General features: G+C 39.5%; 6 protein-coding genes across 9 annotated transcripts in view; 4 read left to right on the top strand and 2 right to left on the bottom strand.

The window, feature by feature from the left end:
* Positions 1-4,869: 4,869 nt before the first annotated feature.
* On the top strand, positions 4,870-7,725 carry LOC129775693 (alpha-(1,6)-fucosyltransferase). 2 transcript variants are annotated; one of them, XR_008743001.1, is made up of 4 exons: positions 4,870-6,572; positions 6,639-6,792; positions 6,853-7,455; positions 7,514-7,725. XR_008743001.1 is itself a non-coding variant. In XM_055780710.1 (3 exons), the coding sequence occupies exons 1-3, from the start codon at positions 5,494-5,496 to the stop codon at positions 7,339-7,341; spliced, it is 1,722 nt and encodes a 573-aa protein (XP_055636685.1). In that variant the 5' UTR covers positions 4,870-5,493; the 3' UTR covers positions 7,342-7,725. The 2 variants fall into 2 exon arrangements, 1 of the variants encoding a protein (XP_055636685.1); XM_055780710.1 differs by having other exon boundaries at positions 6,853-7,725.
* Positions 7,726-13,455: 5,730 nt separating this feature from the next.
* Positions 13,456-14,345, top strand: LOC129778723 (biogenesis of lysosome-related organelles complex 1 subunit 1). The gene is made up of 4 exons (XM_055785798.1): positions 13,456-13,589; positions 13,645-13,717; positions 13,875-14,007; positions 14,076-14,345. Exons 1-4 carry the CDS (start codon positions 13,490-13,492, stop codon positions 14,175-14,177), a joined length of 408 nt encoding a protein of 135 aa, XP_055641773.1. The 5' UTR covers positions 13,456-13,489; the 3' UTR covers positions 14,178-14,345.
* A 6,872-nt stretch (positions 14,346-21,217) lies between these two features.
* On the top strand, positions 21,218-65,713 carry LOC129775830 (WAS/WASL-interacting protein family member 1). Of its 3 annotated transcripts, none has more exons than XM_055780966.1 (9): positions 21,219-21,967; positions 51,932-52,294; positions 52,704-52,996; positions 53,096-53,151; positions 60,477-60,812; positions 60,936-61,054; positions 61,123-61,493; positions 61,567-62,068; positions 65,101-65,713. In XM_055780966.1, the coding sequence occupies exons 2-8, from the start codon at positions 51,943-51,945 to the stop codon at positions 61,936-61,938; spliced, it is 1,899 nt and encodes a 632-aa protein (XP_055636941.1). In that variant the 5' UTR covers positions 21,219-21,967; positions 51,932-51,942; the 3' UTR covers positions 61,939-62,068; positions 65,101-65,713. The 3 variants fall into 3 exon arrangements, with proteins under 3 accessions (XP_055636943.1, XP_055636941.1, XP_055636942.1); XM_055780967.1 differs by lacking the exon at positions 21,219-21,967 and adding an exon at positions 39,390-39,569; XM_055780968.1 differs by lacking the exon at positions 60,477-60,812 and having other exon boundaries at positions 21,218-21,967.
* LOC129774570 (uncharacterized protein K02A2.6-like) lies at positions 25,535-28,782 on the bottom strand. Its single transcript, XM_055778331.1, has 2 exons — positions 28,081-28,782; positions 25,535-28,027 (listed from the first exon to the last, which is right to left on the bottom strand). The coding sequence occupies exons 1-2, from the start codon at positions 28,780-28,782 to the stop codon at positions 25,535-25,537; spliced, it is 3,195 nt and encodes a 1,064-aa protein (XP_055634306.1).
* On the bottom strand, positions 65,599-67,510 carry LOC129775831 (telomerase Cajal body protein 1 homolog). Its single transcript, XM_055780969.1, has 2 exons — positions 66,014-67,510; positions 65,599-65,943 (listed from the first exon to the last, which is right to left on the bottom strand). The coding sequence occupies exons 1-2, from the start codon at positions 67,472-67,474 to the stop codon at positions 65,773-65,775; spliced, it is 1,632 nt and encodes a 543-aa protein (XP_055636944.1). The 5' UTR covers positions 67,475-67,510; the 3' UTR covers positions 65,599-65,772.
* Positions 67,511-70,548: 3,038 nt separating this feature from the next.
* The window catches only part of LOC129778670 (fumarate hydratase, mitochondrial-like), a 5,974-nt gene continuing 5,196 nt past the window's right edge, over positions 70,549-71,326 (top strand). Inside the window, exon 1 of the mRNA XM_055785724.1 lies at positions 70,549-70,835. Coding sequence (XP_055641699.1) covers positions 70,722-70,835 — 114 coding nt within the window. The 5' untranslated portion in view covers positions 70,549-70,721. The remainder of the gene's footprint in view (positions 70,836-71,326) is intronic.

The raw sequence follows: 71,326 nt of genomic DNA, 5'->3' as shown, positions 1-71,326 counted from the left end.
CGTTGACGGAAACAAAAGTAAAGAGAAATATTTGTAACTTTGGCTACACTTTTGGCAGTGGCGTCGAGTGGAGATTTTCCACCCGGGGCAGAGTGTCTGATTGCAGCCCCTCCCTCTTCGTAATCTGAATATGGTGTACACCGAATGGTGAGGTATTTGTTAATGTAAGGGTGTTTCTGCACCCCTAAAATCGAGTACCCGGAGGCGGTCCGCACCCCCCGCACTCCCCAGTCGACGCCACTGACTCTTGGACTGAGTGCGACTATGAAAGAGATACCATTTCCGATTTTTATTCTACTATCGCTGCAGCCATCGAGCAAGCTCTTCTTATTTATAATAAACAAGCAAATTGAATCAAATTAATAAACAAGCGAATTGAATTAAAATAATTTCGTAGTCATTCGTAGTCCTTGTATTGATTTGAACCTCTTGTTTGATTGTACCAAACTGCGACGGGAATAATCCCTGAAAGTCCCTGCTTCTCAAGAAGAAGAAAGGTACACCAGGGCAAGTTGTAACAGGTTTTTCGAAGTTCAACTTGAAAATTATCTTAATCTATTTGCAACACATGCAATGTTCGACAGATGACTTTCGAAAAAAATAGAGATTCAGATTGGATGTTTCGAAAAATATCAATTTTTGAAATATTTAGTTTTCATATACATTCTTTCAACTTGTTCCGTAGAGCGGAGTGAGTTGAAACGCGAGCTATCATGAGTTTAATTTGATGTTTTGCTTCTCGAACTATCTACAACTGACCTATGAAACACTAAATTGAAGGATTTACATATAAAAAACAGGAAAAAGGGGTTTTTGTTAACGTGAGATGTCGGGGAGGTAGTCTGATACACGCATAATGGACACTACATGCTATGAATAATTACGTAGAATCAGTGGCGTCGAGTGAAACTTTCGTTTTGGAAATAATATAAATAGAAATTTAACCCTTTGCGGTCGGAATTCATTTCCCATGAAAAAAATCGTCTTATCTTTCCACGCTAATGATATTTTGTTTATACCGGGTACCGTTAACAGAAACTTCGTATACATTCGTAAAAAGTTTATGTTACAAAAAGTAACAGTATTTTGGAATCGATACCAGGTGTATTGTCCAGATTCCAGACCAGAAAAATTGCATTGAGACCATTTCGAATTCAGCATGAATCTTCTCACTGTTGTTTGAGCATTTTCAAACACTTTCGATGCCTGGTCAAAGTAAATCTGTTCTTGATGGCCTGTGTTGCTCTTTCGAGGTCCTTCTACTTCCAACATTGCCTGTCCATCCATTTTTTTGTAATTCCGCATTATCTGGAATCAATTAGACCAAAGAAAAGCTTCAAACCTGTATGACCAATTCACCCCACAAAAACGTGTCCATGTCACTCCACATAACATGCAAAAATTAAAATGCAATTAATTTCATTCATTGTTATCAAACTTACAGTTTCGCTGCATCAAATTGTTCCTCCACATTAGGCGAACAGAACTTCACTGCACAATACACGAAAAGTTTGTTTAATCAGCGGTAAAAACCTTAAAACCACGATCGAAAAATTCATATTTTCTGACAATTAAAGTGATTGCTGTGTTCATGCTACCGTTTCCCTCCACCTGTTGAATTTTACTAAAGCTTTTTACATTAGGTACATACGGTTCAACAATAGAAGGAGATGACATTATAGAAAATCCAAGTTGAGCCGTATATAAGGGTGGCCCAAATCACCCCGTATTACCTTACTGCAAACAGCTGAGACACATCGGATTCTTGGAAAGTTACGGCAAGCATACTCTGTCGAAACCAACATGCAGAGCTTGGTTTCACCGATTCAAAAGTGGTAATTTTGACCTCGAAGATGAGAAATTGGAGAAGTTACTCGATGAAGGTCCATGCCAGACACAAGAAGAACTTGCAGAAATGTTGGGAGTAACACAACAAGCAATTTCTCATCGTTCGAAGCAACTTGAATTGATTCAAAAACAGAAAATTGGGTCCCATATGAGTTGAAACCTAGAGACATTGAAAGGCGTTATTTCACCTACGAACAACTCCTTCAGCGACAGAAAAGAGAAGGTTTCCTGCACCGAATCATGACTGGTGACGAAAAGTGGATACGGTATGACAACCTAAGCGTAAAATGCTTGGGTTAAGCCCGGCCAGCCATTAACATCAACCGCAAAACCGAATATTCATGGTTCCAAGCTTATGCTGTGTATCTGGTGGGATCAGCTCGGAGCCATTTATTATGAGCTACTCAAACCAAATGAAACTACCACAGGAGAGTATTACCGACAACAATTGATGCGTTAGAGCCGAGCCCTGAAGAACAAGAGGTCACAATACGCCTATAGACACGACAAGGTGATTCTACAACATGACAACGCTCGGCCCCATGTTGCAATTGATGTCAAAAACTACCTGGAGAACATCAAATGTTAAATCTTACTCCACCCGCCGTATTCACCAGACATCGTTCCCTCCGATTACCATTTGTTCCGGTGACACATGGCCTGGCTGAACAGTGATTTTTCTCCTATAATGATACTAAAAATGAGTCGATGACTGGATTGCCTCAGAAGACCAGTCCTTCTTTCAGCGTGGAATCCGTATGATGGGAGAAGGTTGAAGGTTGGGATGGATGGGAGAAGGTTGTAGCTAGCGATGGACAGTACTTTGAATAATCTGTGACTTCACTTCTTTTTATAATATAAAGTTGAACTTTTAAAAAAAACGCAGGAAACTTATTTGTAATCCCAATAAAAAAATTCCGGCTTAAAATATTCTCTGGGATGTCTACTTTACTGTAATTTTTGTCCCAGGTTTGTCTGATGCTCCGTTCCAAAGTTACAAGCCAATTAGTGGACCTATGTCTTTGCGTAAGGAGCAAAGAAGTGAAGAAAGCGATCAATGCGAACATCAATTGCTTAAGCCGGTGCTACACGATGCTACGAACACCCCCGAATGTTGGACACTCGATGTTTCGCCGCATCGTAGAGTCGATGGACGAGATACGAACATCCAATGTCGAGCGTCTAATATTCGCGTTGGAAGGTAATCCGTTCGTTATGGGTTTTTTGGCACGAGTCAAAGGATTCTTGTTATTCGCTCTATTCGACACTCGATGGCATCCTATACACTGCTACATAATTCGTTCGAATATATTATTGACAGAATTCGAACATTCACTTCACCCTGTAGCAGCACAATCGTCACAACAATTGTTGATTCATTCCGCGGCGTGCGGCTAATGACGTGAATTATTTGCTTTTAAGAGACTTTAAACTTTGCAGTTCATTCGCCTCTAAAAATGACGTGAGATAGCAAATTTTATCTCCAGCCACGCTCTGAAGCCACCTTACTTTTCAGCTCATTGAGTCAAATGTTTGAGTAAAATATTCGAGTCAAACGTTGGGCCAATCTTGTGCGCCGGGTTTACGGGAATGGATATCCTTCTGGCGATTCGTCCAATATACGAGGAGCTAAATCGTGATTACTTACATGACACATACACAATCACCGGCAACTTTGACATCGGCAAAATAAGTTCAAGAGAATAGTTAACGGGACGGTGACGCGGTATGTGTAGCGCACTTAATGCTTGTATTTGGTCGATGTCTTCAAAAATGAATGGTTTTTGGTTTGATTTGAATGGTGGAAAGAATTTTTTGGAAATTGCAGCAAATATAGCAGCCTGTAACTTCAATGATGGCCTACATGGAAATAATACAAAAATTAAGCTTGAAACTGGCCCGGTGAGCAACTATTTCTGCGAAAAATCGGATAAGTAACGAATCGAACGAGCAGAGTTGCTGATGTTAGAAGCAGCTAGAGAAGCCCGCAAGTTTAATTTGGCAACAAAAAAAAAACGACAGAAGATCACCTTTTAAGCGCTGAAGAACAGTTTTATAGTCCAGGAATTGCAGACTGAAGATACGATGTAAAATAAACGAAATAAATGTATACAAAATTTAAAACGCGTTTTTCTCAAAATTATGTTTTGCATACTGGTGGGAGTTCTACCTCTGGAACGGTCTATCCGATTTTGATGATTTTTTTTCACAGATTAACTATTAAATTTCCTGTCATTGTACGTAGGATTTCTTTGATATTTTAAAAAATAAAATTTTGGTGAATGTTTTTGTCTCGAATTTCGAGGCAAAAACGCAAATTTTTTACAAAAATTGTCGCTGTTTCGACAAAAATCAATATTTTGAAAAAGTCTTACGTACGATGGTAAGAAATAAATCCAAAATCACGTAAAAAAATTGATTGAAATCGATCCACTAGGAAAACTTGTAGAACTCCTACCAGTTTGAAAGGTTTTGGCAAAGCAGTTGCAGCTATTCAGGGAACAGTCCAATTGACCCCATTTTTTTGTTTGTTAAGTTTTGTTGTTGGTATCAGATAATTCATGGTACAGTAATTTACATTCAATGCGACATGCCGAAGCACCATTCAGTGTCGCATTGGAGTCGATTTTGACCTGTAATTGGACATTGGCGATGAGAGTGGTGCAGTGTAAACGTCTGGTAGCGATTTTCAATGTGGGGCCATCATTTCAGCCGCAAACTTGATGTCAACAAGAATGTGCAATTAGAGTTAAAAATGTCAAATTAAACGTGTCGCATTACAGGTCTGTCGTATTAAAAGTAAATTACTGTAATTTATTTTCTCGTTGAAAAAATCTTGAAAATCAAATACTTTTTATGGTGTTCATAGCGTACTACTCCCTTAAGGAAGACTTTATTCATTTTTGATCAAATTAATTGCAATGCAAAATCTCGTTCATCAGTGTAACTCGAGTAGTTTGGCAACCTTGGCCCCACTATCGTTCATCTCGTTCAGGCTGCTGATTCTGCCTTCAATTATCTGTGGTACTTCATTCAATGCTGTCTGTCACATTGAATGGAAGAGAAAAAAGTACTGAGCTGGTTGTTAGTTGTTTCACATATTTAAATAACAATAGTTTGATGAGAACACGTATGCTGAATTGAAAATATTGTCTGCACTCATCAGTATTACGTCGCGAGCGGAGCTTGAGAGTGGGTTTAAAAAATATATATACCAAAAAACTAGCAGCTGAACAAGTGTTTTCATCCCCCAAAACGAAACGATGTAGTGAAGAAGCAGCAGCAGTGACAAAACAAATTGTTCAATGGTGATGTTCCGAGGTGGTGTTATGTTTTGGATAATGAATTTGGCAGGCGCATCGCTTCGGTCGGAAGACCGATTATACTTCTGCTCCAAAGGTTATTATCAACGATATTAGGTCTGACATCACAGTGGTTCTATCCGCTGTCATAAACGAGCGCTTCGCTGGAAACGTGAAAAGAACACGTCATTACCGTAAATAAGGCAAACGATGAAGCTCGGTCGTGTTAAGATTTAACACCGATTAGTTCCTACCAAATCACAATTCGGAAAAGAGTGTCAAAAATTTGAATTTTTTATTTTCACTAGTGTTAAGATAAGGTCTCGCGATAACAACGAGCAACATGATTCTTCGACAATTGATGGGACTTAACACCTGGGTTCGGGTGTTGATTGCATTTATATCCGTGTGGGTGATTCTTGTCCTGGTTTTTTATTCTAAGCTGAATACGGGAGGAGCAAGTGATAGCGAGGATGCGATAAGGAGATTAAACCAAGCATTAAATTACTTAGAAAAATCGAAGCAAGTAGACGCGGAATTACGCACCCTTATAGATGAATACCTCAGCGACACTTCCTACAATAGGAAGCAGAAGTTTGTCGATGAGCTTGGTAACAAGCTGCAAATCCAGGGAGCCGGTGCAGGGCACTTCAAAGGCGTCCCCTCGCTAGAATACGAACAGTTGCATCGCAGAGTTTATAGCAACACTCAGGAACTATGGAATTTCTTGCATTCCGAGATGGTTAAAACGGCGAAAATAACCAGGCATAATAATCCGGAAATCGTGCCATCGTTGGAAAACTTTCTGTCCTTGGCGGCGGAACACAAACGTTCATTACTCAACGACATCAATCAAATGCGAGCCAGCGATGGGTATGAGTTCTGGCGTTACAAAGAATCCAAGGATCTAAGCGATTTGGTTCAGAGGAGACTAACTTATTTGCAAAATCCCGAAGACTGCAGCTCTGCGCGTAAACTCGTCTGTAGATTGAACAAGGGTTGCGGATATGGCTGCCAACTGCATCATGTGGTCTATTGTTTCATCATGGCATACGCCACAGAAAGAACACTGATTTTGAAGTCTAAAGGATGGCGCTATCACAAAGCTGGTTGGGAAGAAGTGTTCCAACCCATTTCCGATTCTTGTTTGGATGCGAACGGAGCGACACATGCAAGCTGGCCAGGAACGAGTGATACCCAAGTTCTGACGGTGCCGATCATTGACTCTCTGAATCCGAGGCCACCGTATCTGCCGTTGGCTATTCCAGCCGATTTGGCACCACGTCTGACGAAGCTCCATGGCGATCCAATCGTCTGGTGGATTGGTCAATTCTTGAAATACCTACTTAAGCCGACTGGCGAAACCCGACAAATGCTAGAAAATGGCATAGAAAAGCTTGGCTTTCGGAAGCCAATTGTGGGGTATGTCAAACGCTTAACATGCAGATTATAATGAATGCAAAAATGGTTAATTTATTCATGTTTCAGACTCCATGTGAGACGAACTGACAAGGTTGGTACCGAAGCGGCATTCCATGGAATTGAAGAGTACATGATGGCAGTAGAAGATTATTACGATCAGGTGGAAATGGTGGAAGCTATCGATAAGCGAAGAGTATTCATAGCAAGTGATGATCCAAAGGTATGTTCGTATATATGATGGAAACAGTTAACCCATTTGTACGTTATTGTCTGTCAATAGGTGATCGATGAGGCCAAATCGAAGTACCCACATTATGAGGTGATCGGCGATCCAGACGTGGCCAAAGTGGCAGCTGTTTCTACGCGTTATACTGATTCCTCGTTGAACGGAATCATTTTGGATATTCATTTACTCTCGCTGAGCGACTATTTGGTTTGTACCTTCAGCTCTCAGGTATGTCGCGTAGCCTATGAAATCATGCAAACGTTGTATCCGGATGCGTCTAATCGATTCAAATCGCTGGACGATATTTACTATTACGGAGGCCAGAATGCCCACAATCGAGAGGTGGTTTTACCACATAATCCCAAAAATCACGACGAGATTCACATGCGCAAAGGTGACGTCGTCGGAGTGGCCGGTAATCACTGGAATGGGTTCTCCAAGGGTAAAAACGTTCGCACCAACCAGGTGGGATTATTCCCATCGTTCAAAGTTAACGATAAAATAGAAGTTGTGGATCTGCCGACTTATCCCAACGTAAAATAATTCAGACTCAGACGCATCGTTTCGTTTTCCTCATATTTACCGGATTCGTATGATTTTGATACTGGATTATTTACAAAGCACGCTAGAACTGGATGTGATAGATCGAGTGTATGAGTGAGTACGGGCGCAAAGTGAAACTGTGAACATACATTTATATTTTGTTGCATCCCAGGGTAGACTTTACGAACTTTTACATCAAACACAAAACAACAATCAAGCAGCAAACAAACAGAACAAGGATAGTTTTAATTATTGTAGCATATGCTAGGGAAACCATAAGTCATCACTGTGTCGGCGACATTTAAAACGACCTACCAACAAACTAAGCATTAATTTATACAAACAAATGAGCAGTAAAGCAATTACCAGATGTGTTAATATGAATCATTTTTGGTCGCTTTGTATAACAGATAATATCACAGTCCGTAACACCATTCTAATTACATTCATACTCTATCCATACTGGTAGCATTTCACGCAAATTTTTGTGAAATGTTTAGCTCATGTTTTTCACCACGTACTACGCAAGGTAAATAACGAAATGTATGAACGGTCCGATTATAATGGATTTTTTTATCTGTTTACTAGCTGACCCGGCAAATTTGCTTGATTCCTTCTCAAATTATGCAGAATTTTGTGTTTCATTGTATGGCAGCCCCTTTCCCCTTAGAGAGGGGATAAGTGTGTCAAACTACCATAGAAACATTTATTGTTCCCTGAAACCTCTATATGCCAAATTTAGTTCAATTTGCTTGATTAGTTTTCGAGTTATGCGAAACCTTAGAGAAGGGGGGAGTATTTATTCACCATGTAAACGTTTCGTGTCCCCTAAATCTTCACATGTCAAATTTGCCTCCATTTGCTTGATTAGTTCTTCAGTTATGCAGAAATTTATGCTTCAATTGTATGGCATTCCCTCCTTGAAGAAGAGGGAGGAGTGTCTGTTCACTATAGAAATTATTGTCGAATTAATCAGAAATTACGAATTATGCAGAAATTTACGTTTCATTTGTATGGCAGCCCTCCACTTAGAGAAGAGGGAGGAGTGTCCAACCACCATAGAAACATTTACTGCACCCACATGCCAAATTTGGTTTCATTTGCTTGATTAATTCTCGAGTTTTGCATAAAAAACCAACATAAAAGCCTTCCCCGGCACCAAAAACCCTTACATACAAATTTTCACGTCGATCGGTTAAGTAATTTCCGAGTCCATAAGTATCAGAAAGATAGACAGAAATCTATTCATACAGCCATTCCATGCCAAACCGATATAGTGGTTCTCAGTTTTTCGTTAAAAGTGGTAATTTTGTTCTCTATCGCATAACTTTATGGCGGGTTTACATTAGGGAGATCTATAGCTATAGATGGATTTATTCACGTGGAAATAGGTGTAAACGGGTGAGAATAAATATGATACACTTATTCGAGGTATATATAACTTGAATAAATTCAGCATATGTAAACGCTTGTGAATTTCTCACTGGTAAGAAATCACTGAATTTGGATGCAGTTCTACTTCAGGTGAATAAATTTACCGAAAATATGAATATATTCTTTATAGAAGTTCACGCTAGTGTAAACGGTTGATGCGATTTTTATAAATCTCATCATATTTCTTCACATGAATATATCACTAGTCTAAACCTGAGAGTCTAAACCCACTCTTACACCCGTATTTTTTTATTTTTTCATCAGGGTGTTCATTTCCATTTTAGGGTGGTCCGAAAAATCTTTTCCTTTTCCCAAAAATAACTTTTTTCAATTTTTTTTTCAAAACTTGAACCACTAAACCGATTTAGATGACGACATATCAAATTCAAGCTAATTAGCTAGCCTTTCATTAAAAAATATTAAACTTGAAAAAAATTATTGATTGTAGTCATTTTTTATTGTTTGCATGGCTTTGGACTAGAGGGCGCTATATTTTGTTGTAATGTTGATTTGCACGATAATATTCCCAATGCAAAGTATTAGCTCAATCGGACTACATTTACTAGTGTCGCAGATGTTAAAATTAAAATTTTTGAGTTCTTTAAGTGATGTTTCGGTCCTCAAAAAAATCAAATTTTAATGTCCCTTGGGTGATTTTTCGATTTTCAAAAAACTCAAACTTTGACCGCTTTGCGCCACTCTCCCTTAAGTCAGATTGAACTGATATTCTGCATAGGATATTTTCTCGAGGCGGTGAACATTTTTATGAGGTTTTTGAGATTCAAGATGACCATTTTCATTTGCACCCTAATATATAGGGTTGGGGAAAAAGAAATGTCGTATTTCGGATCGAAATTTGACGCTTTATTTAACATACTTAAAATTATCCAATTTAAGTCAAATATGCGCCGTTTCGTTCGCAAACTTGTTGCCATTTAGAACTCAGACAGCCAGTTTTCGCAAGCCTCTTTTGAGGCCAACTTAGTATCACCAAGAGCGTTTTGCATGGACCGGAAGAGATGATAATCACTTGGAGCCAGGTCCGGACTATACGGTGGGTGCAATAAGACATCCCATCCGAGCTCCCGTAGCTTCTGGCGGGTCATCAAAGATGAGTGAAGCCGAGCGTTGTCCTGGTGAAAAACAACACCATTCCTATTGATCATTTCTGGCCGCTTCTGGTCAATCGCCTGCTTCAAACGGTCAAGCTGCTCACAGTAGATATCCGAGTTAAGGGTCTGGCCATAGTTGAGCAGCTCATAGTGGATGATTCCCTTCCAATTCCACCAAACACACAGCAATACCTTCCTGGTCGTCAATCCGGGCTTGGCGATAGTTTGGGCCGGCTCATCGCGCTTCGACCTCGACTTTTTTTGCTTTAGGTTGTCGTACGTGATTCACTTTTCATCACCAGTCACCATCTTCTTCAAAAATGGGTCGAGTTCGTTCCGTTTCAGCAGTGCATCACAGGCGTTGATTCGGTCTAAAAGATTTTTTCGTCAATTCGTGTGGCACCCATACATCCAGCTTTTTTTGGAATCCAATCTTCTGCAAATGGTTCCAAACGGTTTTATGGTCTATACCCAGTTCTGGCCAATCGAGCGAGTGCTGACATGCCGGTCTACTTGGGTGATTTCAACGATTTTATCGGTTTCCACGACGATTGGCCTACCAGTACGGGGTGTATCTTCGACAGCCACTACACCAGAACGAAATCGATCAAACCAACGCTGTGCTGTGCGAATCGTTACAGTATCGGGTCCATAAACTACACGAATTTTTTCGGCCGTCTTCGTTGCAGTTTTACCTCGCAGGTAGTAAAAACGTAAAATATGACGAATTTCTTGCTTGGTGGACTCCATCTTTGACGCGCTTTAACTTGAGACTGAAAAGGACATTCACAACACTGTCAAAACACTTGTAGCACAGATTGTCGTCTTTAAATAGCCGTATATTATGACCCGATGCGATAAGTACAACACAAGATATGTTTAAGTGTTGCCATATATTGACAATATACTACATTTCTTTTTGACGTAGGACTACGTCTTACATTAAGGGTGTCAAATCAGAAAACAGGTCACGTTTTTATGAAATAAAGTTAACGTTAATAACTATTTTTTCCTGCGAACGGATTTCAACAATTTGCATACCAATCGAATCGGAAATTTCCTAAGATTTGTTTTATATGCTATACATTACAATCCCATAGTTTAAATTGATGAAAATTGGAAGCATTTCCATTTCCCCATACATTTGTTCTGTCCATTTGTGTGCTTTCCCGAACAGAACTGTCAATAACGGGTAACAGTCATTCTCGCGATGTTTCATTTTTATCTCTGCAACTGTTTGCATCTATTAGACGCGTGTTGGATGCTTGTTGAATGGTGATGCACGGAAGATGCCTTTCGTTATATACTCAGTGCAATGCGTGCATTGATATAAAGAAACAAATTGCGACATATGACAAATTAGTTCTCGCATAGGCAAGAAAGAATCGTTGCTTCTCGAAATGGTAAAAAACCACGCAAGCCATTAAACCTTTTCAGGGTCCCCGGAACTTTTCACTAACGAGTTATTTATGAAATTTCGCAAATAATATCCGAAATAATAAACCAACAAATTAAAAAAAAAGATTGCTCAGTCCTACGTCCTAAGCGGTCGTGTCTCGGATACAACCCTTTGAATTTTTTCCCAATCCAATATATAAATAGATTTTATTAAGCTCATTTAACAAGTCAGTTGTTACAGAACCGAATTTATTTTCGAATTTCTTATTTATCCATTGTTGTGTAATTAATAGTATCAATTGCCGATGCAGCAGATCGTATGTGAAGTAAGAGGCTGTGATCACCATCATATGATGTTATTCAACACACAAAGATAATCGATTGAAGGCCCTGAGTTATGAGCTCATGATCGTTCGTTTACTAGCGGACACGCAACCAATTAGGCTACGAAGATCCTCTGATTATAATGGTTATTATTTTCGAAATCTCGTTTGGTCGAATATTTGAGAGTTCGCGTTTTCCGAATCCCATCACTCACCACAGTGAATTCTGATTCTTCTTGCCCATTCCCACCAACAATTTTTCCATCCATGACAATCGCAAGGGAACCACGCTATAGAGGCGACCATCCTGGCCGCGAATATCATAATAATATTCCTGCCCTTTCCCTGTGAGGACGTGGTCGGCGTCGTTATTGACTAGTTAAAGCTCGAATCACCGAATCTTGCCCAATGAGAATGTTTTGTTACTCCTAAGCGTCATTCAGTACGTTCTTTGTGCAATTTCGCTGGCTCAGGTCAATCACGGAGAACATCTACGAAGCATACAGTTCGAGCTAAAACTCAATTTATAGTTCATATTTCTCATTTTTGACGTAGGGCTACGTCTTTCATTAACACTTTGATGGCCAAGAGTGCCGTAATGCACTCAAAAACTATCCCGCTGGGGCCATGAGTACAGCACTGCACACGCAAAATCTTCCAAAGTTTCAAACATGTGTGCTAAAGGACACATTTTACGTTAAAACTAATGTGTTTTTCGTTTTCTACTGGCCTCAGTACATAGTGGGACACTTCGATCTCATTGTTTGGCATCACTGCTTGTATTATTCTACCAAATACAATTTATCACTGCCCGAAATGCTTCGAAAAGTTTTTATGTCTGGATTTTTTCAATAGAAGACATTTTACGAGTTTGAAATAATGTTATAAAAATGTATTTTCGAAAAAATAAATTGTTTTATAATGATTTTTATCTATCGATATTTGACTCGTTTATCTTGAGTTGGAGCCGCGTGTGCAGTACTACAAACGGGTAGTATTTACCTTTATATGGCAGATGGGGATGAAATTTTATGCTAAGTGACTTCCTGGCACCATCTAGTACAAGAATCAACCATTGGACCCTCCAGATTTTTACGAACCTTTTATCAAAACAAAGTGTTAAGGGTGCCAAATCAGAAAACAGGTCACGTTGTTATTTACAGGCTAGGGGATTGTTATTTAGACGATATGGTCTAAATTACAATCCCCTAGCCTGTAAATGGTTTAAATTGATGAAAATTAGAAGCATTCCCATTTTCCCATACATTTGTTCTGTCCTTTTATGTGCTTATCTACCAGTGCTATTATTAACGGGCAACTTATGCAGTCGCGATAATATAAATACCGTAGGGGGATAACGAAAAGAGAAAATTTGCGACCTGAACTGCACACTTACACAGTAAGTACGCTGTCTTTAGCGTATAAACATTGTATCTCCTCTGAGGAAAATTTTCAGTCTCTTTATATACCCAAAGCAGCGAACATTACTTCTTCTGCTCGTTTTGCGTCATCAAAAGCTCTTCGTTTCACATCGAGCCGAGGAAGCGAGCGAATATCTCACTGACTGTGCGTCTGGCATTGCAATCAATCGATTCGAGCCATGGCAATACATGGCATATCACTTTTGATTTTATTGTCAGTTCACTAAATTCAATTCTTCAAAACCAGTTTTTAATTTTTGTTGGCCTACGTGTCTTGTTTTTATTTCTGAACTATTTGCTTATCAGCCTATGCTACAAGTACTTATGAAAAATATAAGCAGTAAAGGTTTAACATAGAAAAACATAGAAATAAATGCACATCCCTAGCAGTGGTCACTCATTTCGTGGCTCTCACGATTTCTGGACGTCAAAACACAACAAAACAGTACAAAGTTTGTTTATGTATATCGAAGCAGCTAACTCAAGGAAATCAAGGAAAATGTTATCAGCTATGATAAAAGATCATCAAGCCAAACAGGCTGCCAAAAAGGAAGAGCAAGGTATTTACTAGTGTTAACAGACACTTCGTTAATTATAAATAATTTCGAATTTCAGAACGTCGACGGAAAGAAGCGATTCTATCGGCGAACGAATTAACTCAGAACTTGGTGGACCATCTGAATGTTGGGTAGAATGTTTCACTATTGTTATATCTTTTTTGAATAACTACAGCTGCAACGATCATTCCAATAATCGGTTGGCAGTTGTATTATTTAGATACACTCAGGAATATTTAGAAATAGAAACATTTATTTAGCCATAATAATGTCTTTTTGAAACCTTAGTGTCGCTCAAGCGTACCTCAACCAGAAACGTTTGGATGCGGAAGCCAAACAACTACATGTGGGAGCTACCAATTTTGCCAAGCAAACACAACAGTGGCTCACTTTAATTGAACATTTTAACAGCTCCCTAAAGGTATTCCTTCCTGTGTTTGATAATGAATTTCAATCATTCAGCTGGATCTAAATATGAATCAATTTCAGGAAATTGGTGACGTAGAAAACTGGGCAAAGACGATTGAGAACGATATGAACGTTATCACGACGGCACTGGAAATCGCGTATAAAACAAGTAGAGAAAAGTAATATCACAATTGAAACATATTTATATGCTGTTTCACTGAATATATAGTGTTCATTAAAATTATCATTCAAAATATAAATATTGGATAAAAAATGAAAGTAAAATAAATAGCTAAGAGACAAGCGAAAATAATTATGTTATTATGGGCCCTATTCTATATGATGATAATAAAAACATTTCTAAAAATCGAGTCAGTACTCTTTCTTCGGTACTAAAATCCTAAAAGCATAACAAAGAGGAATAAGTTTCATATATCTTCTTGTTTTATTGATATTTCTTCGGCACATGGTTTGATTACTCAGACGTTTCGTTATTTTGAAATTATTGGGGCCTATGTTTATTTACCTAGCAACGATTTATAAAGAAAAGTTTTAAGTCTATATACATAGATTCGCGACATTTGATTCTCTAATTGGATATTTACACCATTGTACAAGTTTCTACAACACGATGAATTTTCAGAATAGTTTTCAGCCATTTTACTAGATTATGTATTGTGCACACTTTTCTAACGGTTATTTGTTAGATTTTCAATGATTTTTCTGTTTTAACTTATTAAATTATCACATTGTGTTGTGTTTATCGATATGTTCAATTACACGGCACAATCCCCTTTAATGCGGCACTGAGTAATGTCTTGGTATGTCCAATTAAAGCCAAATCACTGTATTTCATAATTTTTCTTTCTGGGACATACTGGACATACTGGAGGTGCAAACGAAAAATGGTTCGCATCGTGAAAAATGTCCAATTTTATTATTATTATTGTTTTATTTCATCCATCTGGCTTACAGTCTACATGAATAAGAAATTATAAATGAATATAACAACAGAACAGAACAACAGGAATCAAACAAATGAAACACATAATTAAATTCACGACACATCGATACAACCGGTTCATTTCTTCCGTATTTGGTTCGTCTGAATTCTAGTCGCAGAAATTCCGTTGATAGTAGGACCACAGTAGGAATGTGGGAGGAATCCGTTTGTCCCAGCATTACTTTAGCGACGAATAAAAATTTTGCCGAGCTACGTCTATGATGCAAAGTTCATTTCCCAAGCAGACGGCAACGGTTCTTATACGGTGGTAGATCAGCGGAGTTAGTCCATGGTAGAAATCTCAACGCAATTTTGATGAATCGAGATTGAACAGCTTCAATCATTTTTATCCACATGTGCGCATATGGACTCCAAACCACTCGAGGACAGATCGTACAAGGGCGTAGTAAAGCGATCGGAGACAGTCTTAAATAAACTATCCATACGTTTTGGGGAGAATATTGTCTTTCGGGTCTATATTGGGAAGAACTAAACATTACAACAATTTAAAATTGGCTAATTTTGAGTGTATATTGTGCAGTCACTTATTAATGGATCTGTGTACACCAAAAGGCGTTGCCCTAATACGGACTAGAAAATCTTTTTTTTTATCTGTATTATAGTAACTTTCAACTCATTTCGGCTGGTTCGTCACTTTTACTACCATTTTTGGAAGAATATCGGGAGTGAGAATTGACTCGTGACCTTCAGCGTGAGAGGCATGGATGTTACCACTACGCTAGATCGCCTCCACTAAACTAGAAAATCGGTCTAGTTCATATTAATAAAAAGCATAACGATCTACACAAATGAGGCAGTCGACCAGGTTAGATATAGCAATCAGACAAACTGTATGAAGCAGAACTGAAAACTTTTTGTCACTTCAAATCATCACAAGGAACTAATGTAAAAAATAGAGGCGAATGAACTTCAAAGTTTAAAGCCTCTTAAAAACAAAGAAAGAAAGAAGAAATGTAAAAAAAATTCAAACCGGCTAAATAGCTGAATGAACCCGTTTAACCCCTGGCTCTGGCAACCCTGTCCCAACCAACAAAAATTGAGCGTAGGCAGCATAAAGCAGGGCTCGCGCTGTTCAACACTTGTAGAGGCGAATGAACTGAAAAGTTTAAAACCTCTATAATTCATCACGTTCGTTCATTCGTTCAACACTTGATTACGTTGGACAGCTTCCTTTGGCAAGCGATGTTTGAATACTGGAAGCTTTGTTGGCGATTTGCAATTGAAATCACCGTTGCAGGATCGCGCGGAGCACTTCATTTCATGTTATGATTTCTATGCTCATGATTTTCTATGCTGGCTACACAAAGATGGCCGCAAAAAAATCTTTACAATTATCTACCATTTCATCAAAATCTAAGATAACCATTTTGAGAACATCGACTTTTACTTTTCGAAATCGATTTTTTTCAGTGTAGGATTTAAAAAAATATTTTTTCAGCATTTTTTTTTCTAAATATTAAATTAATTTCCTCAAACTCTTCCATAGATAACTTTTTTGCAGGACTTACCATTTTCGGGTAAAAAAATTATAAAAAATGACCAAAAATATTTGGCCCTTTCCATATGTTAGTCTAGATAAATTTTTGGAGAACTAAGTATGCCAAGTTGCTTAATTAGGTATGGTCTTCACGCCCAGAAAGTTTCAATAAGTTCTGAGAGGTTCTGATAAGTTCTTGGCCAATCCCATAGACGAGTTGGCGCGAAATCCGTCTATTGTATATTTTTGGCGTTATTGGTATTTATTTGAAGAAAAAGAAATAATTGAATGAAACCTCAGAAAATATTTTTTCTTTAACTTCATTCCGTTGTAATAGACATTGAATTGAACCACCTTATTGATTCTTGGTTTGTTTGACTGTATGATTGATGAGTCTAACGATATGGGAACTATTAAAACTTTAGCTTTTGTCATTCGTATTTTTTGTGAAAGAAGCTTCAGCTGTGCCAAGCTAGTCTTTTATAAACGAGTCACTTACTAAAACTCTTTTAATTCTTTTTCTTAAATGGCCCTAACGTTCCTAGAAGCACTACACCGTTTCAACTTAGTATTTCTTACGTCATTTTTATTAGCATTTGTTTAAGAATTTATTATGACGTTTGGAAAAAAATGAAACTTAAAAACTAACAGCGAATATTCTGAAATGTTACATAATTTTACAAACACTATAATAAGAGAATACTGTTTAGTGTATAGTTATTACAGCTGTCAAAAAGATTGATCGAAATTGTGTGTATTTTTCAAAATCTAGAACTCGTTTTAGATATACATAGCCCAAAACTATAAAAGTTGTATGATTCTGTAATGTTTTAGATTTCAATATGTGCCTAGAGGGATATTTCAATCAATTATAATTTTCTATTCCAAGAAATTATTCGTTACATCTCCTATCATCCTGCAACTAGCATTACTAGGAAACTAATATTGTTGTAACGAAATAACATTCAAGAATGCTGCTTCGATGTTTGAGGATGATTTGTTTTATTATTTCAAAATAGATAATAGGAAATAATTGTTGGGCATTATGACTACGGTTCAAAAATCGTGTAAAGCGACCGGTTACAGAACTCACAGTTTAACATTCTTCGGCGGTTTCTTCAACCTAAGGGAATGAATAATCCTTTACTACTAATAGAAATAGAAATAGTTCAATCGCACACAGTTTACTTGAATATAGATTTAGGAGAAGCTCAAAACTCAGCAGTTCATCAGCTCAACAGCTCAGCAACTCATCAGCCGAACAACTCAGCAGCTCTTTAGCTCAGTAGCTCAGCAGCTCATCAGCTTATCAGCTCCGATGTGAGCTGAAGAGCTGCGTTTTTTTTTATTGCGAGCCGATCCGCGCGGGATAGCCGTCTAGTGTGTTCTTTTTTTTTTTTTTTTTTATTTTTTTTCCCTCCTCTCACCCCCATCTCTAAGAAACTCATACTCGAGCTTCCTAGAGTTGGTCTCCTTTTTTTTTTGTTTCACAGGACGCTACAACACTTAGAGGTAAGAGTACAATACATAACCTTGGGCTAAACCCAACCTTCCTAAAGTTGTCCATGTGGTGTGTGGACAGCACCTGAAAAGAATTTTCATTAGGGGCTGTCCACATATCACGTGGACAGAAAAAGAACGATTTTAGACTCCCACCTCCCCCTCCGTGAAGAAGCGTGGACATTTTCATACCCCCCTATACCCCTTTGTCCACGTGGACATTTATCTCTCTCTAATCAAAATAACTGAATTACGCCTAAATTCCATTTAAGTTTATTTTATTTCAAGTTTTACTTGCTGTACCCTGCTGTACCAGCTTTGCTGTGGCTCATTATTGTTTTACGGTAGAGAAATGAGTAGCATAACAAAGCACATGTTTCATCTAATTTTAAAATACTTGTGAGTAAACATTTTTTTTCCATTGGTGATCTAACGTACAAATCTACACCTAGGCGGCGCTGCGGTGAAAGTGATGATGGTTTTAAATTTTGCAATGCTAGTTTATGGAAGGTTTTTAGTTCTTTCCATTAATCACAATGTTATAGTCATAAAAGTTTATTTGATTGTGATTGTTTTAAAAGAGATTTAATTCTGCCCAATTTTATATATAACATGTTATTTTCTTACCTCTCTCAGTAGTGAAAATTGTATAAATGTTGACAATGGTTGAATCAATAGAGGGAATTCGGGAGCACAATCAAAAAAAAAGTTGAAAAATGCATGGTTCCTGCAAGTGAGAACTACCACGGGCGGTCCGGGCGTAGAATATACGTGATTTGTTTTTGAGTTTTAGGTTACCTTATCATCATTTTTTAGTTCAAAAACAAAATCCAGATGTCTCACCGAACGTTTACGTTTTGCGTTAGATCGCCAATTATCAGCGAAGATATGCAGGCTATCTAGTTTGTCAACACGGAAACTCGTAATGTACAGTTGACCAGGTGAGGAACAATCCGCATCTGAATATAAACTACACAACTTCATAGATTGATCTTGAGCTTTACTAATTGTGATTGCAAACGCCAATCGATTAAAAAAAATGATTTAAGATTATTTTCAAATACAATTTTTGTTCAGGAGTTTTTCAACAATTGTAATAAAATGTGTTGATGTCACATAGAATACATAGATACAATAATGTTAATTTAAGTTCACAGCTTTGTTTCAAAAGTGTACTTATTCCATCTGGAAATCCACTAACATCTTCGCCAGTAATAATCGAATAAACCTGATTGATTCGCTTTCATCCGATTCAAATGAAATTCCAGTAGAATTTTTTTCCACAGAGATATTCTCGATCTAATGAAAAATCATCGTTTCATTTTGGATTATGAATATTTAATGACATAACGATCGCACAGCAAATCGATGGACTGTTTTGAAATGTTCTATGCAATACCCAGTTATTGCTTTGACAAATGCATCGTTTCATGACAGTTACAGCGTTCCAAAACCCACTCAAAATTTTCGATGTTGCATTCTGGTCCTTTATTTTTTTAATTGAGTGCAGATCTTTGCCCACTCCGGAATATGATCGATCACAGCAAATGTCGATTCATCTTCACTCTGAATTTCCGATTCAGCTTTAGTCTGTAGCGCAATACGAAACCTTTTCCGCCATTGTTCGGAAAATTTTCAGGAGGTATTGAGAAGCGTATCAAAATATTTTATTATTTTTCAAAACCCTATCGACCATTCTGCAATTCATTAACCTTTTGCGGTCGTATGTCTGCTCTCTGCCACCACAGCGAGGAACCATACTAAATACTTTATCCAACCGCATGCAATAATTTACACTCGGGGCTCTGGCAACCCTATCCCAACCAATGCGAATTGAGCGTAGGCAGCATGAAGCAGGGGGCTCACGTATTGTTTACTGTTTGGAGTCATATATGTTAATATTTGATTACGTTGGTTAGTTTCCTTTGGCAAACGATGTTTGGATACCCATCCGGAAGCTTTCTTGGCAATTTGCAATTAGAATCACTGCGACAGGATCGCGCGGAGCACTTCATTTTTAATTTCAGGTTAAGATTTCTATGCTCATGAGTTCCTATGCTGGCTACAGAAAGGCGGCCATCTTAGCAATTCCTTGTTTACACTACATTTGTACGAATTTTAATGTCTAGTGAATTTGATCATGAATCAATACGCAGTTTCTTTGGATAATAGATAACGGTACTCGGTATAAACTAAAGATTATTAACGTAGAAAGATAAGAGAATCATAGGAAATTATGACGACTAGTGGTGCATGGATCATCTTTCGTAAATGTAAATATTAAATCGTAGGATTTGAAAAATTCCAAAACTTTGAAAAATTGTTATTTTTCGAGAAAAGTTATTACACGTAATTTTGCATGAAAAACTATACAGACATTTTCGTTCTAAAACTAACTGTTCTCGAGTTAGAAAAAAATCTATAGAAATTTATTTTTGATGAATAAACCATATGCGTAATATCATGAAAACTCAACCGTTATGGAATTGTTTAATTTTTATAGTTTTTGGTAATGAACGTCTATGTATAGCCCGTAACTATAAAAGTCATAGGATCATAGGAAATAGCTCGGTTGTTCACAGTTCACAGTGAGTTATTTTCAGAATATGGATTTCAGTGAAGAAGTCCAATGATTTAGTAAATATATATGATGCACTCTCAGTAAATATCTGACTCTCAACTCAATCAGTTTATTGATAATTACGAAATACTTAGGCTGGGCACAGTTTTGAAATTCTTAAATACGGAACAGTTTTTATTTAATTAAGAGTGTATGGGTGATTATATTTGAAAAAATATTTATTCTTCGTGTCCACGTGGACATAGTCTATACCTCATCCCCCCTCTCCGTGGACAAACGTGGAAATTTTGATACCCCCCCCCCCCCCCCTCTCCTAAAGTTGTCCACTTGGTATGTGGACAGCCCCTTAGTGAATTCAACAGCGTCTCCATGTATTTCATCGATTTTTGTAATAATCGAAAAATAGCTCTAGAAATGACAAATGGACAACATTTGTTCTATCGAGTTCGTCATAAAATTCGTGATTATTTGAATGATTATTAAAATATATAAATATTCCCGCATACTGCTAGCCATCTTGGTTTATTCCACTCTGCCTACACGAATTATGTAAAGGGAAGAGCAGCCTTTCGGAAGAAAAACATAGCACCAAATGTCAGCAGAAGCGGGGAGCTCTTTGAAGGCACAAACGTCAAGTGTTTAGCAGGAGAGTTAAAAACTGCACACACGACGGCGACGACGACATACAGTGAAGAGAATCGAGGAGTGGAACCCTGAACCCTGTTTTTCTTTCTCGTTCTCAGATTCGTGTGCACTCGATAGGACTTCGAACGTCGTCGCGTATTTATCCTGTGAAGTTAACTGTTGGTTTTGTGTTTTCTCGGATTTTCGAACGGATACGATCGCGGAAGGTTCCTCCGAACTCCCAGAACATGGCGGTGGGAGAGTGCTAAAAACGCAGCAGGTCATACACTTCATTTTTCTTCAAATTTCGTGCGCTGGCTGCAAGAGGAGGTAAAAAATCATGATAGTGTGTGGTAGAAAGGAAGGAAGCGAAAAATAATCGGAGGAAAAAAAAGTTTCTTGGGGTTGCTGATTTGTATATGTGTGCACATACGTTTTTGATTAATCAAAACCAATAATATTTGTGAAATTCCTGGTCGCTACGAGATACAAAAAGAAGAAACGAGTGACCTGTTCCAGTGTTTTACGGCCTCTGTGTCGGGCTGAGATTAGATAAAATCTCTGCTCTGGAGGATCCCTTATCGAAGGAAAGATTGCTACGAAATTCTCGACGGAACTGTCAATTTTCAGTACGGAGCTGGAGCCAAAGGTGGATAAAATTTTGCATCATCAGCAGCAGCAGCCCCTCCAGCAAACAGCAGTCGTTGGAGTCGCGGGCGGTGGAAGTAACAGCAGTAGGAGGGAAGGCCGCAAAACGAAACCAGGTGGTGAGTAATCATCTAGTTGTATTACGGAGATTTATTCAAACAGAGGCTAGCCAGTAGAGGCATTTACGGAATTCCACCGTGTTTAGTTAGTGACATCGAGATTTGAGTCATTCATGCGTTTCAATTAATTTCTTTTTTTTTATGTGAAATAAATCATGTCATTTAAAATTCATTCCCACGATCATCAGCAGAATTCATCAAATCGGCACGAAGTTGATATGACAATTCAATCTGTCACGAATAGTGACACTGGACATTTTAAACTTTGCTTTACAGTGCTGAACTGTTTGATGTGTCACGTCGTTGATCCAAACGTTGAGATCCGGAAAACAATACTACTTTCAATGGTTTTAAACCTCCATTTCAAAAATGAAATCACCCATTTCATACTTCATTTTACGATAAGCTATCTATTCGTTGCAGAAAACCAAGATTTACTGACAGTAGTGTTGGTACTGTCGCTCACAATCCACATTCTTGATTGTCCTTGTTATCACATTATACGAGAAGTAAAAAAAACAGAAAAAATAATTATACCCTCCCCACCAAGGCAAAAAAAAGGTAAACAAATCTGCGAGTGTACCCCCCGAAAGCTAGCCAAACCAAGCACCACGGCAGGAGGCAGCCTTGCTCTATCTCATCGTCCAATATGTGTATGAGTGAATGAATCTCATCACTTCCAGACCGGCGACATTGCCTAATAAATGGCCTCTTCTGCGCCTCCCCCACAGTTTGCTGTCGCCTCGTAGCTTGGCGATGGATAGACAACGCGGGAGACAATATTATATTTATGGCATGCCTAATGTGATGCTCCAAACAAGGACGGCACCAGCAGTAATGGACCCCTTCCTTGTGTGCCCCAAACGTTGCGATGACGATGAAAGCTGCCGTCGAGCCACAGTGTCATATTGTACGTGACAATGAGATCCCATGGAACATAAACTGCTAGTTCCCCGAGTGATGATTAAGAATGTAAGCGGTGCTTTCGAAAAACGCCGAATTATTAGAAACAATGTTTTCGAAGCAACTCGACTCTTAACTCATCTTTTCTGATGACATCATTTTTCAAACTTTTAAACCTATTCTGGTACAAAACAAATGCTTTTGGAAAATAATTCTACGGGCAGTAGTTCTTATTCCTTCAATTCAAAAACATAAGGTATCCGTTCCATAGCTCATTTCAATGATAAGCTATCTATCCGTTGCAGAGAATCGTGATTGGCTTACGATAGTGTTGGTGCTCTCGTTCACGATTCGCACTCTTCACTGTCTTCGTTATCATATTAATTGAAGAGGCAAAAACAAACAGAAAATAACGCCACTTTACATCGCATATCTCTTCAAATTTCAAAATATTTAATGATAACTATCGCGATAGCTCGCCTTTATCATTCAACACAACGAGTGAATCGATACGACTTCAAACTAGAAGCTGTACTGGACAAGCATAATTATGAATTCCAATGTCATACGAAGGGATTCACAGCATAGAGTGTGTATCCATAACAGATGCTCGGTTTCAATGATCTATTCTTTGTTTGTCTCCATCTTTGTGCGTTCGTTATGTTGTTTGTTTACAAACAGCGCCTATCAACAAACGCAATGCGCGCATTCCATCGCTGGCAAAATAGACTTCCGGTGCCGGTGTTTCGTCTTTGTTGGGGACTTCTATAGAGAGGGAGACAAAAATCAATATCTATCGATACCATTTAGAGCGAATCGTCGCACGCTTGAAACAAAGATTTCATCGATGTTGAAATAAAGCAATGATAATAAAAATCAATGCAGTGCAACAGATGCAGTTTAATACGGTTCGCCGTTCACTGTGGGAGAGGTCATCCGTGGAATTGCTCCAAATTTAGAAGCGTCTTTTCGGACTTTCTGTGGCTTGTTATCGCGTGATTTTACTGTGCCTTTTAGATGAAATATATTAGGTGTACCGGTAAGTTTCTTCGGTTTTACAACAGATGGCGTAACTAGATTATTATTCCAATGAATCAAATTTCCAGACATTCGTTGGAAAGCTACTGTCGTTGCGCGTCTTTTTCACTATATGTCAAAAAGGTTGAAGCGTAAACAACATAGTTTTTTTACACTTCGAATATGTCGAATTTGGTAGCAACGAGAGTGTTTTTGCGGGGAGTGTTACTTCATTACTTCGAGCTGCGAAAAGTCATCGCATTTTGGTAGATGTTTATGGTGACCATGCTCCAACTGAGCGAACGTGTCAGACGTGGTTTACACGGTTCAAAAGTGGTAATTTTGACTTGGAAGACGAAGAACGTTTCGGACCGCCAAAAAAGTTTGAAAATGTAGAATTGGAGGCTATACTCGATCAAGATCCGTCACAAACGCAACAAGAACTCGTAAATACACTTGGATTAGCTCAGCAAACCATATCCGATCGTTTAAAAGCAATGGGAATGATCCAATAGATAGGACATTAGGTGCCGTATGAATTGAAGCCACGAGACATCGAACGTCGTTTTTTCTCGTGCGAACAACTGCTCCAATGGTATAAAAGTAAGGGTTTTTTTCATCGAATCGTACCTAGCGATTAAAAGTGGAACCATTGTGTTACAGACTCCAGCAAATGGAAAGACTTGTTTTTTAGTATGTCTGTATTCTTCTGAGGTTGGAACAATACTTAATAATGAAAATTATGCTGTCAACCAGCTTGATTATTCATGGGCTTCTAGGATGATCGTCTAATGTGGTTTCTAATGGAACATTTCCACCTTAAAAGAGATCGTACGGTGCAAGCCATGCTGGAAGCCTTCGGTTACGAACGGGTTGATTGGAGCACTGTGGTTCAATGACTTCAACAACGGCTTCAGGGACTTGAACCTCTTCTTGATCCAATGTTGGTTCGGTAGGAGGTGGTACTTCAGGTGGTTGTTGAGCTTTTTCCAAATCAGGATCGGCAGTTTCATTGAGGCATGGGGTACACAAATCTTGCATACCAAATTTCTCAAGCAGCATAGTCCATGGCAAACTTGTCTCAGTAGCATCACTAGTGGATTCCAGATGACGCTGTCGTAGCTGATTCGTATGAGAACGGATAAGACGACCGGATTCCAGGAGGACAGCATACATGACGGAACCTTTCTTCTCGATCACCTTGCCAGGAACCCAGGAGACTTGATTGCGATGATGAACCTCTTCTTCTTCTTGAATGGCGTTAACGTTCCCTGTGGAACTTTTGCCGTCTCAACGTATGCATTAATTAGCGTCATTTATTAATACTTAGTTGAGATTTCTTAAGCCAAATAACACGCCTTGAATGTATTCCGAGGGGCAAGCTCCCTCTCGTAACTTCTTGAGTCCTCTCTTGAGTGTGTCCACAAAGCGCTCAGCCGGTCCATTAGACTGTGGATGGTAGGGCGCAATCGTTAAGTGGGGGATTTCAGCTTCTTCACAGAATTGCTTGAATCTGGCGCTAACAAATTGCGATCCATTATCCGAGACGAGAGTTTTGGGATTGCCGTATCTTTCAAATATCTCGTCTAGCATCTCAAGTGTCTTTGTTGTACTTGTGCTTCGAGTGCGATAGATTTCTGGCCATTTTTAATATGCGTCGATTACCAGAAAGTAGTAGTATCCATTGATTGGGCCAGCATAATCAATATGGACTCGTTCCCACGGCTTCGATGGAATAGGCCACGACTCCAGGTCCGTCTTGCGTGGTGACTTAGCAGCTTCAGCACAGGATCTACAGCAGCGGACGTAGTCTTCGACGACATCATCGATGTTGGCCCAGTACACGAAACTCCTCGCTAGGGATTTCATCCGCTCCATTCCTGGATAGCCTCGATGCAGTTGGTGGAGAATGCGTTTGCGAAAACGGTCTGGCACAACGACTCTATCGCCGAACATGATGCAACCTTGAACGATCTGCAGACTGTCTCGGCGAGTGAAGAATTGTTGAACAACTGGATCATCAATTTCCTTGGAATACTTGGGCCATCCTTCATTGATATGGAACACCACCGATTGGAGAACAGGATCTCTTGACGTTTCAGCAGCGATAATTTCAGACGTCACGGGAAGACTAGAAGTAGAATCACTGAGAACGGCGTTGACATCGACTTCCATTTCATTTGCATGGCATTTCATCAGTCTTGAAAGGAGGTCCGCGTGTTCAAATTCTTCAGTGCGCACGAACTGGATGTCGAAATCGTACAGCATCAGCGTATGCGCCCAGCGTTGAAGTCGGTTGGCCGTGTATACCGGAATTCCTTTTTTGCTTCCGAACACCTTGAGAAGTGGTTGGTGATCAGTCTGCAAGGTAAATTTCCGGCCGAACAACATCTTATGAAATCGTGTCACAGCAAAAATCAGTCCTTTCTCGATCTGGCCGTAATTTTTCTCTGCAGGGGTCAGTGATCTTGAAATGTGCGAAATTGCCTTCACTGATCCATCCGGGAAGCGATGCATAATAACAGCGCCCAAGCCGTCTTTGGATGCATCACCTGCTACGATGATTTCCTTGTTCGGGTCGAAGTGCGTCAGCAACAAGTCGGAAGTGAGCAGCGTTTTGAACTTGTCGAATGACTTCTGGCAGCTTGCAGTCCATTCCCAATTGACGTTTTGTTTCAGCAAGTAGTCCATGGGTGCTCTCAGCTCCTTCATCTGCTTGACGAAACGCCCATAATAATTGATAGCTCCAAGATACGATCGAAGCTGTGATACGTTCATTGGAGCTGGCATCTGCGAAATTGCGGTCGTCTTCGCTGGATCAGTTCGTAAGCCGCCTTTGTCGATTATATGTCCTAGAAACTTGATTTGCGATAGGCCAAATCGACATTTTTCGATCCTCAGATGAAAACCGTACGTCTTGATCCGTTCCAGAACTTCATGGAGGCTGCGATCGTGTTCTTCCTTTGTCCTACCGGCAATCATGATGTATTCCAGATACGGTTTCACTCCAGGAATACCAGCGACCATGCTATCGATAATCCTTTGGAACGCACCAGGAGCGGACTTGATTCCAGGCGGCAGACGGTTGTATTTGAACAGTCCACGATGAGTGTTGATCGTTAGATACTTCTGAGAACCCTCCTCAACCTCGACTTGCAGGTACGCATCAGATAGATCGAGTTGGGAGAAATACCGGCAGCCAGCCAGATCAGCAAAAACATCATCTGGATGCGGAAGCGGATGGGCATCTGATTCTAGTGCGTTGTTCAACCCTGTAGAATAGTCGCCGCAGATACGGACGGAAACGTTGTCTGACTTCCGGACCACGACTATCGAGGTTGCCCAGACGGAAAACTTCACTGGTGAGATTATTCCCTTGTCTTGAAGACGTTGAAGTTCGGCATCTACCTTTGGAAGGGCAGTATATGCAACTGGTCTCTTTGGACAGTACACTGGACGGACGTCGGGCTTCAGGTAGAGTTTAACCTTCGCTTTGGTGCACCGGCCTAGTGTACTCTGGAACACTTCAGGAAACTTCGTACGCAGCTTTTGCTCAGTGTCTTCCGGTTTATGATGGATAGCATTAACCAGCGAGCTGAATGGAATTGACCACAGATCGAATAGGTCGATTGTTTCAATTCCGAGGACATCCAAATCGGAGCTTGATGACACGTAGACAATGCCTGCTTTCGTCACGCTTTGGATGGTTAATTCAGCAAGGAACTCACCAGTCATGTCGATCTTATTTCCGGAAGCGCTGATGGCGGTGATTTCGGTTTCGCTGATGGCTGGTTTTCCGATCGCCTTCCAGGTTTGCGTAGAAATGATCGTGATATCGGAAGCGCAATCCAACTGGAGAACAAAATCGTTGCCATTGATTCCGACGGTAACGTATTTCCTCTTCCCTTGGAGATCGATGCGTTTCACCGAAATTCCTTTGGACTTCACATATTCCTTGGATTTTGGTTTTTCGAATTTCTTTGCAGACTTCGGTTTTGATTCCACGGATGAACAGTAACCTTCTTTATGCCCCTTCCGTTTACACTTGCTACAGCTGTGGTCTTGATAGGGGCATTCCTTCTCAAAGTGTAAATCACCGCAGAACCAGCACGGAGATTTCGGTTGCTTCTTCTTAGCAGGCTTGGTAGAAACGGCGATGACGACGGATTTCGTTTGAAAACGGGCTTCTCTACCATCTTGGTGTCCTGCTTCAGATTGTTAAACCGATGGCACTCCTCGACGAGATTTTCCAGTGTGAGCTTCGTGCCGTCTGCTGGCGGAGCATGCTCTTCAGCTTCTAACTTACCGATCACTCGAGTTCGGATGTCTGCATCGCGGGGAGATTGTAGACCGCAAACAAAACGTAGTGCCTTGAATTGGTCGTCGGTGGGCTTGGTCAGCTGGAATGCTTCGCAGTGCTTGTTCACAGAGGCAGCGTAACTTGAAAAATCGTCTGCTTCGTTCTTGACATATTGTAGATAACGGTAGCGATTGTTAAACAGCGAGGTTTGGCGGCCAAAAAGCTTCTTAAGTTTCTTCACCGTGTCGTCCAGGCCGAAATCGCGGGGATGCTTTGGCAGGATACTATTTACGTACCGCTCATGGAACTTGGTGCCGATCTTCCTCAAGAGTAGCCTCACCTTCGCCGGATCGTCCAGATTCTTGCCGTCAACCTTGAAGATATCCTCGTAGCGCGCGAACCATGCATCGAAAAACACTCCACCGTCAGGATCGTAGTAGAAGTCTTCAATTCCCGTGGCCAACGATTCGATGATTTTCTCACTTCCCGGTTGGTTGGCTTGACCGGTTCGGTTGAGAAGTTGAATCTGCTCTTGTTGGCTAGCTACCAGTTCAGTGAGCCGGAGAATTGCGTTCCTCAAATCCTGGTCGGACATCTTGCAAGGGCTTGATCTGGATCGTCTTGAAGTGGGTTGAAATGACCTCGTCGCCAAAAATTGTTACAGACTCCAGCAAATGGAAAGATATGTTTGTTAGTATGTCTGTATTCTTCGGAGGTTGGAACAATACTTAATAATGAAAATTATGCTGTCAACCAGCTTGATTATTCATGGGCTTCTAGGATGATAGTCTAATGTGGTTTCTAATGGAACACATTGTGACAATCCTAAACGTCGGGCAACGTATGGATACTTCGGACATGCATCAGCATCGACGGCCGCGCGGTATACTCACGGCCATAAGGATATGCAGTCTATTTGGTGGGACCAGCTAGGTGTGAGGTACTATGAGCTGCTAATACCGAATGAAACCATTACGGGGGACCTCTACCGACGATAATTGATGCGTTTGAGCCGGGCACTAAAAGAAAAACGGCCACAATACGAGCAAAGCAACGATAAAGTTATATTGCAGCACGACAATGCTCGGCCGCATGTCGCGAAACCGGTCAAAACATACTTGGAAACGCTGAAATGGGAGGGTATCCTCCAGCTCCGTCCGATTACTACCTTTTTCGATCGATGCAACATGGCCTGGTTGACCAACACCTCTCCAATTTTGATGGAGTCAAAAATTGGATCGATTCGTGGTTAGCCGACAAATCGGCCGATTATTTCCGCAAAGGGTTCCGCGAATTGCCAGAAATATGGGAAAAAGTTGTGACTAGCAATGGGCAATACTTTGAATATTAAATTGGTAACCATTTTTGCAGAATAAAGCATTAATTTTTGAAAAAAAACGAAGAAACTTACCGGTACTCCTATTATATATTTTACTGCTGAAGTTTTTGGGTGCACCCAGTAAGTTAATTGCTTTCGGATAGAAGAGATATGTTTAAGCTTCATCAAGAAGGCATCAATAAGAAGGACCTGTAATTCCTGATTGAAGTATTGTAAAACCATAGCAAACCGACCCATCGAAATGTAGGATGTAGGGTGACTTTCGGTAGGAATAAAAAATTAATAATACTACGTGGGCTGAGAAGTCCCGGGATTTTTCAACAAATGGCGCCACTAAAAAAAGTTGATGGATCTGGGCCTAGGGGCACGTACGGGATCTTCACATACGACTGTGATTGTGTGTAGTAATTACATTTGTACTGAGTTTTTTCATTGTTCAAAATCTGAGATTTTTTATCTTTTGTTACATAAAATTGAAGCCCTAAAAAACCGTTTCCTGTATGAACTTGTATCCTTTAAACAGATTAGATAACGTGGTAGAATTCGGAACCACAATCTGTTCATAAATGTACACACAAATACCATTTAACCCATTACTACTCTTTTTTCTGTTTATTCGATTATGCAGAAGAAGACAAATCATCATCATTCATCATTTTCAAACACAAGCCTAAATAGTTAAGATTTACATAAGTATAAGTCTAAGTCAAATAAATCTATGACTACAGAAATATATTATAGATAAAAATAGCATTTCCTCCTTCGTTGCCACGTTGCACAGTGGTCCCTGAGAAATTGGTGGTCAAAACCCAAAAAATGAAGTGGCATAAAAACACAAAAATCCTACACTCCCTTATTCTAGGATGTTCAAGGCATCTAGGATCACGTGTTTCGCCCCATTCTGCGCTCGCATCATTGCTCTGGCAACGCGATAAGATACCAGTTTCGCATGCTCGCCGGTGCCATTATGTCGCGTGTTTTTTCGCGTGGTGAAGTTTTCAAACGATTTTTTTGGCTCATTATGTTTCTTGAAGCATTTTTAACGGAGAATTTGAATTTGTTGTCAGTTTCGAAATTCGGTTGGTTGTAGTATGTATCAACTCCACACAAAGTAAGTACTATTTTGGAAGTTTAATTTTGCTTCGGATGGACTTATAAAACTTGCCCCGCAAAACTTTTTTGATGAAAACGTTCCTCAAAGTGTCTTTTATCACTCAGCACTTGAGTTTCCCGAAATCCCCTCTTTTAGATTTTTCTCAATATTAACACGAAATCAGCCATTCCATGCCAAACCGATATAGTGGTTCTTCGATTTTCGTGAAAAGTGGTAGTTTTGTTCTTTATCGCAAAACATTAGATTCGTATTTTTTTTATTTTTTCAGTAGGGTGACCATTTCCATTTTAGGGTTGTTCGAAAAATCAACTTTTTCCTCTTTTTTCCAAAAAATGACTTTTTTTCAAATATTCATAACTTTTGAACTACTAAACCGAATCAGATGATCGACATATCAAATTAAAGCCAATCCAAAATCTTTGTTGGAAAAATACTACACCTGCAGAAAACTTGAAATCTGTTCTCGTTATTATTGATTGTATTCGTTTTTTACTGTTTTTATAGTCTCGGGACCAAGGGCGCTATATTTTTTAGTATTTTTTCTGAAAAGTTGAGGATTTTTCACATAATATATGTCGAAACCAGAGAGGCGTTTTCTTTCGTTTTTGAGTCATGATTTTTCAAAGTTAACCGATGGTTCGAAAAATCAATTTTTTCCTCTTTTTTTTGGTTTTTTGGTAAAACCGAGTTGAAAAATGAACTCTGCGTATTCATTCGAAAACATGCATTTTGATACCAAATACGATAAAAATTGAAAATTTGGACTTTGCCCCCTTGCCCCTCATCCCCTTTTGGTTTTTTGGTGAAACAGAGTTGGAAAATGAACTCAGCGTATCCGAATACCCCAGTCTACCAAAAATTGGGTTTTTAGCTAATAAATCTGAGTTTTGGCCGGCTAAATTTTCTCAGGGATCACTGTGCGTTGTCCGGAACATTGTTTGTTGGGGGTTGCAATAACTTTATAGCCAGGTGATGTATTTTGAGTATCCTATGGCCATGAGTGAAGCAAGGCCTACACGATAAAAGTGTGAATTGATTGGGCAACATACAGTACAATAATTGATAAATGCCTATTATCAGCAAATGGAGAATTGTGAACTAACGCCCGAATTTAAGCAAAAAGAATGCTCGTTGCATCTGGAAGGAAAGCGTGTGGTTAGTGCAATCGAAAGAAAACATACTCATTTTAATCATCAAATTAACTTTTTCAACTATATTCACTGTTCATGTTTCAGGCAAAAAAATTGTTGGATTAATTTCCTCTCTAACGGTATATAACACAACATATGTCGCAATAACGATTTTGAGTAATATGCGTTTGAAAACTCTCAATGAATCATTACATTTTTCGTAGAGTGACCCCCCTATATAGAAATCAAAGAAATAGTCCTATGTCAAAAATGAACAAGATTCATTTCGAGAGATTAATTTGTCACTAGCTTATGTGTGAAGTTTCATGACATTTCGTTTATTTGTTCACAAACGACAGTTATTTAAGTTTCACTACCTGAGTATTCGTATAGAAAATTGAAAAAGAGGAATATCGTATTTTGATCAAACATTGTTTTTTGATGGGAAAAACTCCTGAACAATCAATGCAGTGATTGACGAAGTGTTATTCCACTTCTGCTCCTTCGAGAACAATAGTTTATTGGTGGTTTAGTGAATTTAAAATGGGCCGTAGAAACACCGCAGATGCATCTTGCTCCGGAAGGCCAAAAGAGGCTACGAATCCAGAAATCGTAAAACAAGTACACCGACTCGTTTTGAACGATCGTAATCGTGAAGCTACGCGAGCTAGCTGAGGCCGTAGGCATTTCAAAAGAACGAGTGGGATACATTTTGCACGACATTTTGGACATTAAAAAGTTATCCGCGTGACAGCGCTGCGTTGATGATTCAACAGTCGGTTTGTTGAAGAAGCGTATTCGAGTACTTCCTGCACGTTTTGTGACAATGGATGAAACGTGGATCCATTACCACACTCCTGAGTCCAATAGGCAGTCTGCAGAGTGGCACTGAGGCATATTTCGAAGACTTAGACGTTTCGTACTACGGAAAGGGAATCGAAATGTTGGAAACTCGCTATACCAATTGTATTGCCCTCGAAGGATACTATGTTGAGCTTTGCCCAAAAAACGATTGTTTCCATCAAAAATCCCGGGACTTTTCAGCCTATGTAGTGCACAATTATGTCCTATCTAACGTCACAGTTGCACGGAGAACGGAGATTAAAGATCTTGGAGTGGTTCTGGCCTCAAGTACAAGTTAGTGTGGAGGCGATCTGGCGTAGTGGTAACATCCATACCTCTCACGCAGAGATCACGAGTTCAATTCTCACTCCCGACATTCTTCCAAAAATGGAAGTAAAAAGTGACGAACCAGCCGAAATGTGTTGAAAGTCACTATAATAGAGAAAAAAAAAAGTACAAGTTAGTTCACTGGCCCTGTAAGACTTGTAGTATTTTGGGGGAGATCATATTCGGTAGGCATTGTTGTTCACATCGTACCTTCTGACCATATCCCGGATAGGAACATCAAGGTTGGAATCAATGTAATTTCCACTGTTTGGTTTCCTTGAAGATCCGTTGACGCTTTTCCACACTTACAGGGTGCGCCAATAAGTTTTTCAGTCTTTTGTTTTGTTCCTTCGAAATGTAATTTTTCTCGGTTTAATTTATTTTATCCATGTTTCTTTGGTTTATTTGAAGAAATTATTTGATATGACTTCTATTTTTGTGCATCACTTTCACGAGACGATTCCTTAAATTAGAGCATAGGCGTCCTGCTCAAATTACGTAACGCAAGTGGTGGGGAAGGTGGTCGAGGTTGCGTTACTTAATGAGACATAGGGGGAGGGAAGGTTGCCGTGATTGTTACGTAACAAAATTCCATTTTTATTTCTAAATAAATTCACGGCCCCGTAAAGCTTGTTTTAAAGGGTTTAACAGCAGCCAGTAAGCAAGTACCGATAGATGCATCTCGAACAGGGTTACCAGATTTTTTTTGACTTTTCCAAACCAAGAATCTGTAGATACAGACTACAAATATTTTGTGTTTCGTACAGAATTTACACATTTTTAAAAATAACATTGCAATAATGGCATGAGGTTGATAATATTTTTTCCCAATCTCACCTATTCTATTTCCTTCGAAAGTTTATCTTTCAAATGAATTGAAAATGCACTGTTCAAAGCAAAAAGAAGTGATTAAATAGTTCAGGAAATATTAAACCTCGAACCACTCACTGGAATCCGTCGTTAAATATAACCTAGAGAGATTCAACTACGACCGAAATCCTATTTTACTGTTTTTGAACTACGTTTTGCTATTGATTGTTGAATTGAACAAAACAAACTGAAACATCTCAATTCACTCAGATTAATTCGGATACCAGAACACTTTCTCTTACTTTCTTGAGTGATATATTCCAAGAATAATACATCAAATCTGATCTTCTATTACCAGAATTTGGAGATTAAGAAAAGCATCTGAAGATATCTATGTAGGTGTTGAAGATTTAGAAATAGAAGCTACTGAACTAGGCGAGAACGAAACAATAGCTTTTAGGACCATCTGCTAAACCATTAAATGATTGGACGACTAAAGTTTGAATAAAAAATAGAAATTTTAATAAAAACATACCCAATTAATTTGTTTAGAATGAAAAACTCCTGTCATGCTATATGTCAATTGAACTTATAAACCTAATACAGTTGTCAATACACCCAGGTTGTTTTTACGCGGGCGATACGTACCGCGTTAATTGGAGAATCCGCGTTAATTCGAAAATCCGCGTCAATTGGAAAATCCGCGTAAAAAAAAAACTTGTCACCTAATGATAGATATCAAATGGGGACTATCTTTACGTAGAACGGAAGTAAAAAGTTGAGTGTAGCTCGTTTCCGAAAACCCGTAGTTTCTTCCTGCAATTTTGTTGGGTACTGGTAACTATAGTTTGGTTTTTCTCACGAATAATGTCATCCGCTGTAGCTGGAAGATTTCCTTGTGATTTGTACACTTTACTGCCGATGCACGTGCAGTACCACAGTTGAACCGTCGAGAGCTAAGTAGAAGGAAAGACATTCACGAATCGCTGCCCGTTGTAGAGAGAGAGCGAAAGAGAGAGAGAGAGCGAGAGAGAGAGAGAGCGAGAGAGAGAGAGCGAGAGAGAGCAAGAGAGAGAGAGAGCAAGAGAGAGAGAGAGAGAGAGAGAGAGAGAGAGAGAGCGAGAGAGAGCGAGAGAGAGAGAGCAAGAGAGAGAGAGAGCGAGAGAGCGAGAGAGCGAGAGAGAGAGAGAGAGAGAGAGAGAGGACGATTGGCTGCCATGTCCATGAACGAAACAATAGCTTTTAGGACCATCTGCTGAACCATTGAATGATTGGACGACTAAAGTTTGAATAAAAAATAGAAATTTTAATAAAAACATACCCAATTAATTTGTTTAGAATGAAAAACTTCTGTCATGCTATATGTCAATTGAACTTATAAACCTAATACAGTTGTCAATACACCCAGGTTGTTTTTACGCGGGCGATACGTACCGCGTTAATTGTAGAATCCGCGTAAAAAACCGCGTTAATTCGAAAATCCGCGTCAATTGGAAAATCCGCGTAAAAAAAAACTTGTCACCTAATGATAGATATCAAATGGGGACTATCTTTACGTAGAACGGAAGTAAAAAGTTGAGTGTAGCTCGTTTCCGAAAACCCGTAGTTTCTTCCTGCAATTTTGTTGGGTACTGGTAACTATAGTTTGGTTTTTCTCACGAATAATGTCATCCGCTGTAGCTGGAAGATTTCCTTGTGATTTGTACACTTTACTGCCGATGCACGTGCAGTACCACAGTTGAACCGTCGAGAGCTAAGTAGAAGGAAAGACATTCACGAATCGCTGCCCGTTGTAGAGAGAGAGAGCGAAAGAGAGAGAGAGAGAGAGAGCGAGAGAGAGAGAGAGGAGAGAGAGAGAGAGAGAGAGAGAGAGGAGAGAGAGAGAGAGAGAGAGAGAGAGCAAGAGAGAGAGAGCGAGAGAGAGAGAGAGAGAGAGAGAGAGAGAGCGAGAGAGAGAGAGAGCGAGAGAGAGAGAGAGAGAGAGAGAGCGAGAGCGAGAGAGAGGACGATTGGCTGCCATGTCCATTGTATTGATGTCTTTAGGACATTGACATTGCAGTGATAGAATAATTCAGTAAGTTTAGATCCAGTCAACTGAGTGGCCATAAATCTTCCGACCAAAACTGCATGTTCTGCGTCAGCCAGTGTTGAGTCCGATTTGACGTATGACAATGCGGATTCTGCTTGTTGTTCAAAATACCAAGTTAAACTTCAGTATTTATTTTAAAGTGGACATCTATAGACACAGGAGGCGTTTGTCAAATTTCTAATGTCTCATTTCATAGACACAGGAGGCATTTTGAAACCATCAGACGTCGCCAAGCCAGACATCATTTATCAGAAGGATGTTTCGTTTGAATCTTGAATTCAACTTTCTCTGAGTCATCTTGGGTTTTTCAGATGATATATCTTGAGATATCTTGAATTTTTTTAGATATGAACCAATATGTGCGGTTTGATCAGGAATACTATCAATGAGACATGATGAAGCATCGCTTCTGTCTACCCTAATGAGCACTGAGCTAGAGCAAACCGAGACCGGCGAACTGCTGGTCGAAGGTAATCAAATGTTCAACGAGAAATGAGAAGTTGACGAGTTTTATTTTATTTCTTCTCTCGACTGTTGTGATAAGAAGGCAGTCATACCAGGCCACAATAAGAATAGTGATTGGATATTGTTAACCCTCTACAACCTAACCCCGCCTTTAGACGAGCTTTACGGATTTTTTTTTTCAAATTATTCAGACATTTTCAATGTTCACCCACATTAGCACGTCTTCAAAATACTTTCATCTATCATACAAACACATTGGTTTTATGTTGGCTGGTTTCTGCTAGGAGTATTTTATGTCGAAAGTCGGAAATTCGAGATAAAAGAGGAAAAGAAATATTTCGATTTCGGTACCCGCGTTAATTGGAAAATCAGCGTAAAAAAACCTCGTAAAAACCGCGTAAAAAACCTGGGTGTACATGAAATCGGGGTTTAATGAAACATGAAACGTCGGTATTTACTGTTATCTCGAAAAAATGTTGTTGTCAATATTGTCTTCCAAAACTTCAAGACCTTACATGATCTTGCGGTTCATTTTACAGGTCCAAAACGGGAGATTTTTTCCTACCAAAGTCTTCTCTCAATTGGGTTCAATTCCCGAACGATCAAGGATTTCTTCGGATTGGAGAACTTTTTGACATCCCTTGGGATAAATAAGCCAGCATATGTTCATTGAATGTAGATTTTATGTCTGAGGCTTGATGATAGGAAAGTAAATCCGTAAATTATCTTAAAGATTACTCGTTCGGCTCAAACCTTTGTAAGGGAATGAGCTGGGTTCATCATCAAGCAGCTCTTTTGTTTGATCGTGTTGGTCATCATACCAAAGGTAACAATTTTGTTTGTTGACATCCATTCAACCAGCAATGATAAAGGGTGTGTCACATCAAATTGCATCACGGAAAAAACGCTGTAGAAATTCGCCCAGTAGACCGATCCTTTTGAAAATTTTAGACAGTAAAATAAAAACTATTAAACAACTTTTGGCATTTTCTTTTTATTCATACTTCGAGCCCAAGCCCCTATGCTCGCACCTTCCTCTTTACCACGTCCATAAGGTTCTGTACAACGTCAGGTTGTAGTTTTTTTTTAACAGAAATCCATTTTCTCTTGAAGTCCGCCTCCGATTTGACAACTTTTGGGTTCTTCCGGAGGGCCTGCTTCATAATCGCCCAATATTTCTCTATTGGGCGAAGCTCCGGCGCGTTGGGCGGGTTCATTTCCTTCGGCACGAAGGTGACCCCGTTGGCTTCGTATCACTCCAACACGTCCTTTGAATAGTGGCACGAAGCGAGATCCGGCCAGAAGATGGTCGGGCCCTCGTGCTGCTTCAATAGTGGTAGTAAGCGCTTCTGTAGGCACTCCTTAAGGTAGTCCTGCCCGTTTACCGTGCCGGTCATCACGAAGGGGGCGCTCCGCTTTCCGCAAGAGCAGATCGCTTGCCACACCATGTACTTTTTGGCAAACTTGGATAGTTTCTGCTTGCGAATCTCCTCCGGAACGCTGAATTTGTCCGCAGCGGAGAAGAACAACAGGCCCGGCAGCTGACGAAAGTCCGCTTTGACGTAGGTTTCGTCGTCCATTACCAGGCAATGCGGCTTCGTCAGCATTTCGGTGTACAGCTTCCGGGCTCGCGTCTTCCCCACCATGTGTTGCCTTTCGTCGCGGTTAGGAGCCTTCTGAACCATGTATGTTCGCAGGCCCTCCCGCTGCTTGGTCCGCTGGACGAATGAACTTGACAAATTCAGCTTATTGGCGACATCCCGGACCGAACTTCTCGGATCACGTCTAAATTGCTTAACTACGCTCTTGTGATCTTTTTCACTGACGGAGCATCCATTTTTGCCGTTCTTCACCTTCCGGTCTATGGTTAGGTTCTCGAAGTATCGTTTTAGTACTCTGCTGACCGTGGATTGGACGATTCCCAGCATCTTACCGATGTCCCGATGTGACAACTCCGAATTCTCGAAATGAGTGCACAGGATTAATTCACGACGCTCTTTTTCGTTCGACGACATTTTTCCAAATTTACGAAAAATTTACAGTGAAGCATGGCCAACGTGATCTATACACTCTTATCTGATTATAAGCGAAAGCTGAAGATATAATTCCTAAAAATTAAATTTCTACAGCGTTTTTTCCGTGATGCAATTTGATGTGACACACCCTTTATTCGTTGCTAAACATGGTCGCTAAATGGTACCAATGTCCATAGTGCTATCATAGTGCACCCTAAACCATATGTTTTGCTTCGTATTACGAGAAAAATCCCAGAGTATCGATTTTCGTTAAAAAAAATCGAGACGACAGTAGATCTCGACGGTTCATGCAATTTTAATACATTTGGCATCAAAAAATTTAACTCTCAGCTTGGGTGATTTTTCGATTTTCAAAAAATTCAAACTTTGACCGCTTTGCAGCCCTCTCCCTCAAGTCCGATTGAGCTGATATTTTGCATAGGGTGTTATTTCGAGGTGGTGAACATTTTGTATGATGTAACTTTTTGAAATTTTAGGATCGATTTTTCCCATACATTGAGCCTTCTCGACATCAATTTTAAATCTTAGCTATGATGTCAACGATTCCGCGATCAAGATCGATCATCAATAGCTATATAACGATATCATTATACAAACAAATCCACGCGTTTCAACGCTCGCTGTTTTGTTTCCACATTTCGATCTACTCGCGCTCCTACAGCAACGTATCTGAATGATGATATCGCCAGCCAGAACTAACCGAGACGCGAGGTAATCTGATGCACCTTGCGTACACGTTAACCGCGCTTTCCCGACGCGCTCTGAGCTCATCACCGATGTAATGCTAGTCTCCCCCGTTCTCGTTAGTCGTTGGTTGGTGTGGTTGAATTGAAAGTGACACCCACGAAGAGAGCAACACACGTATTTGATGTCATAAACGTGAGTGCTGTTTTGCGTCTTTTTTTCTATAGTGTTTTTTTCCATCAGACTCATTCACTTCTCATCATCAACGTTTACAGAGTAAAATTTTATCTCACAATGAAAATTATTTGCTATATGAGTAGGGTTAAGAATGTTATAATAAGTAAAGTTAATACTAGTTTGATCGGTCAGGACTAGGAAACTAAGAGATGGAAACAAGGACTAAAGTGTGTTCACAGTTGGCGAGTGCATGAAAAATTGTGATGGAAAATTGACCACCAAATGATGGCGCCCATCTTAGCTAGTGACTCCACTTTCTCATTACCTGGAATGGAACAATTGGTTGAGACCCAAATTAGCGTACTCCTGTAAGTGTTTTCGATTAGGTTATCCAAAAGCTGTTCTATTCTCATGAGAAAACAACATGAGTGCTTTGCAGGCTTTATCGACCGGATAGCTTCGATTGGGCTGATGCTCTCTGAGTGGATGAAATACACTCAAGTTTTTTAAACGCGAGGGATACGTACCTCGTAAAAACCGCGTTAGTTGGAAAAAACTCACAAAAAACCGCGTTAGTTCGAAAATCCGCGTAAAAAAACAGATCACCAATACCATTTTTTTCGATTTTTCACTGATTTTGAGATTGTGATATTTTGAAAAAACTACTCACTTATACCAATGTTCATTTTGAGCAGTTTATTCGTATTTAGAAGGCTAGAAATATAATTACCAGCTTCGCTTATTCTCTAGTCAAATCATTGTTTTTATGTACATTAAATGAAGCAAAATGATCCACAATTGATTGTATCTAAATCGAGGTCTGCTAGCGATTCTTTCTCGATCGAAATTATTGCTAAGCCATTGCGTCGGTCTTGGTTCATTTTAGAACGCAGATAATTTTTGATCAATTTAAGCTTGCAGAAACTGCGTTCGCACGATGCCACTGGAAGCGCCAGGAAAATTCGTAGCGCCGTCTTGATGTTAGGATAAACTACTTCGAGAGAACATCTGAGAATAATTTTCAAGATGTTTAATCTGCCGTGATCTCGCAAAGTGACGCAAGCGCCAAAATTGACATTTCACTTTTTATGTTATAGATCGATGAAGAATACCAAATCCTTTCAAACGACTGTGAAGGTTTACAGAAATGTGAAAAAATGTCTCCGTAAAAGCCTGAAAACGGAATGGCGTAAGCGCCATTTCCCCTATTCCACTAGATTAAAGGAAGGGGTGTGATAACTACTAACTGCTACTTGCCTAATTATTTTTGACGTAGGACTACGTCTTTCATTTCTATACCGGGGTGTAAAACCAAACTTTCGAGAACGAAAGCGTTACGCCGGAGACCGAGATTTTGAGCGTTAATAGCACTTTAACAACTGAACGAAATGGTATGATAAACACTTCATTTGAAAGATAAAATGTCTACGCGTCATATACTTGTTACTTTTTCATCCAAAAACTTGTTTCAATAGTCTTAAAATTGCTTTCAAAACAGGCTATTGAAATCACCAATCGGTATATAAGCGAGCGCCGCTCGTAAACCCACTCAGTTATGATTGAACAGCGATTGGAGCATGTTGTCGCTATTGTTGTGAAGCTAATTTCGTTTATCATGAAAACGCTGATGAACGGTGTCACCAAGAGCCTGTTTGTGCACCTAAGGCCAAAAGGGAATCCATCAGGAGGAGAGTGATGCCACGGTTCCGCTTGAAACATCGGAGCAGCCACCACACACACACACATACACGCGCGGAATTCTCGTTGCTATCATCGTTGCTGAAAAATAATCTGCCAGTTCCCCTGGGAATTGAAAAATACATTCATGCGAAATAGTTTATTTTAATGTTTTCTATCCATATAACACTGCAACCAAATACATTTGGTTTTGTTATTTTTCAATCAATCGCAATTAACAGGAAATCTTCTGAATATTTTTTTCCCCATCAGTGGAAATTTTCATATCCAATATTGGATGCATAACATGAAAAACGGAAAATGTTTCACATCGCGAAAATCAAGTCATTTTCGAGCGATTATTTGCTTTCTACTCATATAATGCTGCGACCAAATACATTTCGTTTTTGATTTTTTCAATCAAGTGCGATCAACGTCTTTCGGCAATTTATTAGAGGTGCAATGAATCTTTAGGAATTCCCGCTCTACGTGCACTGACAAACAATGTTTACTCAACAATTTCTCAAACTAGAAATGGGTGTTGTGAGAAAGGATTAGCGAACGCGAAAACGACAAACGGGAGAAAGATACGTTTGGAGGTTGACGGAAATTGGCAGAAAACTTCTTCATTCTATCATTCAAATAATGTGATTAATACCACATCGTTTTGCCAGAAAGAGATTATTAATGCTCAAAGGAGGAATCGAGTCCTCCGAGGAAATTACCCAGCGCAAATTAGAGTCGACTATCGATTGCGGCATTCGTACACAAGTAATTTTATAATGCAGTTTCACCAAAGTGATTTCGTCGGATATATTCACTACATCATGTCATGTATTTCATATTCTTCATTAAGAAATCCATATCCATGGCACCTACCGGTAACGAATTATTATCGAAACCACGATTTTCGCTAAATGCTCCTTTCAGTTCGGCCTGTAAAAAACTTTTCTGTACTCTAATCCATCAAATTTGGAGCCCTGAAAAGGACCGTTGATTATATGCTAAGCTAATATAGCACGCTCTCCTCGGATACAATGGGCCAGCTGGATGTCCTTGGGCATGATGTGACGCGTTTTGCATGGATAGCACACAAATTGGTATCTTCGAATAAGCCTCCTGTAGCGTCATAGCCGCGGAACTTTGGAAGCGCAAGTCGGTTTTGAAGTCCTGAGCAATTCCACGAACCAAATGCTGCAAAGGTAGCTTGCGGATCAGCAATTCGGTCGACTTCCGATAGCGATGAATTTCACGCAAAGTTCCCGGTCGATAGCGATGTGGCTTCTCCACCTATCCTGCTACTGGTGCGCTTATCCGAGCTGACTTCGTGTGCCTTACCACCGAATGACTAACGAGCTCGAGTCCTCACGGTGCGAAAGTAGAGTAAGAAATGAACGAAAGCAAAGGAAGCGTCATTTTATAAATCATAAAAGTATAGAATCTAAATCCCACCCTTATTATATTCGTGAGTATACAGTAAGCTTATACAATAAAGAGGGTGGGGTTTACATTCGATTCTTTTATGTTTTATAAAATGACACTTCCCTTGCTTTCGTTCATTTCTTACTCTACTCTCGCACCGTGAGGACTCGTTTCATCGGGACTAAACAGACAGCTCGTTAGTCTTTCGGTGGCAAGGCACCACGAAAGCAGCTCGGATAAGCGCATCAGCCGCAGGAAGCGTGAAGAAGCCACATCGCTATCGACCGGGAACTTCGCATGAAATTCGTCGCTATCAGAAGTCGACCGAATTGCTGATCCGCAAGCTACCTTTGCAGCATTTGGTTCGTGGAATTGCTCAGGACTTCAAAACCGACTTGCGCTTCCAAAGTTCCGCGGCTATGACGCTACAGGAGGCTTATTCGAAGATACCAATTTGTGTGCTATCCATGCAAAACGCGTCACATCATGCCCAAGGACATCCAGCTGGCCCATTGTATCCGAGGAGAGCGTGCTATATTAGCTTAGCATATAATCAACGGCCCTTTTCAGGGCTCCAAATTTGATGGATTAGAGTACAGAAAAGTTTTTTACAGGCCGAACTGAAAGGAGCATTTAGCGAAAATCGTGGTTTCGATAATAATTCGTTACCGGTAGGTGCCATGGATATGGATTTGATAATGAAGAATATGAAATATATGACATGTTGTAGTGAATATATCCCCATATCGAAGAAATCACTTTGATGAAACTGTTTACCGTTTGTCGTTTTTAATTGTTGGGAAAGGGCATTATTTCTGCTGACTACATTCTGCCTCGGATCAACGGAACAGTATGATAATCATTTCATACAAAAGATAAAATGTCCAAGAGTTATATGATTGCTATTTATTGAGTCGAACAATTGTTTCAATAGCTTAATGATAGCTTCGAAAACAGGTTATTGAAATCATTCGTATCCGTGTGTAGCGCGTCCACTTGGAAACCCATTAATCTTATTGGAATGTGAGATGGGGAAGCTCATACTTACGTCTATGCATTATGCTGTACACTACAGACTTTTTTTCTCTGTACTGATTAAGAAGCCGACCGAACTATCGGTCGACAAGTCAGTCTGCAGTCTGCAGTCGGGGCTCTTAATTTCGTTTTTGCAGGCCGAACCGAGAAAATTTCAGTCGAGTTAACTCTTTTTTACAGTAATGCTTTTGAATCCGGACACTTTGCATTACATTCAATATCATACCACAGCCATAACATTTTTTTCATGTTGAATTTATGCGATTAATAGTTGCTAATATAGTTACTGATAGTTTCTTGATAGTTACTATTCAATCGCATTAATTCAACATGCAGAAAATATTGTGGCTGCGGTATGGTATTAAATGTAACGCAAAGTGTCCGGATTCAAATATATTACTGTATACTTACTTCGATGTTATTCGTTTCTCTCTCAGGGTAAGCAACGAATATAATAAGGGTGGGGTTTAGATTCTATACTTTTATGGTTTATAAAATGACGCTTCCTTTGCTTTCGTTCATTTCTTACTCTACTCTCGCACCGTGACGACACGTTTGTTTGGGACCAAGCAGATAGCTCGTTAGTCTTTCAGTGGTAAGGCACACGAAAGCAGCTCGGATAAGCGCACCAGCCGCAGGATAGGTGAAGAAGCCACATCGCTATCGACCGGGAACTTTGCGTGAAATTCATCGCTATCGGAAGTCGACCGAATTGCTAATCCGCAAGCTACCTTTGCAGCTTTTGGATCGTGGAATTGCTCAGGACTTCAAAACCGACTTGCGCTTCCAAAGTTCCGCTGTTATGACGCTGCAGGAGGCTTATTCGAAGATACCAATTTGTGTGCTATCCACGCAAAACGCGTCACATCATGCCCAAGGACATTCAGCTGGCCCATCGAATCCAAGGAGAGGGTGCTATATTAGCTTAGCATATAATCAACGGCCCTTTTCAGGGCTCCAAATTTGATGGATTAGAGTTTAGAAAAGTTTTTACAGGCCAAACTGAAACGAGAATTTTCGTGTGGATGCCATACAGCATCGAGAAAATTCCGGAAAGATCTAATCGTTGCTGAAAAATAATCTGCCAGTTCCCTGGGAATTGAAGAATACATCCATGCGAAAGAGTTTATTTTAATGTTTTCTAATTACATGGCGAACACAGCGACCAAATACATTTGATTTCGTAATTTTTCAATCAAGTGTAATTAGCTGGAAAGCTTCTGAAGATTATTCTTTCCCATCAGTAGGATATTTTCGTATCCAATATTGGATGCATAACATGAAAAACGGAAAATGTTTCGTATCGCGAAAATTATATTATTTTTAATCGATTATTGCTCAGTCGCCGAAATTTTCATACTCAGAGAGTTCATTATCCTCTAGTTTGCCTTCCAAATTGCCATCGTAAACCACACCTTCTCTCGATTCAATCACGCACGAAAAGCATACTGAAATGATATTGTGGTGGTGAAACCGATTCATTTTTCGTGCACAAATTACGTAACGCGATAAGGGGGGAGGGGGTAGATGTTGCGTTACTTTCTGTTTATTAGAGATAGGAAATTGCGTTACGAAAGGGGGGGGGGGGGAGAGGTGGTTCAGAATTCGGATTTTTAGCGTTACGTAATTTGTGCACGACGCCTGAGGACATCGACAAGACAACATCGTTACTGAACGAGCTGAACGGCGAGGGATCGAGGGATTCATTACCTGGCCTGACCTGACCTGAAATGCAATCAGTTTGTTTTAACTGTGAGGGAGCGCAGAAAAGCCGATGCTGATACTCTCGTGACCAAGAGAGTATCAGCATCGAAATACGGTTCCTCGGGAAGACATAGAAGCAGCCGCCACACACACACACATACACGTGCGCAACTCTTTTCGTTTGCTGGTTATCGAGAGGAAACCTGGAAAGAAATGATCGTTGCTGAAAAATAATCTGCCAGTTCCCCTTGGAATTGAAAATTACATTCAAGCGAGTTTATTTTAATGTTTTCTATCCATATAATACTGCGACCACATACATTTGGTTTTGTGATTTGTCAATCAAGTGCAGTTAGCAGGAAAGCTTCTGAAGATTATTCTTAAGAACAAGGTTTTTTGTATCCAATATTGGATGCATAAAACCTTGAGTCTTCAAAGTAACATTCTCGTTTTTGAAGTCACCCAAATATTTATTTATTCATTCATTCAGGATGGATTTAGATTCAACTTCAAACAAATGATCTCTAAATCAACGATAGTCCTACGTCACCCTTGCGGTTATACCATAGATATAACCCACTTCCTGTTTTTTAGCTTTGCGTTCATTATCCGTATTATTTTTATATTTCATCACAATGAAACCGTTTGACTTTTTTCTCCTTTTTTTATAGTTATTAGTACATTACACGGATCATTAGTATAATTCTCTACAATAAAACATTCCACAATGTTTTAAAATGTTTAATTTTCGCCTAATTTGTTCGGATTTTTTTCATGATGTACTGTATTCTATTAGTCAAATCATTTCATTTGATACCAATAATGATGAGATTGCAAAAAATACATAGTCGACCATTTTGTGCCGGTGACCTTTCTGAATTCATGTTGTTTATAATGTAGTTTGTTCTCCAAGTCAAGTCCATTCATTTGATTCACATATCCCAATTAACATTTTCTAGACTAATATAAAATCATTTTGTGCCGGCGACCTTTCTGAATTTATGTTTTTTATAATGTAGTTTGTTCTCCAAGTCAAGTCCATTCATTTGATTCACATATCCCAATTAACATTTTTTAGACTAATATAAAATCAGCCAATGGATTTTTCAAGATAATGGAATACACAGTGTTATGATGACAGCAGAGATGAAGGTGTGTTCCAAATTTCAGATCAATTAGTCAAAAAGAATGGGGTCAAATTTTTATTAATGTGGGACCACCCTGCAGACATACATACATACATTTTCCATAAATAGCTGTGATCTATTGGGGAAGCCCTTTCATTTGATACCCATACTGATGCGGTTTTGAGAAGATATGTAATCCGCCATTTTGTGGCGGCAGCCATTTTGGTTTTGCGTTTTTCATGAACAACTGTTCTACTGGTTCTTTCATTTCTACTGCTCCTTTCATTTGATACCTATTTTGATGAGGGTTTCGGAAAAAATATATATATCGCCATTTTGGATTTGAATACCTCATGAATAACTATGTTCAACTAGTCAAGCCCTTTCATTTGATACCCATATTGATGGGGTTTTGGAAAAACCCACAATAATGGGAGTTTGAGAAAATATGTAATCCGCCATTTTGTAGCGGCCGCCATCTTGGGTTTTTAAGATCATGAAATACGCAGTTTTATAAAGACTGCAGAGATAAAGCTAAGTTCCAAAATTCAGATCAATCGGTCAACAGGAAGGGCGTCAAATTTCTATTAATGTCGTATAGCGTTACAGACAAACATGTTAGGGGCTGTCCACATACCACGTGGACAGAAAAAGCACGGTTTTAGACTCCCCCCTCTCCCTCCGTGGACAAGCGTGGACATTTTCATACCCCTACCCCCCTTTGTCCACGTGGACATTTTTCCTTTTATAATCAAAATAATTAAGGAAAGAACTGATTTGCACCTAAATTCCATTTTTTTCCTGTCTGGAAGGTCGGAAAATAATTAATTTTCTTGGATTTTTTTCGAATGTTACGAATAAAGTGAAGAGCTCGGGTATTTTAGTTATTGTTTAAGGTATATGTGTAGATGTATTTTTCATTTTTTAAGTGCACGAATAATGATTATTACGCTGTTGACAGCTGGATGCGTAGATGCTGTCTGAAAATTGGTACCTTGCTGGTGGTATCGGTTCCGAAGCAACGGGGTGTCGTAGAACAAATTTCAATGAATATTTTGAAACATTAGGACAATACCTAAAGCGTTACATAGGGGTTTTTAAAAATTCGAAAAATTGCCGAAATGGCGGCCATTTTTGTTAAAAATGAGTTATTTTTTATAAAAAATCGCTGTTTAGAAGCTCATAAAAAATCGAAAAAATGAGATCAAAAAATCAAAAAACGGCTATGTAACGCTTTATATAATCCATTTTTAAAGGCTGACAAAAAATTTCCACTAAATCGGTCGAATAGATGCTAAGATATTGATACCACCAGTTGAAAAAACACGGTATCGAGAAAAACGCGTTTCAAAATTCGTACAGGTGAGGTCATACATTTAGCTGTAACTTTCCAACGAAATCAAATATCTAAAAGGGGCATAAGCTTCCCAAAAATGCAAAAACAAACAAAAATTCGATTTTTTTGATTTTCCAGACCGGGGTCCCCCCTTAGGTTGTTTTTATTTCAAATTTCACTAGTTGTACCCTGTACCAGTTGGGGCCCATTGTTTTTGTATGGTAGAGAAATGGGTAGAATAACAAAGCACATGCTTCATATGAGGTTAATTTGGAAATACTTGTGAGTATATGATATTTTGTTTTTCCATTATAAGCGAATATATAAAGGCTATCTGGTTTTGCTAACACGGAAACACGCAATTTACAGTTGACCAGATGAGGAACAATTCGCATCTGAATTGCCAATCGCCAATCGAATAAAAATAAATGGATAAATGGAAACGATTTTCTAAACACTTGCAAAAAAAAAAAACGTTGATATCACATAGACGCCAGTAATAATCCAATCAACTTGATTAATTTGCTTCCATTTGATTCACATGTAATTCCAGTAGAACATTTTACTACAGAGATGCATTGTTTTGCATTGTTTTATGGCAGAGTTACAGTGTTACTCAAAATTTTAGATGAAAAAAATCTTTGCCCACTCCGGAATATGATCGATCACTGCTAATCTCTGGATTTCCGATTCACCTTTACTCGGTAGCGCAATTCAAAATCTTTTCCGCCATAGTTCGGAGAATTTTCAGAGGGTATTAATAGCGTATTAAGATATTTTATTATTTTTCAAATCCTTATAGACCATTCTGCATTGAGTGTCTAGATGGCTTCCAAAGTGCTCGCGTGGAAGCATTACATCAGAAAACTCACGATTCATTGATTCCCAACTATGAAATCGAGCTCAAATCTCAACTATGAAAGTTGAACATTTCTTGAGACCAGTTTTTGCATGAAATTGATCCCAATTCAAAAGTACGCTACATAGAACAATCAATTCTCACTCCCGACATTCTTCCAAAAATGGAAGTAAAAGTGACGAACCAGCCAAATGAGTTGAAAGTCACTATAATACAGATAAAAAAAAATTAATTGAATTCATTTGAAAGATGAGAAAATTTTTCATAATATTCTGTTGTAGAACATTATAAATAGTGATAGATAACAATAGGAATAACATTGTGGTGTCAAGGAAGGAATTGTAGAAGGATTGGAGAGCTTTAATTTTGTTGATAGAAACAATCGAGTTTATCATCAAAAAATTATAAAACCCTTAAAAAACGAAAAATTTTAAGTATTTTTCGACTTCTAAAAGGCACTTCAATCAATCAATTCAAATGTTTCACAACTGCAATCTATGCGAAATTTTCTGAAAAAAATAGAATACTGGGTCAATTGATTCAAGTTTGACGACTAGTGGTGCATGGATCGTTTCAAGCAAATGAAATATTAATTCCTAGAAATTGACGGGATTCCAATACAGGTAGGACTCGATTATATACAGACTCGATTATATACGGACTCGATTATATACAATTATGGACCTGATTATATACAGTTTGTAAAAAAAATATTTTTTTTATATTTCAAATATGACTTATTTCAAGAAGAAATGTAATTTTTCAACGTTAAAATGCAATTTAAGTGGCTATTACATGTGGGGTAAACAGTGGGGTAAAAATCGTGATTTTTGAAGATTTTGCTTGAATTTTCACCAAGAATAGTTTATATCGATATTGCAGTCTAATTAAGAAAGATAGAAGTTGGGTGTCAAAGAAAAAATTGTAGGGTGGTTGAAGAGCTTCAATTTAATCGATAGAAACAATCTAGTTCAACATAAATTTTTACGATGAAATTAATAATAAAATATTAAAAATTACTTTTAAGTTTTTCACTTACCTTAAAAGGAGATGAATCAAAAACCAAATTGAATAAAAATATTCAAAAAACGAAAAATACATGCGTAAAAAAACGAATAAAAAAAATTTTTTTTGACTCGATTATATACAGGATTCGATTATATACGAAAAGAAATCAAAAACTGTATATAATCGAGTCCGCGCTGTACTTTGAAAAATTCTAACTTTTCGAGAAAAAATTATTTTACACGAAATTCTGCATGACAAACTATACAGACATTATTATCCTAAGACTAATTGTTCTCGAGAGCTCTATACATGCTCTATAGAAAATTGTATTTGATAAAAAAAAAACTATATGTGTAATATCATGGAAACTTAACCATTATGGAATCGTTTATTTTTTGTAGGTTTGAGCTAGGAACGTCTATGTATTGCCCGCAACTATAATAGTTATAGGATCATACAAAATATCTCGGTCGCTCACAGTTTACGCGAGTTATCTTAGAATATGGATTTCAGTGAAGAATATCATCCTTCACTGAAATCCATATTCTAAGATAACAATGATATTACAGAAGTTCAATGATATATGAAGCACTCTCAGGCAGCTCAATTCGTTTCTTCATAAATACGGAATACTTAAGTTAGGCGGAAAGTTGTGATTATATTAGAAAAAATATTCATTTTTCGTGTCCACGTGGACATAGCCTATACCCCCTGCCCCCTCTCCGTGGACAAGCGTGGACATTTTCATACCCCCTACCCCCCCCTAAAATTGTCCACGTGGTATGTGGACAGCCCCTTACAGGGCAAACTAAATAAAACCGTTTTACAACTGTTTTTCTTGAGTTCGATCCATTAGCAATTGATGAACGTATAGTAGGGGATAAAATCGACCCTAAAATGTCAAAAAGTTACCACATAAAAAATGTTCACCACCTCCAAAGAACACCCTATGCCAAATATCAGCTCAATCGGACTTGAGGAAGAGTGGCGCAAAGCGGTCAAAGTATGAGTTTTTTGAAAATCGAAAAATTACCCAAGGAGGGAGTAAAGGAAATCGGGGTTTTCGAAAAATGTTTTTTGATGCCAAATGTCAAAAAATTGCATGAAACGTCGAGATCTAGCGTAATCTCGAAAAAAAAAATTTTTTTCGATTTTTTTCGGAATGCGAGACGAAACGTATGGTTTTGGGTAGCAATAAAAATAGTTTTCCGAATTTTTATTTGGAACTTGTTGCGAAATGTTGATTTGCACGATAATCAACATGCAAAATATAAGCTCATTCGAACATCATTTATTAGCACAGACGTTAAAATTTGAGTTTTTCTTGAAAACCGAAAGATCACCGAAAATCGCATTTCTCGTCGAGATTTACTGTTATCTCGAAAAAAAAAAATTTGTAAACAAAATGTTTTTGTGGCGCTTGGTCGTTTTTCCATCTGAAATGTCGATTTTTGACAAAAACATTTATTTTGAGATAACTGTAAATCTCGACGTGTCATGCAATTTTAAAACATTTGGCATCAATAAAAGTTTAAAACGCCGATTTCCTGTGACTTTTCGGTTACCAAAACCATACATTTCGTTTCGTATTCCGGCGTACACGATATCTCAAGTTCTACTGAACCGATTTATGTCGAATTCATATGGATACAATCTGCAGGCATCTCGCTATCGCATGAACTTCTAAAATATGATATTTTTAAAGTTTTACTATTTTTAAAAAATCGAAAAACGTAAGAAAAAGCGTTTAGAACCGCATTTTTTTCTTCAAACGACAGTCATTTTGTCAAAAAAGATGTCTTGACTTGTCCGAGGTTCATGCGATAGCGGCATCTTTATTGATTCAGAATCTGTTCGATTTATTTTTGTTTCAGATAACCAGAAGGGCTGGAATCGTGTACGCCATTCCCACTTCATCAGCTCTTAACTATTCTAGTTATGAATATGTTTTCTCCGTTCAATTTTTGTTCTATTGTTAAAAGATGGATGAACAAATAATGAAATAATGGATGCTTAAAATATTCTTTGTTTAATTTTTACGGAGTTCGAAAAAACGTCCGAAATGCTCTACACTAGAATATACCCTTAAGTCCGATTGAACTGATATTTGGCATAGGGTGTTTTTTCGAGGTGGTGAAAATTTTTTATGGAGTAACTTTTTGAAATTAGAGATGACCATTTTCATTGGCACCCTAATGTATAGGGGTCATTTGCGCCTTGATGTTAAAGTTTGAATTTCAATATTTAAATAATTTAAAATATTTTATATACAAGAATCAAAATCTCCATTTCCGCAATATATTACCAAACGATTTGCCCTAAAATTTTGTGAATAACAAGATAACGCACGTGTCATAGGACATCTCTTCCCTATGGTAAAGTCGATCTGCTTGAGCCAACTCTAAGTAATGGTGCTATAGAAGAACTTCATTCAAACATCTTGATCACGACTTTGTTGGTCATAATACGACGTGTTGTTGTTGGATCGAGCGTGGAACTATGTGAGAAATTTTCTGTTGTATGATAACACTGAAAAAAATATTCCTTTTCGTTCTGTTTCAGTTTCCTGAAAAATGCCTCCACCACCACCTCCGCCGGGACCGCCACCGCCACCAGGGCCACCACCTCCGCCAGCTCTAAAACTGGGTGGCGCTGCGTCCCCGGCCGATGGACGCAACGCGTTGCTGTTGTCAATTCAGAAAGGCGCCAAACTGAAGAAAACAGTCACGGTGGACAAAAGTGGTCCGCTCATCCAGGGCAAGGTGTCATCATCTGGAAGTGGAGGGGGAGGAGGAGGAATTAGCAATAATCGAGGACCTGCAGCGAGCGACAGTAATGGATCCGGAGGAGCAGGAGGTCCAAAACTGGGTGGAATCTTCGAAGGTCTTTCTTCAATGCCGAAGCTGAAACCAGTTGGTAGTAGAGGTGAGTGAATCAGTACGAAAGGGTGTACTCACGTGGGTGTGTCGCCACACAAGCCATTTTGTAGGATGACGTCTTTTTATTTCCGATCGCACTCGGCAATGCGTCATGCTTTACAAACGTGTAAACGGTCATTGTGCGATGTTAAATCTGTCCTTTTTTCCTGCGAAAAAAAACTGATATCCATTATCAGAGCTGATTTCTTTGAACTCAACAATTGATCAAACCTACCAGCTATGTAAAATACCCCTTCTTTAAGGGTGGCTGACTCACGCCTGCGTAATATGCGAGCCATCGTTTGATAAATGTGAGATAATGATTGTATTATGCGCATATGTCTCGCATGTTGATATCGCAAGTAAACAAATCGGGATTGATAAGTTCACTTCCCTTCACCGTCTTCCCCTCTTAGGCGCACAATCAACCACCACAACCGCTAACAATAAGTCACCATCACCGGAGAACACAGTCAAAGCGAATAACCGAGTAGGCGTTGGAGGTGGAGGAGGAGGCGGAGGAGCCGTGGCAGTAGATTTTGCCGATGAACTCGCGGCCAAGTTGACGCTCAAAAAGCAGAAAAATAGTAGCACTAATAGCAATAATGCCATCAGCAATAGTCACCAGCCAGCGGCGGCGGCGCCTGTGACGGAGAATAATCTACGGACGAACCGAGGACCTCCACCACAGCCCCCGGTGCAGTTGAAGGTAGGAGGGCTTGTTTATAATGCGATGAGTTGTTTTTTTACACCCACCAACTGTTCTTTGTATGCACACTTTTTTCTTCTTCCTTTGCTTCCATTTCAGAACGCAAATGATTCATCGGTGTCCCATGCAAAGCCAAGCTATTCCAGTCAGAAGAGGTACGATATTTTAATGATAGCATAACTTTCTTTCTCGCAAAGGTTGATGTTTTCGGTAGCGTGGTAGCGTTTGTGTGTTTTTTTTTGTTTTTATTGTAATTGATAGTTTTTGATAGCTGCCGTCTAATTAATGGGCTTCGTTCCCTCTCCATAGTTATGAGTCGATAGATTATTTGATTACTTCTAGATTGACTACGGCAATGCTAATTTTTTCGTTTTTTATTCTGAGGTCCAATTCCCAGTATAAAGTTTGTGTTTGGTTCAAGAATATATCTTTGATTTCAATGTTAATTTGAATTGAAATAGTCACCGCTCTTTTCGTTTGAACGGTATTGTTTCTACTTAAAAGCAAACCTCGAATAACAATTGGATTTTAGACTCTCCCTTGTTTTGAAAATTATGGCCAATCTAACTCAAAACGGATGATTCTGTCAACCTATTTATATATTAGGCTGTCAAAAAAGTCCTGCGGTATTTCCGCGAGGTGTCGTTGTAAGCGCGTAGTTCTAGTTGTATTCATTGTATCGAGTCATACTATAGCTTGTTGGAAAGGTATTTTTGCGCGCTATGATATAGTCCTTGACAGTGTTTTGTTTGGTTAAGTCGTTCGTGAGTTATAGTGTCGCAAATATGGAGCAAAATAAAGAGAAAATCCGACATATTTTACAGTACTACTATGACAAAGGCAAAAATGCATCTCAAGCTGCCAATAAAATTTGTGCAGTTTATAGACCCGATACAGTTTCCATTTCCACCGCACAACGATGGTTTCAACGTTTTCGTTCTGGTGTAGAGGTCGTCGAAGATGCGCCACGCTCCGGAAGGCCTGTCGTCGAAAATTGCAACAAAATCGCTGAATTAGCCGAGAAAGACCGGCATAGTAGCAGCCGTAGCATCGGCCAAGAGCTGGGGATAAGTCATCAAACCGTTATTAACCATTTGAAGAAGCTTGGATTCACAAAGAAGCTCGATGTATGGGTGCCACACACGTTGACGCAATAAAACATCTTTGACCGTATCGACGCATTTGAATTGCTGCTGAATCGCAACAAAATCGACCCGTTTCTGAAGCGGATGGTGACTGGCGATGAAAAGTGGGTCACTTACGACAACGTGAAGCGCAAACGGTCGTGGTCGAAGCCCGCTGAAGCGGCTCAGACGGTGGCCAAGCCCTCATTAACGGCCAGGAAGGTTCAGCTGTGTGTTTGGTAGGATTGTCAAGGAATAATCTATTTTGAGCTGCTTCCCTATGGCCAAACGCTCAATTCGGACCTGTACTGCCAACAACTGGATTGCTTGAAGGTAGCACTCATGAAGAAGAGGCCATCTTTGATAAACAGAGGCCGCATTGTCTTCCATCAGGACAACGCCAGGCCACACACTTCTTTGGTGACGCGCCAGAAGCTCCGGGAGCTCGGATGGGAGGTTCTTTTGCATCCGCCGTATAGTCCGGACCTTGCACCAAGTGACTACCACCTGTTTTTGTCCATGGCGAACGAGCTAGGTAGTCAGAAGTTAGCCACAAAAGAGGCCTTTGAAAATAGGCTAATTCTATTCGTTAACTTCAAAACATATTAGCTTGGCTTAAACTGTTCAGATTTTCTTTGACCATACGACACGAAGAGTTTAGATGTACAGTCCCTCCCAAAATTTAGCATACACCTTAAATTCTAGGTTTGAATAAGAATTATCGCTGTTGAAGATAAGTGTATTCAAAATATATTTTGATTTTGAGTAAAACCTTTGCCTTTGATCATTTGAATTTTTTTCAATTTTACATAAAAAAAATTAAAAAATATAAAAAATAATAAAATAAATTGACTGGACTGCTCTTTAACACGCCCCTGAGGACCGACGTTGAGCTTTTTTTATAGAAGAATGTTGATCACTGAGACTGACAGTTACAAAATAAGGAAATAAAATAAAGATACGGTTTGTTTTCGGATGTTTTACAAAATGTAACTACTTTCTAGTCTCATATCTGATTATTTTCTTTCTACCCAATAAAGTTCTTTTGGAGCTGAGACTGACACTGATATAATGAAAACGCTCTTGATCGGGCTGAATGGAAAGCGCACAAAAACATTTCGGGGCTCAACGTGTTAACTGGGCTGCTGCACAGTGGAAATCAACTATGTATCAATGTTATACGTCATATTCAATTAGGAATTATGCTGTCAAAGATGTGTGGAACATTCGAATATAATTTGAGATGTCATAAAAATTGACATCTCGACATAGTTAGCGAGTGGAATTCAATAAGTGGGTTGTCCTTCAAGCCCAGTTAGCAGACAAGTACTGTACCCTTTTTTTACTATCGATTTAAGTTAGCACCACAGGTATCCAATTGGATTGAATTTGACTGTGGCTGAATGTTCAACTGTCCTAGGACATCTTTGTGATTGTTGGTCTTCTCTAGACGATCTGATGAAGTGTCGAGTTCCATCAGGACAACGCAAGATCCCACACGTCGATGGTGACTCGCCAGAAACACCGGAAGCTTAGTTGGGAAGCTTTATTGCATCCACCATATAATCCAGACCGGGCACCAAACGGTTTTCACATTTTTCTCGTATTGCAAAACTTCCTGATTGGTAAGAAATCGAGATCAAGAAAAAATTACGAAAATCGATTTCCAGAGTTTTTCGCCAATACAGACCTTCTCCAATAAGACATCTATAACAGAAGCGATACTTACCTGCGGGCTAATTCAAGTGAATTATTTTTCAAACGCAAATGATAGATTGCTTGATTGAGGCTTCATCAGCAAGTCCGATGTTGTTAACCTTCTTGTGCCATCAGCACAAGCTCTGGAGATAGACCAACATCACAGGCCGTTCATCATCTAACTGAACGCTCAATGCAACTCGATTGTCACGTTTGATTACGAATCTTTTCCACAACCGAATTTAAGGCTTTGTGACTACGGCTCATTTACACTAAACCTTCCGATGTTTCATATATACCAATTCCTACCACAGCGGTTCTAGTGACCCTTTACAAATAGCTAGTGAACAATAACTCGAATTCGATATTTTTGTCGAGAAACGTGGCATACCATATTTCTCCTGTATATTTCAACATTTTGCGATAACAATTATTATCAATTATTAAATATTGAACTTACAATTTTTGACACGCAAAATAGCACTGTAGCTTGGAATGGTTACTGTTAGTTCGCTTGGATAGTGAGCAATACAATTAATTCTGATCACTCACTATTCATTCACAAATACAACTAAATATATAAAGCCAAAAATGAGTCATGCAATGATTTTGTATCACACATACAAATCATTCTGACATCATATAAATGTTTGCAAGGGTCAAATGACCCGTTGCGGTACTTAGGGAAGATTACATATATTTCTCAGTAAAAAAATAACAAGAAAGGAGTAAACACTGAAAAATACATTCAATGGATGTTTTAGGAAAAGTAGTGTAGGCAAATGATGTTGTGACAATGTAATTTGCAGGATAATTTTGACTAAAAGTTTAAAATGGGTCATTTGACCCCTCATGATAGGTTTAGTGTTAAACAACGATTTGTCTATTATCGACTGGCAACAAATTTGAACCGGAGACTCCGTGAATGTATTGGCTGATCGTTTCTACGCCAAATTATACGAAACCGTTTATGCACGGGTTTCTCTCTAACGACGCATGGCAAGGCGTACTCCATGGCAACCCTGGTGGAATTCTCAGTTACGCAATGTACTGCGTTAGTCGCGCAAATGTTATCTAAATACTCGAGCAATCGACAGTAAAAACAGCCTCAGATTAATCGAACTGTAGTATAATGAACTCTCAAAGGTTAGCCACGATGAATACGTCAAACGTACGCAAGAAAACCTAAAGCAAAACCCGTTGGAATTCTAGAAATTCGTAAAATCACAGCGATCTAGTAACCGTATTCCGGACACAGTGAAATTAAATGGGATCACTGCTAATACTTCCCTTGAAGTTGCTAATCTGTTCGCAAAGTTCTTTAAATTGTTCTACAACCCGAACTCACCACCATTGCTCCCAACGAGTTTTAGTCGCATACAGGAATATGATTTCAACATTACAACGCTGCAGTTCACACTAGACGAACAGTTGGCATTCCTCCGTCCCTTTTGAAGTATTGTGCGAGATCGCTTGGCTTGATTTCCTGTCTGTATAACCGTTCGTTGAGCGAAATATCCTTTCCCAGCGTGTGGAAGATAGCCACGATTGTTGCAATTCACAAAGCAGGAAATCGAAATCATGTTGAGAATTACCGTGGAGTACCGATTCTCTGCAGCTTGAGCAATGTTTTGGAAACTTTAGTCCACAACGCCCTTTACAGCGTGGTTCATCACGTAATATCTGAGTTTCAACACGGGTTCGTTCACGTATCTATGGTCACCAGAATTTAACGAATAAAGAAGCGCTTCATTCGATTCGCTTTACGAAACCTACCATGGAATGACCCGTCAAATGATGACTGTTTTGACTACGAAATCAATCGATGCGTGGTTTTAAATAGAAATAAAATTTTAGGAGTAATGTACGTTTAAAACCTCAATAACGCAATTCTCTCTGTCTGGCTCTCACAACACCATGTGTTCAAACTGAAAGTTAATTTCGAATTTATTATTTTTCTGGGAGAGCTTGCGTGGCATGTGGCATGAAGTGGCATTTTCTGATCGATCCTTCCATATTTTTCAAATTCTAGCATTGTTTCCGGATTAGAAGAGGCGGTAAAGTGCAGTACGGTTTAAGCTGGATGTTAAGAAAGTATTTTATTGCTGTGAGAGCTCAGTTCTTCGGTTGGAAACTGAAACTTACTCCACTGTGGTTACTGACGGCTTCGTAGTCGAATGACAAAAACCTGTTGCCTTCCAACAAAACTTCAGTCTCGACGCAACAATGCTATGAAGATGCATGGTAAATAATTTTGATTATGAAAGGACATTGGATATCGTCGTTCTTTTCAGGTCATATGACGAAAAGTGATATAGTATTTGATCTATGGTGCGAATTATCATCGAAGACGAGTTCCGTAGTAATTTTTAGGCCTTCCCGAAATTTGTCAGTGAGTGGTAGGCTCTCCACTGGTATACACGACGTTACAGATAGATAGTTTAACGATTGATGTATTGATAAAACGTAGTTTCCATGCTGAAATTTCTTTTTTTCGCATTTGAACCTAATTTTTAATGCTTTATTGAGTTATCCGCGATGACCTTGCCATACTATTCCGCGAATATTCGGGTACTTACAGTGACCTATCGAAGGATTTCAAGATGGTGCCGGTTAGGGTTTTAACGGTGATATATGTGTTACAACCAGAGATCGGAATTCTCGCTCAGCAGATAAGTATTCAGTCAATCAATCTAGTTTGTGATGAGTTGTTCAATGTAGACATTTTCGTCTCTTGCTTTTCACTGAAAATTCTTTTTCAGAGAAAAAGAAAAATCTCTTTCTCTCTGAAGTTCAACGAGAATGCTTTTTCTCCTCTCATTTAGTACTAAGAATATGGAACGAAAAATCAAAGCTAGATTGACCAACGTTAGCCTGTTTAGACGGACATTTGGAAAGCGTCTGAATTGTACAAATATTAACCCACCTCATGTTACTCATGTTTACGATGAAACCCAATGTTACCGCATGTTTTCATACAATGTTTTCAGTTGTACTGAAGAAATTAAAAACCATTATCGGCATCAAGTAGTTGCTGCAAACGAAACCATTTTTCGGCTAATCATAATCCGTCGAAAAATAAAAATCGGCATAGCGTTTCTCGCGAGAATCAATGTGAGCGTATAACATTCTTTCGCCTCTCATATTCTCAACTATTTTTCCCTGTGGGTGGAAACGGATGTTTTTTATCTCAAATCGGCGAACATTTCGATCTCTGGTTACAACAGCTGCGTTTCTAGATGAAGGATTATTGTAATCGCTAGTAGACACTTCGTTGACCCGAAAACTACAACAATCGCAATCGACAATTTTAGAACGCGGTTCCAACGAAAAGTTTTTGTTCCGGGATGTACAAATCGTGAACAATCTGAAGCTCAAGACGCAGTCCATTGATTTCACTGAGGTCGCCGGAAAATATCGGCACTTAAAAGAGTTGTCTGTAACCGACTATGCTTCGTCAACACCGATGGTCCTGATTAAACTCAAGAATATTGAATTTTTCGCACCATTAGAATCGTGTATCGGTCAACCAGGCGAGCCGGTCGCGGATCATTCAAAATTACATTGGGCAGTTTACGTGCCGCAAGAGACATATCGTTTACAGGCATATCAAATGGAGAGTCCCACGATCTTCTGGGATCGCAGTACGCTCTAGATAAAAAATGGGTTCCAGTCAATACATCGCCAGAGTCTGAAGAAGACAGAAGGACTCGTGAAAATCTGAAGAGCAGAACGGTTCGTGTCGGCGATCGCTTTGTAACCGGACTGCTTTGGAATGAAGAGAACCCTACTTAAAACTATCCTTAACCCGGTCAAACGTTGCCAAAGCCAAACAATGGTCTTCTATTTTCTAAGAAGGAGAAGGCATTGTTTAAGTTACTGAAACTAGTACTATTACGTGCGACCGGTATCGGCAACAGTTTATTGATGTGAGTAATGCTTCACAAAAAACGGCCGAAATACGTATAGAAACTTGAATGCCAATGCTTGGCCTCATGCCGCAAAGATGTGAAAAATATTTACAAACGTTACGGACATTTTCTATTACTGATTGTTTCTAGTAATGTATTTATTTTACTCATTTAATTTTCCATAAACGGAAATAGAAAATAGATAAGAAATATAGATGGGGAGAATTGTAGCCAGTGTTAAACAATGCTTCAGTTGATCCATTCATTCAAAGGGCCAACATAATCTGTACTCCCAATAATAACCATCATGATACTCGTAGAATTGCAAAGAGGATCCTTAGCCCGATTCAAGAAAAGTTAAAAATAGACAAACATAGATAAGTAAAAAAAAAGTAAAAGTCTTTCTTCATGTTAAAATTGAAACAGTTAAAATTTTGGATGCAAACAAACCTTGTTCCATTTGAATCCGGTGTGATCTATCCGTTTCTAATATGTTTATCAGAATGCTAGTAGAATCATTTTAGATTATCTTAGTCACCACTTATGTGAATAGTAACACGATCCATTCGCTCAAACGTTTAGATAGTTCTGTTGTGACCCTAAAATTCACGTCGTCATATAAAACACATATCCTTCCCCCTCTCTTTTTCTTTATATACATTCTTTTTGGATCGCTATTAATCAATCATAAAACACGATCTCCACCATCATTCCTGGAAATGGAACTGGACCATCGCCGGTAAGTAGCCAGGCACCCTCAACGCCTTCGCCCGTATCGCCATCGAATGGACCTGCCTCCGCAGTCACTAGTCCCGCCGGAAGCGGCAATTTGCTGCCAAATAAATCCACTCTATTCGGTGGTGCCGGCAGCAGCAATAGCGCTAACTCGTCTGCATCGGGCAGTCCTGTTCCACCACCACCAGTACCTCAGACACAACCGATTGTGAAACCAATTCCGAACTATGGTAAACCAAATCTGGCCCCGAAACCACCCGGAATGCAGTTGAACACAAGCGGGGGCAACAGCGCCAATGGACCGATGCGAAACATGGTTGGTAGGCATCATAGTATGAGGAGCCCAAGGTAGGTTTGGTTGTTGTTTTATATTTGAAAAGATGATCTTGTGTTGTGTGAAGTGTCATGCATACCATACAAGCGGGTCGTCAGGAATGTTGTTTTTCATAGAATTTACTTTTTTTACGAAAGGTCACCACCCGTTGCACCAAATGGTCCGAACTTTACAGCGAATCATTTTGGAACATTACGAGGAGCACCATTGAACTTTCAATCTTCGGAGTCGCTAGCGAGGCAAAACAATCCTATTGGTGAGTTACGATTACAACACATTTACCAATTATTTTAATCTTTTTTGTTCGTATTATCTTCAATACAGGTCGACCTGCCGCACCACCTCCGAAACCTCCGGTAATGAAACCTCCACCACCACCACCGGTGCGCAGCATATCCAACACCAACCTGTCGCATTTACCCATGAGTCTAGCACCGGAAGCGACTGAGCCGAACTTTGGCTCCGCCAATAACGTGGCAAGTGCTGTAGCCGACGAGCTCAAGTCAAAGCTAGTCAACAGTGGTTCGGCGAATAATGTCTCAACGCTCACCACTACCACCTCGTCAAATTCAATTATTTCCACCAGTCAGCTCAACATAAGCGGGACGAAATCCCCTAGTAGTGGTGGCAGTATCAAAGCCACGGCTGCCCCTCCACTACCACCCCATCGAACCTGTCCGGCGCCACCACCACCTGTAGGTTTACGACTAAAGTCCTCAAGATAAGATAAGATAATTGTTCCTTGTCTGTCATTTTTGCATTTTTCAGCAACTCAACACTAGCACCAACAGCAACAGCAACAGTAGTGGCGAAGCACCACCGCAGCCTCCCCAGCGGATTTCCTCTATTAGACAACAACAGCAACAGCAACAACAGCAGCAGCAGCTTTCCAACGCCAATAGTTCTATTAGTACCATAAACAGCAGCAACAGCGTGCAAAGTTCGAACTTGCAACGAAAAGAAACCGTTATCGAGCGACGGAAGATGCCGCCACTGCAGGAGATTGACCTCGAGGCAAAGTACTCGTTCTACTTCCACAAGGTGACCGAATTCCCGGCACCGATTCCCTTTCTCAACGTGACCAAAACCTACCCGAGTGTGATACGACAGCAGCAGCAAGCGCAACAGCAGAATCAGTAGTAAGCCTGCTAGTTGCTGCACTAGAGTTAGATAAGGCATTAGGGCCGAAAGCATGTGGGTGTGGAATTCGTGGCAATCAAAGATTGTGATCCGAGAGAGAAAACCAACCAAGTCAAAGGAACAGAGTAAGGTAAATATTGGGTTGTTTTTATACTGTTTTAGTAATATTAATCGTAAAGTTCAGGGTACATTGTTGCTGGTGAATTAATTACTATGCCAGTGGACACCACGTACATAGTACTTTTCGAGATTTGGTGTCGACGATCAATAAACATGAAGCTATCATGAAGTCTGTCATAGCTATCAAGCGGGTTTCACTGATTTCCGCGCCACAATGGTTCAGAACGCCGCATCACAAATTCATTTATTACTTGTTAACATATATTGCCAAATAGCTGTGTCTAACCAGTGCGTATGGATTTCTAGCGCATCTTTGAGTCTTATTGAATCTGTCAGAAGTTTACTTACAAGCTGATGGGCAGTTCTTCCTGGGTGATATATCCATAATAAATATATTCAGAAGAGACACGAGGTAAACGAATTTTAAAAAAGTCGATTCAATTTCTGAGTTGCGAGAAATTTTGCGACACGAACTCGTGCAACAAGAAACAGCAGTAAGGAACCATCGGCAGAAAGTCGACGGAAAGATCCGAAGGCGCGTCCGGAATGAAAATAGTGCCTTCATCACAATATTTGTTTTGCTTTTTTTCTTTGCGTACCACTTACATGAAAATAGCAGGAAGTAATATACCTGGTATTCTATTTACGTTGTGCATGTATCGACGTTTGGGTTCACGGTGGATAAACAATGGATCCGTTCACTAATGGTGTAACTACTTTTTGCAACAGAAATCAAGTTTTCGTTTTCATTTTTATGGACATTAAAACGAGGTACATGACAGGGTGGAGTAGTAGTGGTGGATTGAAATCAGGTTGAATGTAGATGCAGATTTGTATTAATTCGTCAATTAATTGTTAATTAGAATAATCATTTGCTGGAATGGAATTGAATAGAAATGAGCGTAAAAAGTGAGGATGACTGATGAACTAGTCAAGTTTCCGAACTAGTCGTACTCGAAGCGAAGCGATTGAGAGGAGAGTCGATTTTCATGTTTCATCCCCGAAAATGTTGGACTCTGCTTCTAGATCATGTCTATATTAATGAAAGGCATATTCTCGCTCCATCGCACCGTGGTCAGGCTGAGCCATTTTATGAAAAAATCCACCCAACTAGCTAGTAAAGTAAAGTGAATAAAGCTACACTAAAGTAAAAATGGTACAGACAGCGCATCATACGAACGCAGTTTCAGCAAACTTTAATTGGTTAAAAATTATCTGCGTTTTGAAATGATCTAAGACCGACTTAATGACTTGACAATTCATTCGATTGTGAATGAATCGCTAGCAGACCTTTATTTAGATACAATTGTGGACCATTTTACCTCGGCTGAAGCACGCAAGACAATGAATTGACTAGAAAATAAGCGAAACTGGTAATGATGTTTCTATTTCTAAATACAAATAAACTGCTCAAAATGAACATTGGTGTAAGTGAATAGTTCTCTAAAAATATGACATTTTCAAGACTAGTGAAACAATAAAAAAGTGGTCGTGTTTCGGGCACTCGCCATAGGTTCGTTCGAGCTTCTCGTAGACCTCATCCTTAACATCGTCGGCTTTATCGATTGTCGGTGTGTAGATGCTGATTAGGTTGTAGTTGAAGAATATGACCTCAAGCGGATAACTATGTTCTCCTGATGTCCTAATACTACGAAACCGACGCATCGTTCTGCTGCCTTGCCGCCACTGTAATAAATGTGGTACTTGAATGACGTGTGTGTGCTATAGGGGCAAGCCAGTCCGTGTCGGTTCATGAAGAGCTCGAACATTCCATGTACCGAGTTTCAATCGTTTACATCTTATCGTTTCCGTGTTCGTAGTCGTCGCTGTACGCGGGACTAAATACAGAATTCTTTATTCAGCCGTTCAATCCGAAACAGATGCTTCGAGCCGCTCCTAGCCTGAAATATGGACGCTCAGTTTGTAGTCGGAAGTGAACACCCTTACATTGCTAGTGTATCGTCTACAATGATGAGGCATGAGGCGCTTCTGCACGCATCGTATCAAGCAGTATGGTTTATCGTAGATATGATCCCCATCGGCATCATCCTGGCAGAAGTCAGGGAATGCAATAGGCAAAAAGTCATCAAAGGAATACGCAAAATGGGGAGAGTTAACCAAGTGGCAGCAAGAGCTGCTGAATGGGGGTCTCCGTAGCTTCAACGGATGCGCGTCCACTTATTAAACGAATGACAGTGGGTTCAATCTAAAGATCCTCCATTGATTGATCTTCTAATAGGCTTTTTTCAAGGCTAGAGGCGGATGAACTTTATTCTTTGAAGCCTCTATAATAGAAAAAAAAATCTGGCCGAATGGAGTAGATAGATGCATATGCTAATACAGATAAAGGCGGATGAACAGAAAGCATGCTGATGTAGATTTCTATCTGATTCAGTTCATTTTTGGTGATGGTTGCTCCAGGCCGTAGTTTCATCGGTTTGGAGATAAAACGTCTCTTTGTTCGAAGACGTACCAGCCTTACAGCACGTGTTGTGAGAACTAGTGAGTAACATATGGGCACACATCAGTCTGTTGCCTTGCACGAAGAGACGTCAACATCCTCAACATCTGAACTGAACGACAGAACTATACTACGCTATGCTGGAGGAATGACAATATTACCAATTTCGAAGAGAACTCGTAAATAAGTGCGTAAGTAAGTAAGTAAGATTTGGGTCTCTATAAAAGCTGAGAAACAAAATCCTCTTCGCAGACCAAGCGATTCTTTTTAAGGAGGAGAGATGAAAGGAATATTTATCAAGCCGATTATTTTTTTGGTAATTTGAATATCACAACGTGAACGAGAATGACTTCCACACTCACCACCCGTTCCGATTTCGGTCGTCCATCGATGAAGCCCGGCTAGATATAAATACCTTTACCCGATTTTATAGAGAGAAAATTCAAATGTCCCTGGATTGTCACAAAACAAAGAAAAAAGGTTTATCAAAAAACTAGGATATTATTGAAAATGTTTGAATAAAATGAAATGAAAACCTCTAGTTTCGCATAAATGTGTAATCAAACCCTTCCTTTATACAGTTAATTCCAGTCGAATCACCTGCACTTCCCGCTGCTGAAAAATGACCATGTGATCCCTGCAAAAGCCGTAACTCGAAACCAATTGTACATAGCATGGCCGAAACCATCTTGGAAAAAGGAGATATATACCGGAAGCTGCAAGATTATATCAACGTTCACAATTTCGGTAGTAGAGAAACACTAGTGTAATAAATCAAATCTACTAATCAATGTGGGAAGGCGAGATCCGAACCAAACTGTCCCTTTCAACAACTGTAAATAGAAGCTGTTTAGAAGGAGATCATAGCAAATTCATTATGTCGATGGCTCCGATATGGCTCTGCACGCAAAAACGTCGAGAGTTGCATATTCTTCCTCCTTTCAAAGGAAGTGAAAAGTTACGCAAGTGAAACACAATGTATTCAAAATAACACGTTTTAGGGAGTTGTATTAATTAAACCAAGCAAGTTCTTTCGAGGTAATAATAAGAAGCAAAGCCCAAATCGCATCGCGAAAGTCTAAGAAATTCGTTACATATAAAGAAATATTCTATATTAACTTTATTGTTATTTTGTACATACTATAAATATTTAATCCTTCTAATATTAACAGAAATAGAAAGATTTTAAAATAACTCGTCGACAGAAACAATACGAACATAAAAGCAGACGGCTTCCCGCGCGAAATCTGTGTTCATTCTTCCGAAATGGCCATTTTCCCAACCCACCATAGGGTTAGTGCATTTTCCTGTTCCAGGCTTTCCGCGCTGTCATCTGTGGCATGGAACTGTCCACTGGCAGTAGCTACAATCGGTATGGAGGGATGGAATGATACTCCGTTGCAACAGTCTCGATGTAGAGGGAACTATAAATAAGTAGAAAAAACACATTCCAATTATCTTTTTTTTTTGTAACATGAATACTGATATCCTCACATTGTATTGTCGATAGCTCTTGCTGGCGGCATCGATTTCGAGCAGATTCCACACTCTAAAATTTCCATCCGTATTACCGGTTACAACCCACTCACCGTGCGGAGAACTGTCAAAGTACACGCGTTGATTCGTATCACAGGTCCGCTCGAGTACGTGGTAGGGTTTATGTAGACTTCGAATGTCCCACATCAGAAGTTTGGGATCTTTTCGCCCGCCAGATAGAAATAGATTCGTTCGCGGAATAAACTTCAACCATGTAACACCGGAAGTGTGGCTGCATTCACGGGAATTGTTTCCGACAGCGATGGTCTGACCTGAGTTGGTAACTAAAGCGGTTATTGTACGGCTCCATGAGCCAAACATCATCAAATTAGGCAGTGGTATACAGGGTGTCATACAGGAAGCAGTTACTTTGGTTGGAAAAGATGAAATCTCCCGTCCTGGTGTATCAACATCAAACATTTTTATGCTTTTTCTGTACCCACCGTAAATTCGACTACAATCAGTGGACCAGGCGAGACTTAGTGCCGATTCAACTTCATCTACTACATTATATCCTTTGTAGGAACATCTGAGTTTGCCGGTGTATGCATCCCACATTTGAATCGGCTCGTGCTGGCGGGATGCGATCCATACGCTGGTTTCTGGCATGGAGCTATGCATCCCTGGATACCATTTGTAGTCGTACACTAAAGTAGATTCGCGAACATGCACTGCTGATTCCAACAAATTTACTGGCCTTTGTTGGGTAACTTGCTGGGCGGCGTACATATCCGATGGGAGTTCGAAGACGTGCATTCCGTCATTGTTTATTGTCGTTAAAACGCAGCTTCCATCCGGAGACCATAGACATCCACGAACATAATTTTGGTTCACTCCCCGATCCCAAGAACAACGTGCAATTTCGTTTACACTACTGGAATGAAAATGACTTTGCTCGAAGTTTTTGGGGCTCGTAACATCCGTATCGTGTTCAGTTTCCTCGACATCCATCTCATCCACGGAATTATTATTAACATTTCCCTCTTGCATTTCGGTAGCATCATATTGATCATGGCTTTCAGCATTATGTTCGTCAGCCTTCAGGCTTTCAGAATCCATCGTCTTTATTTTCGGAATTTCTACCACTGGCTCTTCCAATAAGGCGGCCTCTTCTAAGGAATCTGGCTCGATCTGTGTTTCACCATCTATTTCTTTCAATATGTTTACTTCCATTGCCTTCTCAAGCTGGTCTGGAACTAAATAATTCTTTTTGCCTCGATCAGCAGGTATTGGCACTTTGAGATCAGTTGTCACGGCTTCTCCATCCACGTCGGTTCCATTCTCCAGTTTTGCTGCTTTAATTTGAACTGCCGGTTCCAACGAACCTTCACGAGATCGTTTTGTGGAACTGGAATCAACATTATTCCTAGCCGATATAATGTCGGATGGTTCCACAACGGCCGCTTCGTTGTTTGGCATCTTGAACTAGATCTACAATGTTTTGTTGTTTGAGAATTGGCATCCCTACAGTAGAGGTGAAACAAATACGTTACGCAGCTGGGATATGTCAAATTTTACTCCCTTCAAAATTTTATTTGTTTCAACGTAACGCACGAAAGGAGCGTTGAAGAGACAAACCAAATGGGAGTGTATACGATATAGATTCTAGATAAACGATAAACGATAAACGATATAGATTCTGATTAATAATTTTTATCATCGAGTTTTAAAGCGGTAAGCGGTCGCAAGAGGAGTCGTGGATGTGACGGTTTACCATTTGGAGAAACGTCGTTTTGTGAACGTTACCGATGAAGGTTGCGTTGATGGATCATTTTTTGTTGCATGACCGAATAATCGCTTCCTGGCTACATGAAATCGACAGGGTGTACAAGGTTTTGAAGGAAAAATATTCCTCACCCGAGAAAACCATTTTGAACCTAATGGCATTAATCGGATGAATGGTCTATATACGACTTGTTGACCATAGCATTCCAGACGTGCCAAATGCGGTCAAGTTGACACGCCTGAAGAGTGGCAGTTTTCCGAAATTTCCCGATGATGAAGACAAATCTTAAAAAACATAACGCTGCTACAATTCTCGCCCGGTAGCTGTTAGAAACCGACAAGGCAAGGTTCCTTTATTTAAAGTTAAGTATTACCAGTACTATTAAAGTGTAGTTAATAAACGTGGGATGAACACAAAATAAATATTTTTTCATAAAACGAAAGAAAATTACGATCTCGAATCGCTCAAAAACCATCCGTTTATGGCACTGTATAAGACAGTGCCATAAACTGCACCACCAACGCTTCCAAAAATATATAAATAAAAATGGATTTCTGTCTGTCTGTCTGTCTGTCTGATTCTTATGCACTCGAAAACTACTGAATCGATCAACATGAAAATTGGTATGTAGGGGTTTTTGGGGCCGGGGAAGGTGTTCGTGATAGTTTGAGACCCCTCCCCCGTCTCCAAGGGGGGGCCACCATACAAATGAAACACAAATTTCTGCATTACTCGAGAATTATTCAAACAAATGAAACCAAATTAGCAAATGAAACCAATTTAGGCATAAATGTTTCTATGGTGGTTAGACTCTCCACCACCCTCTCCTTGGGAGGGCTGCCATACAAATGAAACACAAATTTCTGCATTACTCGAGAATTATTCAAACAAATGAAACCAAATAAGGCATATTGAGGTTTTAGGGTGCAATAAATGTTTCTATGATGGTTAGACCCTCAACCCCCCTCTATAAGAGGAGCTGCCATACAAATGAAACACAAATTTCTGCATTACTCGACAATTAATCAAGCAAATGAAACCAAATTAGGCATATTGAGGTTTTAGTGTGCAATAAAGATTTCTATGGTGGTTAGACACTCCTCCCGCTCTCTAAGGTTGGGCTTTCATACAAATGAAACAGAAATTTCTGCATAACTCGAAATCTAATCAAGCACAATTCGGGATGTGAGGGTTTTTGGGTATGAGAAATGTTTCTATATTGGTGTGACACCCCTCCCACCTCTGGAATGGAGAGGGGGTCCCATAAAAATATTACACATATTTCAACCATCAATTTTCCAACCAAACATGACAATTGAAAATTTTCGGAAAACTCTGAAGGAAAAAGGGATAATTCGGAAAATTAAATTCCCATTTGAGGGGCTTAGAATGCAAGGGGTGTAAGTGATTTGATCGATTTATTTTCATCAACTTTTTCTTTCGTGAATAAGAAAAAAAAGAGAAAGAAAGGGAAATCGTTCAAGGCACTTACACCCCTTGTATTCTAAGCCCCTCATATGTTCCACAATTACATAGTGACAAGTGCTGTTAGTCCATTTCATGTTTACTAATTGACGGAATCACGTAAACAGATGAATTATTTTGATGTTTGTTTTGCTTCAAGACAATGTTGCCTCTTTTGCATATGTCGATTGAGTTCGAATCTCAAATGGATTGCAGAATGCAACAGTCGGTCTCGGTTCGTTTGCGAAATCCAATCGCAGTTCAAACCCGTCCAGGTTCAGGATTATGAGTGAATGTTTTTTTTTGGCAAAGTTTGTTCTTCGGATGTTACAATAACAAAATATAACTGACAAAAGAACAAATATCGAGGAAATTATAGCGAAGTCGCAACTTTTATCGGAATTCAAACGGGACAGTTTAAGTAATAACAGCATGCAAAGTATAAAGTCTCTTAAAAACAAAGACACGAAACGAATAACTGCAAAAATGCGACGTTTCTTACAAAATGTTGAATATATCATATATTCTAATTTCAGGGTGCTCATACACTGTTCGACCAAAGCCAAATATTTGACTCTTTTTGACAGATAAAATTTGGTCAACGTGTACTGATCAAATATTTTCTACACAAAACACGACAAGCAAATATTCAATTATTGGATGCCTTAAATATTTTTTCAGTCTGTTCTTCGAACCTGTCGGTACATGGTTAGGTTACCTTGAATATTTCAGTTGATTTTTTTACATGTTCGGTGTTTGATATTGTTTACTACTGTTGAAAATTGAAGAGTGGCAAACAAAATAGTGTTTGTACAAATATCAAATCAAACCTTATCTGTCAAAAAATATCAAATATTTGACCTCCGGGCAAACAGTGTACGGCCACCTTCAGGAAAACTATTTTTTAAAGCAATGTTGAAAATCCAATAAGAATTTCGGGAAGCGTTACGTTTTTCTTTTCTCTAATATCGTTTACAGTGTACTTGGTTGTGCAAATCAAGACGGGTCTATGGTACTAGGTGAGGCCGTTTCGTCACTAAGTTGGTTAGGGGAGCGGTATATGAAAACAGTACGGAAGAAAGCAGAAGGGGAATTATTTGCTTGTAGCGTGAAAGAGACAGACTGATCACGAGCGAGCTTCGGCACTAGCGTATTGTGTTTTGTTTACAAACAAAACACAGTAGACTTCCAAGATGGCTGAAGAGTGGTTTTAGCAAGTTGGCCCACCTTAGGATATACTTCTAGGCGCCTTGGTGCAAATGACATTTTCACAAACAAACACCACCGGTTCTCTGTCAAATACTCAAGAGCACGGAGACATTTGCCAAAAATAATCTCTCCCCATCATCTTACCTGTCGCATTGAACGGACGTGTTGTGATTTCACGAGTTATCTCTTCGAAGGGGGCGGCAAGTGAAAGTGCACTGACACCCGTGCCTTCGGTCCGTACTTTTATTTGTGAAAAAAAAACGAGCAATGGCTAGCAAAATCTGCCAACTATCACGTGTCGTGCTTCGAGGACAGCAGTTGCTGAAGCGGACGGTTCAATTAGCCACCGCACAATCCCATGCATTTTCATCGACCGCCAAGGTTTGTTTTTTTTTTTATCGTCGCACGGAATGGTACATTACATAATCTGTCTGAGCTTAGTGAGCCGTGAGCCGGGTTCATCCACCTTCAGAAGATAAGGAACAACTTCCCTTGTGTTGTGTGATACCTTTAGAAGGATTAGTTTACTAGACATAATCGTACTTTAAAGTTGATGCCGAAACAATATGATGTGTGATCGTGAAGTCACAAAACGCAAACACGATGGGAATATACAGGATCGATCTCCTTCGAACAAAAGGCTAATAACAGTGGTCAGTCTCTTGTGACTATTTGAAAAATCATATCTGGTGCACAGTGCTCCAATAAAAATAGTTCGTTTGATATACCTAACTCACCTTACGTCGGTATAAAAAAAGGTTATATCATTCTGTTGTAGCAAAGCTCGTGTTCCGGAGCTTCTCCTATCGAAATGTTGAGCAATTGATGGCCTACGTTCGCGTTACCCTATTCAAAAGATGACCAGGTGGATA

Source organism: Toxorhynchites rutilus, chromosome 3 (genome assembly GCF_029784135.1).
Source record: "Toxorhynchites rutilus septentrionalis strain SRP chromosome 3, ASM2978413v1, whole genome shotgun sequence".
Classification (NCBI taxonomy): Eukaryota; Metazoa; Arthropoda; class Insecta; order Diptera; family Culicidae; genus Toxorhynchites; species Toxorhynchites rutilus.
Note: the sequence above shows the minus strand (reverse complement) of the source record. Positions and strands in the feature narration are given on the sequence as shown.

What these genes read in the sequence shown, in the direction of transcription:
- LOC129774570 (XM_055778331.1), bottom strand. Translation starts at nt 28,782, where the DNA reads ATGTCCGACCAGGATTTGAGGAACGCAATTCTCCGGCTCACTGAACTG. An exon ending in TGAAGCAGGACACCAAGATG is followed by an intron (nt 28,028 to 28,080) that starts GTAGAGAAGCCC and finishes GTTTCTACCAAG; the next exon opens with CCTGCTAAGAAGAAGCAACC.
- LOC129775830 (XM_055780966.1), top strand. Translation starts at nt 51,943, where the DNA reads ATGCCTCCACCACCACCTCCGCCGGGACCGCCACCGCCACCAGGGCCA. An exon ending in GAGGCAAAACAATCCTATTG is followed by an intron (nt 61,055 to 61,122) that starts GTGAGTTACGAT and finishes TCTTCAATACAG; the next exon opens with GTCGACCTGCCGCACCACCT. An exon ending in GTCCGGCGCCACCACCACCT is followed by an intron (nt 61,494 to 61,566) that starts GTAGGTTTACGA and finishes TGCATTTTTCAG; the next exon opens with CAACTCAACACTAGCACCAA.
- LOC129775693 (XM_055780710.1), top strand. Translation starts at nt 5,494, where the DNA reads ATGATTCTTCGACAATTGATGGGACTTAACACCTGGGTTCGGGTGTTG. An exon ending in TTTCGGAAGCCAATTGTGGG is followed by an intron (nt 6,573 to 6,638) that starts GTATGTCAAACG and finishes TTCATGTTTCAG; the next exon opens with ACTCCATGTGAGACGAACTG. An exon ending in TAGCAAGTGATGATCCAAAG is followed by an intron (nt 6,793 to 6,852) that starts GTATGTTCGTAT and finishes GTCTGTCAATAG; the next exon opens with GTGATCGATGAGGCCAAATC.
- LOC129778723 (XM_055785798.1), top strand. Translation starts at nt 13,490, where the DNA reads ATGTATATCGAAGCAGCTAACTCAAGGAAATCAAGGAAAATGTTATCA. An exon ending in TGCCAAAAAGGAAGAGCAAG is followed by an intron (nt 13,590 to 13,644) that starts GTATTTACTAGT and finishes TTCGAATTTCAG; the next exon opens with AACGTCGACGGAAAGAAGCG. An exon ending in GTGGACCATCTGAATGTTGG is followed by an intron (nt 13,718 to 13,874) that starts GTAGAATGTTTC and finishes TTGAAACCTTAG; the next exon opens with TGTCGCTCAAGCGTACCTCA.
- LOC129775831 (XM_055780969.1), bottom strand. Translation starts at nt 67,474, where the DNA reads ATGCCAAACAACGAAGCGGCCGTTGTGGAACCATCCGACATTATATCG. An exon ending in AGAGCTATCGACAATACAAT is followed by an intron (nt 65,944 to 66,013) that starts GTGAGGATATCA and finishes ACTTATTTATAG; the next exon opens with TTCCCTCTACATCGAGACTG.